We start from the raw sequence: 72,089 nt of genomic DNA on the forward strand, positions 1-72,089 counted from the left end.
ATATATATATATATATATATATATATATATATATATATATATATACACATACATACATACAGCGTGTATATATATATTATCTGTCTGTATGTCATGTTACATTTACATGTTACATTTATCCCAAACACAGAAAATCACTTTGTCTGGAAAATCAAACATGAGTGTCTGATGCTTCATTGCTGGTGTGGAACAGGGACTGATCAGAACTGGAACCTGGCCCGGTGTGTGCTTTATGGTACTGATTCAGTTTCACTCTGAGTCTTTTTTTTCCACGGTTCATCGGTCTATAGCGGCTGAAGGGAAGCGCGAGCGCGCGCGCCCCCTCCTCGCTCTCTGATTGGTCAGCGGTCTGCTGGAGTCTCTCCATTCACACGCGCTGCTTCTGCTCACATGGACCTACTGTCATCAATGGCAGCGGCGCTCGCGCAGAAGGGACTAATTATTTTCCATTTGGAGGATAATTAAAGCGGGTGATTAGACTAACCACGGGTGAGTAGGAGACAAAAAAATGCAAGTGTTATTTAATGCAAAATTGATTGCGCGTGCTAAAGACCTGTGTGTGGAGAAGAAACCGAGTCTGATTTAGAGAAATGTTACAATGAAATGCAATGTATTTGATGCAACGCGTTCCTCGAGTGAGTCGCGTGCACGTGCTGACGGGGAAGCAGGGGTAAGGTGCAGGATCAGTTGTCGGTGATGTGGATGGATCACAGGGTGGGACGCTGGAGGTTGTCACGTTAGAGGCTCACGGGCTCGCGCGCAGTCCGTGCGCAGGGGGAAAAGCCGCCTGTGCCGAGTCTCGAGCCGGTAATTGGCTGCAGATGCGGAATTCAGTGCGCTGTTCGGGGAGAAGAGAAACGCACTTGAGAGAGTTTAGGGAAGGAGAGAAATCCATTCGGCAGTTTAGAATGAGACCTCTGGGTCCTGAGCAGGAAGTAAGCTAGCGCATTATTGCACTTTCAATCATTTATTCATGCATATCTGGCATAAGCGCGAGCTCAACTATCGGAATTCCCTCATCCGGTTTATTTAATAATTTTTAGTATTTATTTTTAAAACACAAAGTTTATGAGTCGCAATGAAACCTGGTGGTCTTTCCTTTAAAAACTGTGGGATAAAACCATTTTTAGCATAAAGTGCCTGCAGTGAAAGATTTTTGACGTCACAAAGCAAAATCTATCTATCTATCTATCTATCTATCTATCTATCTATCTATCTATCTATCTATCTATCTATCTATCTATCTATCTATCTTTGTTTGCTCTAACTTGATCAATCGATTTCTTTTCGTTTGTTAGTTTTTTCCTTGGATGTTTATTTAGTTCTCCTTCCCCACTAGCTGATATTTGATCACTTTATATGAATTAAAATGCACATCTACATTTATTTGCATTCGCCTAAAATGTATCCACGTTGCGCGCGCGTGCATGGTTGCTTTCCAGAAACAGTCTGGTTACTCCCCCCTGCTACCCATCACATTTACCCCGTTGTGCATGCGACGTCTGGGGGATGTTTGTGTTGTTGATGTATAGCTTAGGCTTATTTAAAAAATGACGTTTCGGCGGTGTTATTGTGTGGACAGTTTCCTGTTATTTGCTCTGTGGCTCTGTGGCTCTGTGGATCTGTGGATCTGTGGATCTGGGGCTCTGTGCTGGTGCAGTAATAGAGCTGTAGTTTGTAGTCTGTGCTGTTGTAATTGCACGCTAAAGGGAACGCACAAGCCACCGGCCCCGAGCTGCCCTTTCACCCGGGACTTTGTAAGCTGAACTTATTAGAGTGAAAAGTGTTTCAACATGTGCAGGAGGAAGGCCATGGGAGGCAGAGCACCTCTGTTTCACATCTGCCTTATTCACTGAAATGAGAAAATAGATTTAATGAGAAGAGTCCTAGATACAGTAGATCAAGTTATTATTAATAAATATTAGCTACATAAAACTACTACTACTACTGCTAATAATAATAATAATAATAAGAAGAAGAAGAAGAAGAAGAAGAAGAGGAATTTTATTATTATTATTATTATTATTATTATTATTATTATTATTATATAATTATAACAGTATGGACAAAAATAGAGGGACAAATTATTATTATTATTATTATTATTATTATTATTATTATTATTATTATTATTATTTTCTCTTTTGTTTTAAATATAAAAGGATGTCAGAAGGTAAAAACCATGCTTAGTACAATAAAACCCTTCAGTAAATGTCTCACAGTTTCTGTTCAACTAAAGAACAAATGAAAAGAATAATAATGATTATTATTATTATTATTATTATTATTATTATTCACAATAGACAGATACATATACAGATACAGATAGACAGCAATGAAATGTTATTCTGTTATTAAAAATGATTCTGTGTATTATGTCCTGTACTACTTCAGTTCCCAAAATCAATTATTACAATCGTATTATTATTATTATTATTATTATTATTATTATTATTATTATTATTATCTCAACAGGGGCTGTGAAGGGAAAGCCACCCATTTTTGGCCCTTTATCCAATGACAATGTTTCAGACTGTCCCTGACACTTCATCATATGTCAAGGTAAGACATCATTGCAGTCAGGCAACCTACTGTAATTAAAGTTCATGAAAAATACATTCTGATTTTGATGGAATTTGTAAGCAGGGTGTTTCATGGATGGATCCTGCTTTGTTGAATGATGTGACTTGGATTCTGTCCAAAAAAACGTCAACTCCACCTGTACACCAGTGTTGTAGAGCATCTTTCCTCTTCATGCTTGACACTGAACCGTGTTTTGTTATTCCACTCACGTAAAAAAATTCAGATGTTTCTGATCTCTTCTTAAGGCCATTTAATGTAAAGTTATTTCATTTGACACAATCCTGGTTTTCACCCTGTTGAACTTCTGTAGATGCAAACATTAACAATGGAACACATCTGGATGTCATACTGCAAACACTTTCAACGCTGATGAAATGAAGGCTCTGTACGTAGACCTCGTATAAGGGTGATGAAGGTTGTCTGATGTTGTTCAGATTAGAAACAGCAGCAACTTCCAACAGGTTCCTCCTGAAAGTGCTGCTGTTTATGTCTCACTTCACGCTTTTGGTTTCCGAAAACCATCGTGCAGCCTATAGGGTGTAGTATGGGTATTTGGTAAATGCATTGCTAAAAGATTGCAGTCATTGTTGTTCATTCTCGGAGGTACCGCCAGCCATTCTGTCACTTTTAAAGTTGTATTTATGACAGAAGTAGCACTACAGCATGCAATAAGCCTCATATATCAAAAAAAAAAAGGCTCCGGGCACTCACGTGCGCCATGAAAATGAAATATCGGGACTGGCAAAGTCATTCATTATATCTTTACAATCAGCATACTTTCCAGGTCTCACTTGTTATGGTACAGAGACTTATTGCCCCCTTTGCATAAGGGACCTTTTCATGCAGACGCCACGTTTGTGTTGCTCGGTTTCACAGTGCGCAAAAGGCCGGAGTGCCATGAACAGTCCGCCATTTGTTTGAGAAATTGAAATGTCTGAGGAAAATTTCGACTTTCTTAATCCAGCTTTCCCCCGTTTGGACTTAATAACAAATAGCACTGAAAGAAGTGCCTGTATAAACACTCACTAATAGGATGCCATTAGATCAGTCCTTTGAAGCAGAACCGAGCTGTGAGAATAGATGCTTTGAGACACTTTATGCATTGAAAACAGTTGATTGAAATCAAACCTGTTAATTGCCTTTAATCCTGTTGGCACGCCTTCTTTCAAGATAATGTATGTCATGATGATTAGACTGAGTGTTACTTCATTAGTGGAATTGCTCAAGTTCTTAATATCAAGAAAACAGGGATTTGAGCGAACTCGACATGATTATTAAATTGATAATATTTTTTTATTTAATTTAGAGATTCTCATCACTCAAAAACCTTTGCAGATAGTTCTATTTACAGACAATTACAGGATCACCATAGCACATAATCAAAATTTGACTATGTATTATTATTTTATAAATAAAAGTTACATTCATTTCATATCGAAATAAAGATGAGCAGTTCACATTACAACAAATGAAGCTTTTTTACAAATTGTATTTAGTAGTTTTGGTGAAACTCAGTGAGCTTTGGTGGTGCATCAGGCACCTCTATACCAGGTGAAGGCTGAGCTGTAAGTGAGTGCAGCAGGCCTGCAGCGAGGCGAATGTGGCCCAGGCGCGGTTGAAGACCAGTGTTAGAGAAATATTCGTCTCCACTCGAGCGAAGCCACTGCGTAGCTGCGGTTTTGTTTGGTTAAGGCCAGGCGAGACTCGAGCTTTCCAATAAAAATAAATCTCAAATTAATTATAGCCCTGAGCAAGGGGGCCAGACAGTTCGCGCTTATGCACAGCAGTCTGAACTCTCTCTCTCTTTCCCTCTCTCCCTCTCTTTCTCTCCCTCTTTCTTTGCGTGAGACTGGAAGTTTGAAGCCTAATGAACAATCCGAGAAACGTGATCCTCAGGGGCAGAGTCACGGTTAAGATAATATAGCTGAAGCATTTGTCACAAAAACCTTAATTCAGAGTTGCTTTCTCTCTCTCTCTCTCTCTCTCTCTCTCTCTCTCTCTCTCTCTCTCTCTGTCTTTGTCTCTCTCTCTTCCTCTTTCTCACTCTTTCAATCTTTTGCTCTCAATCTCTCTCTCTCTCTCTTTCTGTCATCCTGTAAAAAATTATTCCACAGGAAGGACACATTCTTTAATTACCCCAAACGAGTAGGTGAGGAATAAAACACTAAAACACTGTACTATTAAAGGAAAATAATCAGTGATGCGTGGTGGAATGCGGCCGAAAGGATTTTATTCCTCTTATACCACAGTGATTTGGGAACAATTACAGTCTCGCGTTATTAATAAACAACACTTCATAGATTTTATTTGTTTATAGTTACGTTTAATGTTGTGGAACGCCTGTGAGACGAGTTACTTCCTGTTATCACTTTCATTATAGCAGCTATAAACTGTCTCTCCCTCACCAGCTTGTCTTGAAACTGAGAAAATGGAAAGGCTTTCCTGGGGTGGAAAACTTACTGAACTGTTACAAAGCACTTCATCATATCGACAAGTATTTCGTAAAAACAGCTATGTTGATCCTTTTTGTGATGATTAGTATTAAATTGGGTCCATTTTCTATGTTTTATCTCATGTTTCTATAAAATGAGCACATTAATATATAAACCTGTAATTTGAGTAACAGCTGGAACGTCTGTCAGAGCTGCTATTAGACTACATTTATCTAAACTTCTTTTTAGAGTGGAAAATTCCTGTGCTATTATCCATGCAATGACATGCTTAATTAATGCCGTTGAAGAAGAACATGGGACAGGCATAATATTGTTGTGCTGTTAAAGGCTATAAAAAAAAGCAATTAGTTCCTCATACACACATACATGCATGCTTAGACACTTGAGGTCATGTGCTCAATGTCTAGCAGTAACCATTTCCAAACTTCTCCCGTGATTGACGGATCCCTCCCACTTCAGCGCTTTTCCAATGGCGTGGAGCAGCAGTTTTCCCTGCAGTTTGTGGTTGGAGGGAACGGCTGGCTGTCAAGTTGCGGCGCCGTGCCAGATGTTTTGCTGCCTTCTATGTAAACGGACGAGCATCTGTTTACTGGGCTACAAAACATGTTTGTTAGTGCTGGGCAAGTGGCAAGTGAGGAGTCATGCCCTACAAATATAAAGATTTTAGAACCGGATTTAATAATGTGATGATGCTTGATCATAATGTTTTTTTTAGTATTTCTGAGTAATATTGTAGTAATATTTGAGCACTTTTAACAAAGTTGAAATTATTCAGCATCCACTAGTTAAATGATTATGGTGCGTGTTAAATTCACATATAAAATATATTAAATATTTGCAGTTCATGCAAAGTAATTTATATTTTAATGGGCCTAAAGAACAAGTGGGCCTAAAATCTTTAAAGTGCACCTTTCCATGCCTTTATGTTGGTTTTCCTGTTGCATCGTTGGTTCAGTTGTCTTTTTTAAGGTACATTTATGTTTACATTTTCATGAGGACAAGGAACAAATTTAAAGATAGTAATATAGAAGTATTACTTAAAGACCAGGAAAGAATAGTTTCTTTTTTCTCTGAGAGTGCATTTTCTCATATTTCTTTTAATGCACTTTTATTAAATGCTGTCTGGCAGAAATTCTTGTCTGTGTGCTCAGACATGCAGTATTTTGGTTTTAATTAAAAGATTGCTGAACACTGAGTAGAAGCATGCTTACTTCATCTGCTACTTTGATTAGTGACAGTTTTCATCCTGGCCTTATTTAAATCTATCTCAATTATGTACTATCTATCACAGTCACTTTTAACGAGCGATGATTTATGCAACAACAACAAAAAAAAAAACTCAGAACTGGGCACCAAAATAGTGTTCACCTTTGGGTCTTCCTGGCTTTACCCCAAAGGAAATTGATGCTCGCCAAAAAGATAAGGGTCAGGATTTAAATAAAAAAAGCCTGGTTTATCAGAATAAATGTAGAAACAGTGCTGTTTTGTTCACCGAGAGAGTTGTGGGCCCCTAGACTCTAAATGGTTAAACAAGGTGTCTCCCTTAATTAGGGCGAGCTGCGCAGGCCCCCAGGCAGGGGGAAGCCTTGACCCCTAGCAGGATCCAGATGTGCTCGTCTCGAGGGGAGCTCTCTCCTTCCCCCCAGACCCCCAAGTCGCGAGCAGACAGGCTGTTTGACTCAGACTCAGGCTTGCTCCCTCGGGCATGGTGGTTGGTTGGGGGTTGGAGGTGGGGTGCGAGGTAGACTGAAGGTCCGGGGTCTGGTCACGATCTGTGCAGGGTCTGTGTCTTAAATGTGATCAGTAATAAATTGGTGTAATTGATGAAAAGACCAAAAAAGGACCAAAAATGAGAAAAGAAAATAGAATATAGGTAAAAGGGTGCTTTATATTTAATATATGCATAATAAAGCCGTATTTATTTTTGATATTTTTTTAAGAATTTCTTATATTCCTTTGTTTAATATTAATGAGCTCTTATATTAACCTGTACTTGTAATGACTTTGAGAAGAGCAGAAGACAGGCATATAGTGATATAGTTTTAAACCACATTCTGGAGACACCTGATACAGTTAGAAATATGAACAGGGCTGGTATATGCTGTCAGTCAGCCTGCATTGGGATGTGCGCCGTGCGCGTGGAAATACGCACAGCAGTCGAATGAGCAGTCGCTTGGCCGCGCGCACGTGCAGTGCAGACCGCAGCAGTGACGGGTCCAAGCGGCGCGCCGCCTCATGCAGGTCTCGGATTCTTCCAGACCTCGAAAGTCTCTGAACATCTCAGGGAACATAGTGCACTTTTACTCCGACCACTGCAAGGAAGATCTCGCATTGATTCGCGCGCGCGCAGGGGATGATTTTGGAAATAACTGCATGCAATGTGCCACATGAAGCTCTGTGCATCGAGGGATCCTTTGTATGGCAAGTTCTTTAAGAAAGTCCTATTTTTTCCTCAGATGTTTTATAATGTAGCGTTTGCATGCATGAAGCAAAGTTTTGCTATTCTTATTATTACAATAACACATTTTTTCCCCCACTGAGACTGATGCGTTGCTTAAAAAATGCGTCACACTTGTAAAGAGCTGGCGTCCAGCCTGTAAATAGTTCCCAGCCAAAGGAAAAAAAAAAACATTTTGCAGAGGAAAGAAACTCTATTGTCTTCGCGTCTTATCTCTTCGGGACAAGTATCCTGCTTTTCGGGGGCTGCAATGAAGGCAGGGCTAGCGGTGACACGCGCGCGCGCGCCCCCGCGCGCGCACACACACACACACACACACGTACGGCTTCCCTTCTCGAGCGCAGTGACTTCATTTCCCAAATGTAGAGAGGGAGAGGGGAAAAAAAAGAAAGTAAGTAAAAGCCCATCGGGATAAAGTGTGTCCGTGTCTACGCCGCGTTCTGGGGGTCTTGGAAGTTGCTCAGGCGCGTGTCATGTGTGGGATGTTGTCGGCTTCGACTGGACTTTGCGCAAAATGGACGGAACGATCAAGGTAAGGCCGGAGGATGGGGTCTTTTTTTTTTTTTTTTTGGGGCGGAGGGGGTGGTGTTGTTTCGGAGCGCCGATTTTTGCGCCCGTGGAGCGAAAACTCTCCTTTCAGCCAAAGAGCTCGCGTGGAAAACTTGTGCGCGTGTGAGATTTCCTACGTTTTTTTTTCCTCCTCCGTGTTTCCTTTTCCCTTTCGTCCAAATCTTGTTTGAGAGAAGAGAAGAGGGAAAAAAACCCAAAAGCGCACACAGGGAGGAGGATATACGCGACATTCAGATGGAATCCAAACACGCACACGCCAAAAAAAGAAGACGTGCGTCTGAGATGGAATAAACCTGGGATTCTGGAAGAGTTAACAAAAAAAAAAAAAAGCCCATCAGTTTGGATGCGCAGTAAATTCGCGATGCTGTGCTGTTTAATTGGCTGATGATGGAGGTTGTGTGGAGGTTGTGTGGATGTTGTGTGGAATTGCGCCGTTAGTGTTTTCAATAAATCATAAAAAAAACGGAGGTTCCATATGTGGCGCAGAGCCCGGACTCTTCACACAAGCAGCCCACCCACTACAGGCAGCCAAACACATGGTTTTAATTGATAACGTTATTAATTAGAGAAACGATTGACTGTAGACACTGGTTGTGAATTGGTTTCAGAAGAATATTCGTATTTGTCCACCTTAATAGGTGACAGTAACAAAAATAAACCTTCTTCCTTTTTCTTTTTTGTGCATTCAGTGCAATTCAAGTTCAGTAAATCCACCAAAAGATATTTTGCTCATCCACTTAAATGTGATGTGAGTTGCATGTCCAGTTTTCATTCACAGTATAAACTATTAGGAAAAAAAGATCAGATGAGGTGAGTTGCTTTTGTTTTTTTTTTTTGTTTTTGTTTTTTTTATGGAAAGTGTACATTTTATTTCAGAAGAAAGCAGATACCATTTATTTTTTAATTTTTTTACAGTAAATCAGCTGTTTTAAATGATGTATTCTGTTTGCAATTAAGAGAGGAGAAGCAAAGTGTATCTGTCTATCTATCTAAAGATCTTTATATAAGTGGCTTTGGGTGTGGTGAATGTGTGTGAAGGGCTTGAGAATGTCTAGAGATTTGACCATTTCAATTTTGGTTATTGTTTGTCGCCTTAATTTTTTTTTCGAAAAAGTGGATGGTAATATTTTTTGTATAAATTTTAAGTATCTAAAATTAAACAGGATATTCGACTAAATTGTTATTATTATTATTATTATTATTATTATTATTATTATTATTATTATTGTTATTACTAAAATCCTCTAATTAGTTAAACCAGATATCGTTCCTATCTTTGCTGTTTTCCTCAAGCACCATTTTTGATTGAGTATTAACTGTAGACCCCTTCATCATTACCCATCAGAAAGAGGGGTGTCTCTGCCAATGAGGGTTTCCTGTTCTACACAATCTGGTTTCCTGTCAGGTTTCCTTTTCCTCCTTAAACAAAGGACTGGAACGCACTCTGTACCACCACCTTGCATAGCTCAGAATGTTTGAACGAGCCCATCCCAACCTAATGTCATAATGCATCTGGCTGAGTGCAGAGGTACCCCACACTTAACTTCTCCTCAGACACAGGAATTACCCAGGCTGTCAGTCTTGGGCACAAATTCAAACCTGGTCTGTTCTTTCTGTCTGAGCCTCCAGTTGTAAAAAGAAAAGTTGTGGGTGCTTCTCAGTAGTCAATTTCTGAAGCACAGGGCCTGCAGTTCTCTGTGGATAAAGGGAGCTACAGTATGTAGGCATAGGTTAATTTATGGTCTGAAGAAAATGACAATTTTTTTTTAACGCTTTTAAACCTGTTGTAATGAAAACCTTGGTTCCATGCCCCAGCCTTACTGAGATCACCCGTCTTTATAAATGTAGGAATGCTGCCTTTTCGCCAACACTACATTGTATATGTGTGTGTCTGTGTATGTGTGTGTGTGGAATTAGATTTTCCTATTTTTAAAACCCCTCTGTAATCTTGGGAAAGCCTGACTGCCAATCATGAATTATATGGTGCAGTCTGATATGTCTCAGCATAAGTAGTGCACAGCAGTCAGAATAGTCTTTATCTGGCACCATCGTCACATTCTTTTACTGTGTCATACTTATCCTTCACCAGCTTTGCTGCTGTGGGTCTTTCTGATAGCGTCTGCAGATGCTGCATTGGCTCTGCCAGTCAAAATTATGGCGCCTGTCAAGAAGCCGAAAAAGCCAAAGTGAAAGAAAGGACTTCTGAACAAAAGCACGGGTGATTATGTTAACCGGCTGATCTGAAGTGATGGCAGTAGGCTGCTCTGACCTGTGCTTTGGGCTGCTTACACTGAGATTAACACAACTCAGTGTGACACACATGCATGCAACTTCATGCATGCAAAACAAAAAGCTGACTGATAGAAACATATCACTCACAGGTTTCATTTTTTTAGTTCATTGTTTTAAAGAAATCTTTTACAACGCATGTTTTTTTGGCAAGAACCACCCATGAATGTAGAAATTATTTATTGTTCCCTGTTCGCTTTTTTTTTTCTAATGTACTCTAAGAAAACTACAGTGCCAAGGCTGGATATTAACAGGTGCAGGTCTTGGCAAGTGTTTGAATGGAGCTGAAGGAAATCTGTTCTATTGTGTTGGCTCAAACAGTGAACAAAGTTTAGAAAAAGGAAAGTAGAAAAAAGAGAAAGGAAATGGAAGGGGGAGCCACTGAAAGATGTGAATGAAACGTGAACGCTTCTGTTTGACAGAATAAGGAGTGTTATTTGCAATAATGCCGATAGCCAGAATAAAAGCACTATGAGCACCCTCTCATGTAGACTTTCTGTAAGTCTCCGAAGAGGCCTGTCTACTTCGTTTGTTTTTTTTAATAAAGCTACATCACCCCAGCTGAGCTCATGCAACGAGGTCAAATGTAGAAGAGACCTTAGACTAGTTGCTGTGGATCTGTTTTGACTTTCCAACCTGCTTGTGTTTCAGTCATGAACAGGACAAAGAGGCAAGATTACATTCTGTAATTGATTTTTGTTCCCCTTTTTTTTCAGTGTTAAATCCTAGTTTACTATGGACATTTTCCAAAATCTGTTTCTCAGCACTTTCCAACTGCTACTTTATAAAATTGTCTGAACATTCATCCTTTTAATTTGTGTGAATTCCCTTCTGGGATGGATAAAGTGTTCTGTCTGTCTGGAAATATGCTGGCTTTGTGATGATCGTTGTATATAGAAATAATTTTTCTACATCCTACAGAAGCATATGACAGGGTTTGCAACTGTGTGTTTGAAAATTAGTCAACTCATTCTATAAAGGCATTGCATGCAATTTGTAATTTGCTTCATGTTCCTCCCTCCAGGAGGCACTATCAGTGGTGAGTGAAGACCAGTCTTTGTTTGAGCCTCCTTACGCTGCTGCTGCCCCTCTACCTAAAACAGACATGACGGCATCGAGCACACAGGATTACGGACAGCAACACAAGATCAATCCCATCCCACCCCAGCAGGAATGGATCAATCAGCCAGCTCGTATTAATGTAAAACGTGAATACGACCACCTCAACGGAACAAGGTAGAGGACACGGATTGGAATCAGAGCCGACGAACCTCATTCGTAGTGTTTTATAAAGCGTTTCATATGCAAAACACAATTTCTTGCATTCGTTTTAACCCAGAAGGATGTAAATTCCTTTCTTAAAATGTGCTTCTATATTAATGTTTTTCAAATGCCAGTTGAATTGTCCAGATGAGGGTTAACAGGGTCATTTTAGTGATCCCGGGACCGTAAATCCGTCTGATCACTTGTTCAATTACTGAAGACTTAATGAAATCATTGATTAGGACACAATTCGGTACATGTCATAAAAGGAGCTCGAGGTTAACCATATAGTGAATGATTAACAGGAAGCATTAGAAGTTTGGAAAAACTTAATGTCTAAATGCAAAAAAAAGCAACAATAATTGACTTTCCTATTAAAACACACATTCAGTAAGCATTTGAGAAACTTATGGAAATTGTTTTCCAAAGTATTCTTTTGAAATAATAGCGTTTCATCTTTATCTTCCAGAGAATCTCCTGTGGACTGCAGCGTGGGGAAATGCAATAAGCTGGTGAGCAGCTCAGAGACGTCCCAGATGGGTTATGGAGGCTACATGGATGAGAAAACTGCCCCGCCCCCAAACATGACCACAAATGAGAGGAGAGTAATTGTTCCTGCAGGTACGACAGTATATTATAAAGCATGCCTGGATTTCAATGTTTGTTTTGTTTTTTTATCCTGCATCCAATGTGCAGAGAGTATTGTCGATGGTGTTCTCTGGATGATGAGGATCTGATGCTGAGGTTAGAACATGAATCAGCACTTAATGGTGCTATGTGATAAAGCTTTGAGTACGTGCACACTAGCATATGGCTATGGCTGAAATGTACGAACATGAACACGAACTTGAAAGCATGTCTCTGGCAGTAATATTCATTCATCCATATTTAATTTAAGGTATTTTTAAAGCTTTAATACAGATTAAGGCCATAACATGTCATGGCTTCAAAGTGATGCAGCAGTACCCTGTCATCAGGTGATCATGAAAACAAATCCCCATCACTCCAGGAGAGAACGTTTATTATTGATTTCTAGGTTTAAAGAAATGCATCCCTGCTGTTAGGCAAAGTGACATTAATCATGGGCATCTATCAAGTCAAGTCAAGTCAAGTTTATTTGTATAGCGCTTTTCACAACAGACATTGTCTCAAAGCAGCTTTACAGAAATCAACAGTCAAGGTGAATGGTGTGCATTTATCCCTGATGAGCAAGCCATGGCGACTATGAGCTCATGTATACATAATAGAGGATTTAGAGTTGTCCTCCAAGTTTCTGCTCCATTGTAACTAGAAGAAGATTATATACAGTGCAACCTCGATACTCGCGGGGGTTATATTCTATGACCTCTTGCGAGAACAAAAAACATGAGGTTTTTGTACATGTACTGTAAACTCAACAGAAATTGTGAATTACTTGTTAAAATTTAAAATTAATAATACAATAATAAGTTTTGTAAAAATGTTTATATTATTTATTAGTACAAACTCTCTTTTAAAATGTTACTCCAAACTTTCGAGACACTCTTTTCACAAACTATCAGATTTTTTACGAGTCCAAATGAAAAGTCGCGAACTATCGAGCTCACGAGTGTCAAAGTCGTGAGTATCGAGGTTACACTGTATATATCTTACATGAATGGCTCTAGCTCATGAATGGGAATTTGAAAAAAAAAACTAGGTAAAAAAAACATCAAATAACTGAGCACATTTAAACTTATGGCTTCTACACTGTTTTCCAGATCCTTCTCTGTGGTCCCCCGATCACGTACGGCAGTGGCTAGACTGGGCCGTAAAAGAGTATGGCCTCCTAGAAATCGACACAGCCATGTTCCAAAACACGGATGGCAAGGAACTGTGTAAGATGAGCAAAGAGGATTTCCTGAGACTCACCACTGCCTATAATGCTGAAGTCCTGCTCTCACATCTTAATTACCTCAGGGAAAGTAAGTGCACTTCTTCTGGACTGTGTTCAAAAGTGTCTCCTTGTAAAGACTCCCAGAGCGTTCTCTTTTTCCAATTCAATTTTATTTGTAATGCGCTACTGTCACAAAGTAGCTTTAGAGACATCCGGATGTAGATTTGATGAGCAGACTACAGTTCAAGATAAAGATACCACCATGAAGAAAATTTAAGTCTTACCCAAAAAAAAAAAAAAAACGTTTCTTTATACAGGCATAGAAGAGTATTTTCAAACAATATATATAAGTTTGTTAAAAAGTTTCAGTTTGAGTTGTGTAGGAGCACAGGACATTATAGGCATTACATTTATTATTCTTATTCTTGTATATTGATTTTTACTGTCAGCCTATTTAGGTATCTTGTGTGAAAAGGAAACACAGCGAAACACCAAGTAACACAGTTTAGGTTATCCAGTTTAACATATTGGGCATTAGCTGATATGTTGTAATTTCTGAGTGAGTGTGACAGCACTTGTGGTCAGATATAATGTCTGCCATCTGAATTTGCTAACCACTTGAAATACAATAGAGGCCTGAACATTAACGTGCTGCTTTGAACTCAGAAACATTGCTGGAGATGTCTAATTGAAAACAGTACTGATAGAATAGAAAAGAAAATCTAATGCTAATATCAAATGTCCTGATTCAATAGAGCTCATATTTCTGCCAGAATGGAGGTCAAATAATTGTTTGGTTTGTGGCCAGGACATAGACACTGATGTCAATTTACAATACTGTCACCTGCTAAATTGTTTTCCCATAGTCGAATTATTGAAAATAGTCCCAAGACACATTTAGGGGAAAGCAAGTAAGAATTAATGGGGTGTTGAGAAACCAAGCTAGAAACGTAATAGAGTCATAATTGTGCAGTGTTTGGCAGTGATTCGAGTTGTTAGAATAGCAAGACACAATATTTGGCCAGAATACTGACCTTATTCAACATGTTTCTCAGTTGCAATCTTAATTGCACAAAAGTATTTGCTGTCAAAGGGCTAAAGGTGAAGTTTATAGTTGTATATCTTCTTTAGGCTTAATAAATTACATTTCTGCAAGATGAGGTACATACCATTTGAATTGGGCCTCGATGTTTGTGCCATAACAAAGTTGATAAACCACACACGTTTTCCTTGATTTTCTAAACTGCTGTGTAGTGAAATTATACATAAACGATTGATTTAACATGTTGTATCATGTAGTCAGAGCTTCGTTCTTCCATTTAATCGTTTTCAGTTTGGAGAATGACCATTCCTGGCTGTTCTCATCCCTATAACTCCTCAGGACAGCCACGTTTTGCTTGGCAGAGCTGCCGCGACCATGAAGAATTTTGATAACTATCCCAACCAAATTTACTCCCCTTCTGTGTGCCCTCAGCCATGGGCAGGACTAGACGAGACCCAGGTGCATGGCCTCAGGAGCCTGCCAGGCAAGGCCCCAGCCTCTGCTCTGCACGGGAAAGTTTATCCCTAATTTGCAACGGAGGCAGTCTGCTTCATTCCTCTTCCAGAGGCTTTTTACATTGTAGCGCTTCATGTTTTGGCGAAGTTCCTTTGGCAAGTTTTTTCCCCCAACCCCAATTGGTCAATGAAATCTATAAGCAGCACAGTGCAGACCTGGTGCATCTGTGCGTGGGTTGTCATCTGGACCATGTTGAAGAACTTGCTGGAGGTTACGGTCCAGACGTTTAATCTGATCGCTAGGGCTTTTGAATACAGATGAAAGTACAGGGCACCGATTGGTTGGAAAAAAACGTGGAGCATCCTGAGGGTAGGCTGAGCATCGTCTAAAAGGTCAAGCCCCACTGGTGTTGGCCCAAAACGGGATGAGAGAAACAGCTGGCCCATCCTAACATTATGACAGCAGCTCCGCTCCAAGGTGGGTGGAGTCCTGTTGCTTAAAAGCAGCCATTCTAAAAAAAACACAAAAAAAAACACAGGCCAATAGACTCAGCAGTGTGAGGTAATGGGAACTTAATTCCATGGGTGTCAACAGTTTTGTGCGGCTAGCCGAGCCGAGGCCTTGTGTATGGATCGAGAGCATAACGGAGGCATTGTGAGCTTCAGGGCAAAGCATTCTCAGGATGCTTTTTTTCCTTTCTCAGGAGAGCTTGCCGTTTGGAGTTTTCATTAAGGACGGTTGCTTCAGCACTGAGCCTCTGCTTAAGCATGGGCCATTGTGCATCTGCTTGAAACTGCTTTTGATTTCGCCTATGTGTACTTTGGAAGGTTAAGAAATGATTCAGAATCCTCTGCTCTGCAATTTGAATTGTTTTGGCTGCAATCCTAAACAAAAAAGGAATACGAATAAAATAGAAGACCATGTGCTGAAGCCCCCTTTTTTTTTACCCATATTTACTTCCTGGAGACACAGAAAAGACAATGACATTGTCTGTAAAAGTGTGTTGTTCACTGTTTGAAACATTCACATTGTGTTGCTTCTGAGTATGCTCTAGCATGATCCAAGATGGCTATTGATAGTGTAGAGATGATTGTGTGTGTATATTTGCCAGGGTGTGGCAGACCCTTGAGATATGAAACATAAGCTAATCTGTTTTTCCGCTCGAAACACAAACAAACACAATCACAGGCAAATAAGGAATCTGTTCAGAACTTTCTGGATCCCCTTATACATGCACATACACCATTGAGTACAACTACAGCGTGTAAGGAGCCAACAGCACACCATAAAATAATTCTTCACACATATCCACATATGTGTTTAGTTCTATTTATTTGGAGTTTGAGTAACATTCCAACATGCCATTAGGCTTGTACACAGCAGAGCAAAGGAGGGTCACCATTACTCCAGCCTCAGGCCACACTAATAGCTTTGCTGCTGCTGACTCATTCACACAGACGCATACACAAACATCTTTATACTCAGAAGACACACACACGCACAGACAAATTTATTCACTGTGTCACGAGAGAGCATGCATGTACACACATGCATTCCTATAAACAGAAATAGAGATGCAGTCAAATGCAGAAATTAAATCTAAATACGGGCTCCTCACCAGGCCTTGACTTTAAATCTGGATCTCATGGAAAGTAGATTGGATCTCTTGCCGCATGCACCAATGCTGGAGGCTTCAAGTTCATATTGAAGTGAAGTAGTGTGGCCTGTTGCTGCATTATTATGGTTTTGCCCTCGGTCACTTATCCAGATTTTTGTATGCGATTGCCGCCCACTCGCCAATGTGCTTTCAATTTGGCCGCAATTTGAGAATTTGTTTAAATTACAGCCAAGAGTGGAGCGGAGGTGAACCGCTAGCATTGTCTCAGCTTCCTCTGAACAATCGGCATACAAAGGCCGTTGGGTGTGTGTGTGTGTGTGTGTGTGTGTGTGTGTGTGTGCTCTATGTGTGCAGAGTCAATGTCATAAATCCAATCATTAGTAATTTTGTGTAATTGGTGAAAGAAAAAAGAAGGCAAAGGGTACGGGTATATACACATATAAGGGGTATATACACACACGTGTGTGTGTGTGAGTGTGTGTGTGTTTGTATATGTGTATATATATATATATATATATATATATATATATATATATATATATATATATATATATATATATACATTTGTATATGTTTGTGTGCGTAATTACAAATGCCGCACCCTCTGTAAAGGTAGTAACAGGAAGAATACACTGCTGAGACAAAACGAGTGTCCAGCATTCTAAGGCCTTGATAGTTTACACAAGCCATAAACATGTGTGCAGCTTTACTCTGACTGTGCTCTCTCTCTCTCTCTCTCTCTCTCTCTCTCTTTCTCTCTCTCTCTCTCTGTTTTTTCTGTCTCTCTTTTTTACTTGTTGCTCTTGTTGAATTTTATTGATCTGCTTACTTACTTTAACCAGCTGTTCCTAAATTGTGATGAGCCACGTTTTCTAAAATCAAAAGTCTGATTCTCATATCAGTATTGAGTGCAGTTTTATGCACCACTGCATGTATTATGTTTATGTATTATTTCAGAACCAATCACAATGCAGATAATTTAATCTATGCATCGTGTCAAAAGAAATCCCAAATCCCAGCAGTCATAAGGAGAAAGACAGAGAAGCCAAATAGGATTTTATGTTTTATGTGATGAGGAGTTATACACGTGTCCAGATTCTCAGCAGATGTGTTTCTTCTATTTACTTACAGACTTACAGCAAACACAAACACAACAAAGAGTTATCTAGTGAAGGAAAAGATATTTATGTACTGTGCTGCACAAAAGTATTAGAAACCCAGTGTCCTTTAAACAGTTTGTCTTGCATGTATATTACCTTATGCATGGTAGTGTAAGTAGAATTGGTGTATAGTTGATTGTATACCCTTAATTCTGAGAGAGAGAGAGAGAGAGAGAGAGAGAGAGAGAGAGAAAGGATTTTAGTCGAGACTATTGTATGTCCTTGGGTAGCATGGGTAATATTGCCACTTCACAGCTGCAGTGTTCCTGGTCTAAACCCAAGATGAGGTTAGTGTAGGTGTGTAGATCCACATGATGTCCACACGCATTTCCTTCAAATTCTTAAGATTCATTCCAGCTCTCAAAAATGTTAGATGAATTGGCTAATTCTTTTTCTTCATCCCAAAGCAGACACTGAGAAGATGATTTAACGATGGTGTACTTCTAAAGTCATCAGAAACTGACATCAGACTCAAGTGTGTTTAGTGTAAATGTCCTCCTGTCCAATTCACACTTTTTGTGACCCTGTTAAGGTTCAAAAAGCCAAAACAACAGATTCTATGTTTTATAACCATGACCATGAATAACATTTTTTTGCCAGCCCCCTTCACTAAAAAATGTGACACGGCACAGTGTCAAATTGAACAAATGTGATTACATTATTTCTGTTGACTGTGGTGCTCCTTGTTGGTGTTAAAAGTTTGCTCTGTACAATCCACACATATTTTCTATCATATATTAATGATTTATTCAGCATGAATAACGGATAGAAAAGCAGGACTATGTCTAGTTGAGTCACATTGTTCACAGGGATTGGTTTGGATTGGAAATAGGAGTGTGTAAAGACAGAAGGCTAAATACAGCAATGTTTTCAGTGTGAACTAACCTTTAGGTCTTACATCAGTCTGTGCTACGCTTTTACTATTTTTCTCTCTAAGTCTGTTTGTTTTTTCCTTTCTCTTGTTTCTCTCTTTCTCTCTCTCTCTCTCTCTCTCTCTCTCTCTCTCTCTCTCTCTCTCTCTCTCTCTCTCTCCTCGTCTCTTGCCCACGGCCATGTGGGGGTTTATTTTTCTTTTGGGGCAGCAGTGTTTGATTGCTGCATGGGGATCGCACCCTGCACAATGGCTGCCCTGTTCTGGGGTCTCAACACCACAAGGCTGGGGGTGAGGGGCCTGGAGGTTAAAATATGTGTGCAAAGCCCCTCCAATTTCCCCCATAAGACACACACTTACGCACACCTTTCATCCACTCCAGTACCCAAAATATATCAGTAATATCATCTCTGAGCTGTGTGTCAGTCCCGATATTCATAAAGCCAGTATTTAAAAGCTACATGCAAAATACATTCTTTTCTATATAATTTAATTTGGATTATGACCTTGTTTGTGAGGAATTTGCTTTGTTTTCTTGAGAAAAATGCACCATTTGAGCAGTTACACAGAACAGTACTAACGCTGTTATTACACATTAATAAACGTTAATATTCACTTGCGCAGTTTGGCTTTATAGTAAAGCATTTGGCACATGCCTCTTAATAGTTCATTCTGTTATATCTTACAGGTAGCTCATCAATATCATATAATGCACCATCTCACACTGACCAGTCTCCTCGTCTGGCTGCCAAAGAAGGTAGGATTGACTACGTTTTGTAAATCATATGCGGAATTGATTTTGTGTTAATGAGTGCCATTCAACTTTAAGTTATAAAGTACGTTACTCATGAAAAAGATCATTTAAATATAGTCACTTCCACATACATAAAAAAGGCTTAGCAAATTGATTTGACTATGACGGTGACAAAACGATAACAGCGAGGTGACATGGTATTTTTGGTATGTGTTTGTGTGTCTGGGAGGTTTTGTTGCAATATTATATCTCCAATTATACTTCACAGCCTTTGCAGTGCATCACTGAGATTCACACTAACACACACTAAGCTTTTATATGGTGCCTTTTATTTGGGTTTGTCTTCATTTTATTCACAGATGTTCCCATAATTGACAACATAATTTGATTATAATTTGAACTCATCACACTTTTTACCAGTTATACCATTTCTGAAGATAATCAAAGTTCACATTGACTTTCTATATACAGTAATTTCACACAATTTGAATATGAGGGGTTTTTTTTCCGCCTAACATTTTACAGTGTAAATGCATTTTGTTAATGATTTATTAATGCATTCATACTTAGTTTAATGCACAAGGCTCAATAATTCAATAATTTGTCTCAGGTGAATTTAATCCACCAGCTTTAGAAATTAAGACAGTGATTTTCTTACCAATACCTGCAGACTAGAGGGTGATATAGCTGATCAGTGAGCACTCAGTCTCTATCTCTGAGTGTGTGTCCAATGTCCACAGCCCGAGAGCTCAGCAGGTGCTGTTTTTGTTCTGTGTAAATAAAGAAGCGTGCCTGTTGAGTCAGCCATTCAGCCTCCACCTGAATGTGAAGTGCGGGCCGAGGACCTTTCAGAAAGCAGAGAATTTGCAAGACAAAAGGCACGTGCCTTGGTTCCCAAAGCCAACAGTGAGGGAGAGGGTGGGGGAGAGACTGACACAGAGGAGTAGATATGGAGTTGAGAGGCAGGTGTCATAGGCTCCAATTAAAAGGAATATGATTTAAGCGAATGGATTTGCTGGTTTTGAGTGTTGAAAGTGCCATGCCACAATAACAGCACAGAATCACTTATGGCTGCTGTTCCCCTCTCGAGTATCTGGATTAGACAATATTAGTTTTAGATTGTGAGGGTTTGGTGAAAAGCAATGGTTTAGTTTAGTCTATATAAAGTACAGCTAATTTTATTTTTTAAACTTGTTAGTGTGTTTTTACATTGCTTATGATGCCATGAGCGAAATTTGTGCCCGTGTTTATTTTCCTAGAAGACTAATGAGTCCAGTGGCATGTCCTGGAATGCTGTTATTTTCTTATATTATTAATTTCAGCAGGCAGTGTAAGGTGCACGCTCCAAATGCAGAGTTTTGCTTTAAATTTCAAATAAAAGGTCATTTAATCATATTAATTTAATTCTGGGTCTAAACAAATATCGACAGACAAATGTCTGTTTACATTTTTTTAAGTTAAGATCTTTGATGGCATTGTTTGAGACCAAAATCATTTGAAATTTTCATTGGAACTGTTATACACAACGCAATGTGGAGTTAATTTTACCACCAAGATGTTGACTATTTGTCTACCACAGCATTCCCAAATTTCATTTTTTCCCACAGCAGTTTGCCAATGCTAACAGTTTTAAGCTAAATGAGGTCATGCTTTGTCTATTTATATTTAAATGAAATTAAAATCAGGTAGTTCCTGTTCTTACAGTATAGCGCTTGTTTACTAAATACACACATTTCTAAAAGATGTATGTAAAGTGTGCACTACACACGTACCTCCCGAGGCCCAGAATATTTTATGAGTTTTATGAGTGCCTGAATTTATTAGCAATTTGTAATGTAGTGATTGGCTTGCTGTATATACAAGTAGACACCTTTTATGCAGAATTTGCAGTATTATATCAATACAAGTTTATTCATACAGTTTAATACAGTGTTTTATTATTAATAATTCTTTAGAAAAGCTGTCCGTTTTATCTCTGTACCCCAGTGTTATTGGAGAGAGAGGTGTGCATTGTTTGCCCAGCAGGGGGCTCACATTCCTCGCTTTTCCTAGCACCACCTAGGAAAAAAGGGTAATCAGTCACAAGACTCTACACACAGAAACCCAACAATGTGCTGACCAATTTTATAACAGACTTGCAGCAATATAATAATTAGTTTACACTGAATAAAAAGGGCCAATATTTTGATTTTGCCAGATTTTTTAAAGAATTAAGGTCAAGAATTCAAGACTGGTGGTAAAAACATTTTTATAAGCTATTTTATCTACTTGTGTATAGGCCTGTCTAAATATTGTTCGAGGTCAATGAAATTGTATTCTTATAAAAATAATAAAGCCATTGGTTCTTGATCCACTATGACCCTGACTAAATGAATAACAGAACAAATGAATGAACATGAGGCTTTATTTAAGAATTATGTCTAAAATAGTTTGAGCATCTCAGTCCATAGACAAACCATGCACACAGACAATAGATCTGCCTGAGAAATTAATCGCTTTGGCCAGGATACCCTCTGTCACGCCTGTAATAACACTGATATCCATTAGGTCCTGACAGCAGTGGTATCTTGCTAGGTCCAGAATTATGTCTGTCCTGATAAGTGGCGAAGGGAAAGCAGCCTATCTGAGCCATGCTGACGACTTGCTAAATCCCTCATTAGAGCTATTAGTACAAACATCCTTGGCGATTAGATAGAAACAAAGACACTGTATGACCTTTGACCCATAGCAGTATGGTAGCACATTTTCTTTGATTGTACCTTTTTCTCTGTTTTCTACAGTATCATTAAAATTCAATTCATACAAATAAATTAAAAATGAAAACTAAAAATTTAACCTCAGCACAAAACCTTTCCCGAGTAAGGCTGAGTATATAGATCAGAGTATATAAAAGAAGAAAAAAAAGAACTAGTATGAGAAGAATGTCTCACCTGTGGTCAAGCCAAATAGACGACATTATCAGTTTGTTTTGAAAGATTATTTATTTTACCCATAATGCCTTGAGAGAAGACATTTTTAGAAAGTAGATCAAGTAAGCATGCGCTATACAGTGCACAATATACAAAAGATTAGGTTACATTGGGGTTTTTGTGTTTATTATGTTAGATTATTGGAAGAATCACATATAAATTACATATGTCTCTGCTTTCCTGCTTATAAGATTGTGTGTTCTTGGGGTGGGTGGAAGGAATCAGGGTTAAATTCACTGAAAGCTTATAATATACTCATATATATACTCTTATAATGTGCTCGTTTAAATGTAGGTACATTTACATTTAAGGCATTTAGCAGACGCACTTGTAAAGCGCGATGTACAAATGTGCTTAGGTATCATACTTTACCGATAGTAATGTACATGTTATAGGTTGTGAGTGGATAGATCATGTCTCCAGGACTATGATACAAAATGCATGAGGAAATTTGTAGAGGACATTTGGTAACTGCACAGTGCTGAGTGAAGCATACAGTTTAGGAACCGTGGTAGTCTAGATGGCTGGCTAGTTGTGTAATGAGTAAGTTTTCACTGTACTTCAGTCTGGTCTCTAAGGAGCAACCACACCCAGAGCAGCACAGCTGAGATGAACAAAGTGAGCACAGTGGGAAAGCACATTGAGAAGTTTTGAGCTCAGGTCCAGACTGTTTCATTATCTTTAAAAATGTTGTTAAAGGAAAATGTCAAGTAAGCTTCTCTGAATCCAGAAGTGAATTAGCAGCAGGAGCCTCTCAGTTCTCCAGTGCTTAAGGTTTAGAAGCTTAGTGAGGAACTGTTGCTGGCCTGTATTTTAAGTTAGGCTACCTCCAGTTCTTTTGGGCCTATCAGACAGTAGTAACGTCCACCACTGTTTTCTTTTCAAATACCGACGGCGTATTTCGTCTGCTCGCTCTCTGGTGTTTTCCCAGTTCTCTCTCTCTCTCTCTCTCTCTCTCTCTCTCTCTCTCTCTCTCTCTCTCTCTCTCTCTCTCTCTCTCTCTCATTCCCTACTGGATTGTGGGCCTTCTCCTGGAAGGAGGTAGACTGGTGTGTTTTTTCACAGTTGGGAGGGTGAAAAAAAAGCAAGGGAAAAAAGGGGCCAGGAAAACAAAGAGAGGTTGTGTGTGCAGGCTCAGCAAGCAGGAAACGTAACTCTCTCAGGACTCGCTCCCTCCTTCTCTCTATCCTTCTTTCCCTTGTTGGATCAGGTCTTGTACTAGATTACTCCAGAGACATAGATAAACACAAGGATATTAAGACATAGGAAAAAACTGTAATGAACCCTCGAAAGAGTGATGAAAAATAATGACTATGAAACAGCAATGGAACGTTTCATTGAGTCCGTTTCAATATTAAGCAGAACTCGGAGTCAATATATACAATATCAATAAAATGAAACAAAATACTGAATTCTAGCATCAATTTTTCTCCCTTTGCTATTGCTCTGATGCGTTCATACAGATGTTTTAGGTGAAACATCCGTTTATAATGCTTATTCTGCTTGACTGTGAGATTTAGTAAGACTTCTGACGCTCAGTCGCCATCTCTCAGTTTTGTTTTCACTGAGGAATGTTGGCTAAAGATGTGTTGTGATTTTAAAAGAAGTGGGCCGTTTAGTTTTGTTAACTCGTTCCAAGCCAAACGTTTACTTTGTTTTCAGTAGTTAATGTATTTGAGACCCACCCAGAATAAAGATTTCAGGCTATGCACCAGAAGATGGCAGTGCTGGATCATTGTAACTAAAAGTGCAAGCCATGAGGTGATTATTTATGGTATTAAAAAATAAAGTAAGGTGGTTTTCGTATGTGAATTCTTGTGGATTAGAAATCAAGCAGGAGTTGTGTGAATGTGGTTTCCATTATTACAGAGGGAAATTGATAGTATGGTCCCACCTAAAATAACTATTATACTACAAAAACCTCTAAAAATCAAGAAAAACTTAACCGTAATTTAGGTATATTTTAATTCACATTGATTTTGAGCATTTCCCTAACCTCATAATTTATTATACTTCATCTACTGTGTACCAATGATTTATTACAGGGATCCAAATGTTCTAACCTTGACAAAAATAAACAGATCTGTGTCCTGGATTTTGCATGTCCATTATTCTTATTACATTTCTGTGGCCTCAGTACTACTTCTTGTTCAAAATGTGTGCAACTTGATGCCGAAAGCAATCAGTCACTTCATCATTAAGGCCAGAAGGGCAGCAGGACTGTCTGAAGAATGGGGATAATAATTAGCAGTGATAGCTGGCTAATTTCCGTGCGGGACAGAAGGAACAGCATTATGCTTCAAGGCACAATGAGACTGTTTTAGAACTACATATGAGAATGCGATGTCTGTCCAAAACATCCTTGGGAAATCTACAAACGTCTTCATGATTTCCTGCTGTCTGATGAATTTTTTTTTTTTCCGCTTTACTCTTTTTCCATTTTAAATCTGTCCATGTCCAGGTTATACCTTAAAGAAAACAAGAGAACGGAATCTCTTTAAATTTATATCTGGAATAACTATTTTTATGCCACTGATTCAAAATAAAATATATGTTTTTTTTATTATTGAAATTTGGATCAACCCAAATCAACAAGGAAACGTTTCATTGTGGAGTTTTTCTGTATGTGGATCTGTGTGTTTTACAAATCTGGCTAGTATAAAATCTGCTTAAGCACAATTTATGGCCTTTTAGCCATGCCAAAGCCAGACAAATCCGCACACATTCATCCAGAGCTGTATATTTTCGAACAGATCTTTTTCTTCCTTACTTTTAATTTATATAAAAAAAAATCTATTTTGTCAGTACAGACAAACCAGAGACAAAAAACATCTATTAACTTAATACATAATATGTGATAAGCATCAGTAGCAAAAATAAACCAGAAAAAAGTTAACCTAGTTGTCTGTTGTTTCTACTCAGATGCCTCATATGATGCTGTACGGAGGACAGGTTGGTCAAACAGCATGCACAGTGGTAAAGGTGAGCATAAAAAATGCTGGTATTTCTTGTTTCTTTTGAATAAGTACTGTGCAAGAATTGTGTCTAGTGAACTCAACTGGCTTTTATTATCATTTTTACCATATATTATATTAGGACACAGTGAAATAAAATAATGTTCCTCCAAGACCAAGGTCCTACATAAGACAACATACTGTAGCGTTACAACATATAACTTAATAATGCATCAGCAGATCGACACATAAGACTACATAAAGTGTACATGTGCAAACAGCAATTGTGCAAAAAAAAAAAAAAAAAACGGTGCATTGAAAATAATAGCACAGTGAAGATCCCTTAACAAGCAACTACATCACAGTGCAACCATTTTTATGGGAAGTGTATAGCATAAGATTTCAGCTTATACATATTTGTTGTATTAGGGGATCTATTGGATACAGTTGTAGGATATACATACTAATCACTTAGTGATATGACCAGGGTTTTTTTTGGACAAGAATGTATATGTAAAGGGGGGATCAATAATTACCGTTCATGCTCACCCTTCTTTTTTTCTCTCCTAGGCTCCCCTACTGTGGTTTCACAGAATGTATCTAAGAGCACTGAACAAACTCGGCCTCAGCCAGGTAACGAAAAACAAATAGTTTAAAATATGTGCATTAATAATTACTTGTTGTGTGTGATAAATGTGTGTGATAATACGTACGTGTTTATTTTGCAGATCCATACCAAATCTTAGGACCGACAAGCAGTCGACTTGCCAACCCAGGTAAAAAAAAAAAGATAATGGTTACCATAACTAGAACATAACCATCGGATTTGTTAATCTTGAATAATGGACAGCAAATCTAGCCAGGATTGGTCAGTACTCATTTACATTACCTAATTTCTCTGCCATTCTGTGTCCACATGTCCAGGCTCAGGTCAGATCCAGCTGTGGCAGTTCCTCTTGGAGCTACTATCCGACAGCGCCAATGCTGGCTGCATCACGTGGGAAGGGACCAACGGCGAGTTCAAGATGACCGACCCAGACGAGGTTGCACGGCGCTGGGGAGAGCGCAAGAGCAAGCCCAACATGAACTACGACAAGCTGAGCCGCGCACTGCGCTACTACTACGACAAAAACATCATGACCAAGGTGCATGGCAAGCGATACGCCTACAAGTTCGACTTCCATGGCATCGCCCAAGCCCTGCAGCCTCACCCTACCGAGTCTTCCATGTACAAGTACCCGTCTGACTTGGCCTACGTGCCTCCTTACCACGCTCACCAGCAGAAGGTCAACTTTGTCTCACCACACCCTCCTTCAATGCCTGTCACTTCATCCAATTTTTTTGGCCCTTCTAACCCTTACTGGAGCTCCCCGACGGCAGGCATCTACCCTAGTGCCAGTGTGCCAAGACATCCCAACTCTCATATGCCCTCTCACCTGGGTAGTTACTACTAAATCCTCTCAGTTTGCTCTAGAAGCCACATGCCAACCCCAAGCTGCACTCAGAAGGAATGCAAATTTAAAAGAGAGAGAGAGAGAGAGAGAGAGAGAGAAAGAGAATGAAAAAAGACAAAGTGTGACTAAATTTGTAAAATGAAGGAGAATCAGGGCTAAATTCACTAAAGCAATGAACTGGATTTTAAAAAAAGGGAAAAGAAAAGAAAGGAGAAAGAATGAACCAAAAACTGGATGTTGTATTGATCCACTTCAAAATGGAGTACTACTTAGTCAAAGGACAAGTAACTGCTTGTTTTTTTTGTTTTTTTTTTCTTGTCTGTTTGTCTTCAATGCATTTTTGTTTCCACATGTTTTTGTGTCTTTCTATTTTTATAAACAATATGGGCCAAAGCATCCACTCGACACACATGCAACTACCCAATACGGATTTACACTTTTCTCAAATTCCACAGCTGTAGAAGGTCTTGGTGTTTAAATGTGAAATGTCTCCAATCCCATTGGGGATTGACCTATGCCATGCTGCAGTTTAGTCAAACAATTATAGCACAAAAGCAATCCAAGCGAAATAACAAATCAAGAATTACTGCGACACTGTGATGATGTTCTCTCTGCTAATACAGATACTATTAACATTCCAATGCATTCAGCAAAATGGGGTCTGGAAATCAATCTGTTTTGTTTGTGGACTCTAAAAGCCATCTAAAAATGGAATCACAGCATTTTATATATATATATATAGCTACTGGAAGGTTCAGGTTTAGTTATTTCTCTCTCAATCTTCCTCTTAACTGGAATTCCGACACATTGGCCATAGCTGAGGAAAGCAATTCTAGGTTTGCACAGAGTTTTGTCTCTGTCAGTCACCACAATCCAATGGGCTCGCCAAAGTGTCAATCGCCACAATCTTGAAAGTAACATTCCTATAAACTAAGAAAGTAAGTACAAAGCTGACGTTGATGCCTATGAATTTCAGTGTAATGTAGCATTCCACGAGGCAAAAGATGATCACCTGCCAAAGGCTCGTGGTTGGTCTTGTGAAAACCAATCAAACATTGTAAAAGACTAACATGCAGTATTTAAAGCCAAACCACGGACTTAGCGCTGATGTGAAAACTGCCCGTGAAGCAGACGATATATTTTAATCCACTTAGTGTTAATTTAGTTTTTTTCTGAAAGCAGCCCAAAGTGGTTTAACTTTCACCGCTGTACCTCACTGTTTTTATATAGGATACATCCGTATTTGTATCTTATTTGCCAGTTAAATATCACTCTACTATAGCTCATCTCACAATCTAATTAATCATCATCGAATTACATGTTCCTGAACGTTATTAAGTCAATTACCTAAAGCTACTAAAATCACTGAACAGTTGAATGTGGACATTATGCAAACGTACCTCTTTACAAACCAAAAAATTGAATGAATAAAAGAAGTTATCATTTACAACAACACAAAAGTTTGAAACCAGAGTGATCCTCAGATTCGCGAACGCTGTGCGTTTGTCAGACCTATTTGCTATTATTTTTTAATCAACGGTCAACTAGGCATTAAAAGCATCTTACTGTATAAATTATGCAGAGTTATTTTCATATGTGACAGTATTAAAAGATCAAGAGAATGAATACGAGTTGACCTCGGTCAAAATGCAAACTTTTTTAAAGCCGGTGTTGAAGGAAGTATGTACAGCATTAGTGTTTTGTATCTGTACATTTGGGCAATAAATTTATGAATGTTTTTGTTTTGTAATGTGCTCTGTGCCTTGTCATGATGAGGTGAAAGTATTTGATTTGTTCTTTTTTTTTCTTCTTCTTCTTTATTAATGAAACCACAAATGCCTTGTAAAAAAAAAAAATCATTTGCTTTATCGACCAGAACTGTAATACTGTAAGTGCCAAAATGATGTAAAAAAAATAAAATAACATTTTCCTGCTAAAGCTTTGAATCCCAAAGTCAACATGCAAATGTGCCTCACAAACTATTGCAGGGTCTTAATTTAGACACGTTGATGTTCCCGTGCTTGAATTTTCTTACATGTAGAAGTAGAGCAATAGACAGCTTCTAAAAAATGAAGGAATAAATACCCAACTCATCCTTTTTTCAAAATATCACTATCTAATGAAGGAATTGTGCTATTTCGTATATACAATGTATTTTGAATATTAAATATATGAATTTATATAAAATATATATATAATTTTGCAATTATTCTTTTTTTTTATTTTGTTGTTCCTGCAATGTATTATTACCTTTTTTTAAAGGGCTTTGTAGATAAATGTGATGAAAAATAAATGTTTTTACATTTGAAACTACTGAAATTTGTCTGATTTTTTTTATTCTTCTTTTAGCACTTTATATATTACTAGGGATAGTTTGTAGTGGATTGACTCAAGAAAATAAGCTTACATTTTTAAGCTTAGAAAATAAAATAAAACTATTATAAAGATACACATATTTAAGTATTTTTGCCAATATTACATAGAATTTTAAATCAATTCAAATAGAATTAAAATGTGATATATTGTACATTAATATAGGACTTCTTGTAAATGAGCTGTTTGTGAACATGTATACAGTATATACATGTATGTGTCCGTTTGTGTGTGTGTGTGTGTGTGTGTGTGTGTGTGTGTGTGTGTGTGTGTGTGTGTGTGTGTGTGTGTGTGTGTGCTTGTGTTTACATGCATGTCCACCATGAACACATTTTCCTGTTTACTGGAAAGCTTCTGCGTCAGTCCGTGTGTCATGTTGTGAATCAGAGAGCAGCACTTTTAAACAAAAGCATTCCACGGTGCACCACCCTCTCTTACACACAACCAGCTTCATCTCTTTTCCATCTTCTCTACTAGACACCTTACAGACTACCATCTCTCTGCAGAATCCTTAAACATACTTTCAGCCATGATCTTTAAAGTATATTTGCTTTTCAAAATAATTATAAATGATATAATATTGTATCATCCTGTATGTATCATAGAGAATATTACATATTACATATACTGTACATACAAAACTTTACACACAAAAAAACATTACATTGAATTACAATATTCCACACTTACATTTATTTATTTATTTATTTATTTATTTATTTATGTGAACAGGTTATTAAAACCCAGGATTTATTTTACACAGTTGCATGAATGCAATAAGTCACAGTTTTTCCCAAATTGCCATTTCTTGGCTTTTTCTGCCCTCTTCTGGCTGAGCAGAAAACAAAACTAACCCCAACATCGGCCCAACATTTTTCACAGGAGTTTACAAGTAAGCTACTGAGAACATGCAACATAAGTCATGCCCAGTTACCTTATTACAGCTTTTAAAATAAAATACATTTAATTTTAATATGTGCGATTATTATTTATATATATATATATATATATATATATATATATATATATATATATATATATATATATATATATATATACAGTACAGACCAAAAGTTTGGACACACCTTCTCTTTCAAAGAGTTTTCTTTATTTTCATGACTATGAAAATTGTAGAGTCACACTGAAGGCATCAAAACTATGAATTAACACATGTGGAATTATATACATAACAAAAAATTGTGAAACAACTGAAAATATGTCATATTGTAGGTTCTTCAAAGTAGCCACCTTTTGCTTAGATTACTGCTTTGTACACTCTTGGCATTCTCTTGATGCCTACTTTGAAGTGAGTATTTACAAAAATAACAGCATTGAAGTATTAAACTCCACCCTCTTTGCTATTATAATAACTTTTACTCTTATGGAATATATGAGAGCCAAAAGAGTTCAAAGCATAACTATAGAAACTTGTGTTCACTCAGCTACAAGAACATTATAGAACATTATCATACCAAGGATGTTCAGGAGGGTCAAGGACAGGGCTCTAAACAGGGCTCTGTGGTTCTTACACTTCCAAGCTGCATTTCTAATTGGAGCTCACTTTGAGCATTGGGCATTTTCATACTGAAACAAGTTTGGATCTCTTAGTTTTGGTGAACATGCATTGTAGTAATTGTGGCAAAAAAGTACTGTATGGGTTTAATGTGGAGGTGTCTAGAAATCTTTGTCCACATAATGTACTTTCATGGGAAATACAACTAATAATAGTGGCTAATATGATAACATACACAGACACTTTCATGCTATCAAGGAATATTCAGTCATTAATTTAATCAACCTACATTATTTGTTTCATTAATTTATTATGGTCCGTCTTACAGGGGCTCTAGAGTCAATCCTGGGGATGTTGAGTGTGAGGTGGCTTTATGCACCCTGGATCATCTTACATCTATGTCTTGCAATGCACATTTAGCTTTATATTTTCATTGAATCAATATATTCATACTTTATACATAAACTTTATATTGATCAACATAAAAAAGTGCCCCAATGACAAGTACATATAAAAAAAACACATATGCATTACATATTGGTAGTAATGAACTGTTCTTTAACTTCTATCTCCTGAACCCTGTCACTGTCAGTGGGAGGACTGTGATGATGAAAGCCAGGTGGGGATTCAGCAAAGTAACTGGCAAATGGTGGTGTGTCCACAGGAGCCACTTTGGCAAAGTTGGAAAAATCAACATGATACTTTCCCTCTTTGCTTCGTGAGATGATAGGAAGGAACTTGTAGCCCCACATGATCTCTTTAGGAAGGTAGGAAGTTCTGACCTGGCAGGAGGAACTAGTGGACTCTGCAGTGCCATCGAGAAACACCACTAACTCAAACTCCTGCTGGTGAAGAGTATCTACTGTCATTTGATAAAATGGGCTTGATTCATTAATAATATGGTACAGGGTCAAAGGGCAGACAAAGAAAAGGTTGTCCTTTCCAGCATCTACAATGAAATCTATCTTGGTCTGGTCCATTATTATGGTCTCGCCATTAGGTTTGATAGTTGTTTTAAGAAGTTTGCCATAGATCTGACTTCCAATCATCAAGGACTTGCGCATGTTGGCCACTCGTATCTGCAAACAGAGACTGCCCTTGTTGGAGGAGATAACAGCCATATTGCTAAAGCGGATGGTTTTGCCTCTTTTTTTCCCACGGGCAACTTTACTCATAACCACCCCACACCAGAAACAGAGATTTACCGTTCCAAAGACAACCTGAATTGTTAGGATGGTGATGGCACTTTTACAATATGGAGTGATGAGTCGATAACCATAACCGATCGACATCTGACATTCTATAGACTGAAGGAAAGCACCAGTCATATCAAAAAGGTTCTCAACACAATAGTTATGGTTAACAGGTGGATTTTGCCAGAATAGATCACCATTAGCAAAAGCAGCCCAATACCAGAGCAGTCCAAAAATGAACCAGCCAAACACATAGGAAATCCCCAAGTGAAAGATGACAAAACGCCAGCGCATGTTCATTAAGGTTGTCCAGAAGTCTAGAATGTAGACAAAAAGATGGCTCTGTTTCACACTGCCAAATGCAATGTTGCAGTGGCCGTCCTTGGTCACCAAGCGATTTCTCTGAATGCGCCTTCGAGCCAAGTATTCTCTAAGCAACTCTGGTAAGGTACGTGTCATTTTCAGTATCTCAGACCAAGTCTTAGGAGTCAGAACATAAAAATGTTGATGTGCACTTAGGAGAGGAACCCTTTTATCTGCAAAATAAATTTCACAAACAGCTTTACTTTTTGAACATAATTAGGTTCATATTATGTGTGTGTAATAATTCTTTCGTTCGGCTTCTGTGTGTGTAATAATATTTTGGCTATTTTATTTAAAACTTTTTTTTACTTTTCTCCATCAGAACAAAAGGTTTTCGAGTAAAATAAGGTTAGGATTAACAATTGACCAAATGTAAATAAGTAATTGAAAAGTAGGTAAATTTACATAAATAAATGTAAATTAATCTAAGAAATGCATTATTAATGTAATCATTTTTAAAATAGTAGGTTATAGAAAATCAATTTGCGGACCCTCACCATGTGCACCACATGTAAAAATTTTACTTCAGGTATATATACTTAAATACACTTACCTCAGTTTTCAGTTCACAAGTGTATATTTCATCACCTTTTTTATTTGTTATGCTTATTTATCCATGTCCCTGTCTCTGTTTCTCAGCTCACACTCTTCAAATGATCTCAGATCGTGTGTGAGTCTTTTTTCTTCGGCCTGTAATGTTTAGCTGTATACAAAAGTCAGCTGTTTTCTTAGAGAAGGGATGTACAGAGGATGTCTCACTGTTATGATACGGTTTAGTGGGTTTGGACTTGTGTAAAAAAAATCTTATATCTTGTTGATACAACACAGTTCTCTTTGGAACCCTGCAAATTTTCAGATAATATTAATACAAATATGTTTGACCATATTTTGTTTTTAGCCAAATAAATGAATTTAAAAGAGGTGAAATTAAAACCTTCAACCAAACACAAACACGGTGTCCTTTCTTTATTTAGATTAAAGAAATAATAATAACTGCACCAAAAAATCTTTTTTTTTTAATCACATAACATTTGTCTCACTGAAACAGCAAGTCTCAAATCAAGCACTAAAATCCGCCCTGAAGCTCATATCCGTCAATAAAACTGTTCATGTGGAAACATAGCGAAAGTTCTATTCAGTTTTGTGATGTTTTACGGAATATATATATATATATATATATATATATATATATATATATATATATATATATATATATATATATATAGTTTTATCAATATTATAATCATGGTTACAGTTTTATTTGCAATTCTTAATTTTAAAATTTAGCCAAGGAAAAAAATTGCCAACCAAACAGAGGTTGTCACTGTATACAATTTTTAGAATGATCAGACATCATTTTAGATGCACAAGTTTCTTGAGCAATCAGGTAAAATCTGTCCGACTATAATACCGACTACAGGTTATTTCAATTTTGTATTGTGTAAATATATATGTCCTGCACTTAGTGGAATTTTGTGAATTTTGTGTGCAGGTAAATAAAAGCAGATGCCAAGTCCTGCCTTCTGGTACTGTACAAATACACAGAGTTAATAAAAGGTCTCAGAGACAAAGAGATAGACAAGAGATTAGGTTAAGGTTCGAGAGAGTAAAATTTTTTGATGGCCAAAGAGATATACATTTTTATTTAACAGGTAGGTTCCATGCCGTACACTAATTTTCTTTTTGATTTGTGTAGATGTTTGAAAAGCAACTGTTGCCACTAGCTTTTTGCTACAATTATTTATTTATTTTTATTATATTTCCGATATAGAGTGCAGAGAAATTGACCATTCATATCTGTATTTTAAACATACTTAGTTTTGTAATTCTATGTATTGTTTTATTAATAGCAAGATAATACATACAATCATAATTGCCGAAGATTGCATAATTGCCGAAGATAAAATGAATCTATAATCAACATTTTCACAATGAATATGTTTAATTTGTAACAATTTACTTAATTTCTATCATTAGACTTTGTTTTTTTTAATTGAAAATTATTTCTGACCCTGCAGTTCAATGTATCCTGTTTTTTCTTTCAGTGCAGAGATTTCTCAAACTTGTAAAAATGACTCAGGTGTTTAGAAATTATCTGACCAAGAGACGGATTCACCAAAACCGCCTTGTGACCAAAGAAGGCCGCTGTAACATTGAGTATTCTAATGTAAGGTATAAAAACTGGTTCAGTTACATGCTGGACATTTGGACCACCTTAATTGAAATCAACTGGACATTTCTTATGTTCTTTTGTAGCTTCATTTATTCTTAGCTGGTTTGTATTTGCACTTTTATATTACTGGGTCGGTGGTACCAATGGTGACTTGTGGTGGCAAAACCCACCAGTTTACCACAATGCATGTGTGGTTAATGTCTATGACCTTACCACTGCCTTTCTGTACTCACTGGAGACACAGACATTTATTGCTTATGGTTATCGAGCCATTACCTCATATTGCCCAGGTGCCGTTGCTGTCTATGTTTTCCAGGTTATCCTTGGTGTTTTTATTACCTGCTTTTGGGGTGGAGTGGTAATGGCGAAAATCTCACTGCCAAAGATAAGAGCTAAAGCAATTATATTTAGCAAGATGGCAGTCATCTGCACTAAACAAGATGCTTTGTGTCTAAAAATACGAGTGGCCAACCTGCGCAAATCCCTGATGATTGGAACCCAAATATATGGCAAATTTATTAAGACGACAACCACAACTGAAGGAGAAACCATCATCATGGATCAGGTCAACATTGATTTCAGTGTAGAAACTGGGAAAGACAACCTCTTCTTCATCTCTCCATTAACTCTCTACCATGTGATAGACAAAACAAGTCCATTCTTTAAAATGGCAGTGGACACTTTTCAGAATCAGGACTTTGAGCTTGTGGTGTTTATGGACAGTGTTGCTGAATACACCAGCTTCTCCTGCCATGTGAGGACTTCCTACATCCCTAAGGAGATCATATGGGGCTACCAGTTCCTTCCTATCATTTCCCGCAACAAAGCAGGAAAATATCGCATTGATTTCTCCAACTTTGCTAAAGTTATGCCCACAGAAACACCACACTGTGCTCAATGCTTTCACAATGAGAAAGCACACCATCGCAACTCAAGTGCTGGCATGGACAATGAAGGCTTTGACTGTGATTTGTAAAATCAAGATTAACCATTACAACATTGATATTTTTTGACACAATTTGCAAATGGTAATTGAGATCTCAGTGCATAGTGAGGGGGGCCATTTCTTATGTATTAGTTTTAATACACTTTTATATTTTAAGATCCACTGAATGTATTTGTATTTGTTTTGATTAGTTGTATTTCTCAACCATTAACACGAACAACATTTGGTACAGAATGCACTTTTTGTGTTTTGAGATACTGATATCTTAAGACATTGATACTGAAGGTTTTAGGAAGAAACACCTGTATTGTGTGTTGCATACTATAAATGTGTAATTGTGTTAGATGTTAATGCAGTTAATTATCAGCAAGTTTATAGAACATGCAGAAAAAGAAAATAAAACTTGTTCATTCAATAAACCTTTTTTTTATTATTATTTCTCCAATAAAAATGTGCATTGCAAATGTATGTAGAAATCAGTAGATACATTTTTCATTTAAAAACATGTATGCAATTTATATATTTTTTATTTGCTTGTTTCTTTGAATTAAATACTGGGTAAAACCCTTTCCTGATCAGTCTTGTTCAGATCAATCTTGGCAGTGGGGGGTTTGGGGGCAGCCAAAATTGAAATGGCCATGTATAAAAATGTATTTCACCTAGTATCATAATACCTAATCTTTCACCATAAATCTATTTTTTACAACAACAACAAATAAAACACACCAACCAAATAATAATTAAAAAAATGTTATTTTCTTTTTCAATCACTGGGTGAGAAAATGTTATATTGTTATATGGTTTATTAAAAATTTGCAGTTCCTACACATAGAATCATGTTCCAATTGTTCTCAATTGAATAAGTGAAAAATCATAAGTGAACAATTTATGAAAATAAGAGTTGTATAACTGCATTAATCTTATGAAGGTAATTGCTCAAGATACTTTTTATTAAATGAGAATAGGGGTGATGTGATCTGGTTCTAGTAAGAATTCTTGTTGCTGCATTTTGCAAGCTTGTTAAGCATTACAATTTACCATTCTAGTGGAAACAAAAGCATGAACTAGTTTTTTTCTGCATTGTGTACTGACATCACACTTCCTATCGTTGCTTTATTTTTGAAAGAAAGATATTCTGGTAATATTGTCAAAATTTGTTAAATATGATCTAAGCTTGGAGAGGGCAATTTACTTAACTCTAACGGCTTTTTCCAGTCTATCAAGGAGAATAATATGAACAATGATGTCAAAGAATGCACTAAGGTTAAATAACACAACCAAGGAGACATGGACGTGATCTGAAGCCAGAAGTAGGTTTTTACCACTTAACCAGCACTGTCTCTGAACTATAATGAGGTCTAAATCCTCACTCATATAGTTTATGAATTTAATTCCTATTTACTATGTGCATAACTGCTTTGATACAAACCATTCTAGTATCTAAAAAAGAGATAAATCTTAACCCAGAGTTGGATATATAACAGTGTCAAATGCAGTTTTTTTAAATAGCCATTTGTTAACTGCTGGTATAAGGAATTGTCTTTTTTTCCACATAAATGTAATTGTTTTTATTAAATTTCTGTTTAACAAAAAGAATATGACAACATACCCAGATTGACAAAAAAAATATATATATATATATATATATATATATATATATATATATATATATATATATATATATATATATATATATATATATATACAGTACAGACAAAGTTTGGACACCTTCTCATTCAAAGAGTTTTCTTTATTTTCATGACTATGAAAATTTAGATTCACTGAAGGCATCAAACCATGAATTAACACGTGGAATTATATATGGAATTATATACATAACAAAAGTGTGAAACAACTGAAAATATGTCATATTGTAGGTTCTTCAAAGTAGCCACCTTTGCTTAGATTACTGCTTTGCACACTCTTGACATTCTCTTGATGCCTACTTTGAAGAACCTACAATATGACATATTTTCAGTTCACTTTTTTGTTATGTATATAATTCCACATGTGTTAATTCATAGTTTTGATGCCTTCAGTGTGAATCTACAATTTTTTATAGTCATGAAAATAAAGAAAACTCTTTGAATGAGCAGGTGTGTCCAAACTTTTGTCTGTACTGTATATATAATATATATAAACTTTTGGTCTGTACTGTATATATATAATATATATATAAACTTTTGGTCTGTACTGTATATATAATATATATAAACTTTTGGTCTGTACTGTATATAAATATATATTTAATATTAATATAATATTAAAATATTTTGGCATACACACCCCCTCCATTTTTCAGGGAATTCTATGTATAATATAAATTTATTCACTTTCTCTATGTAAATTCAAACCACTTACCTGTAGTGGTAGGAACATACTTTGTGTACAGAGCAAACAGCTTGTGTAAACAGCTTGCCAATTTAGCATTGTACTCTGGGAACATCATGTAGCTTGCTAAGAAATTTACCCACATTTCCTATATGTGACAAACAACTAACTGTGTTAACAGTAAACCATTATACACAGTCTAGCTTTTTTCAGAAGTTAATGTAGTATGTTGTAATAAATTAGTAAAAAACACAGATTCTGTATACAGAGAAATTCATACACACTCATCTTCCTTTTTATACAGGTTTGAGATATTTAGCTATGCATTTTACCCCGTCTGTTGCTGTGTAATTTACTGTCCATAAGTAAAAAGAGATAGGTACAGGGACACTGCTGAACATCAGTTGTGTGATGGATTTCTCACCACCGCATTAAAAAATTGTATTGTTAATGGTAGATGTGTGTGTGTGTAAGACATATAGCCAATAATTGTATCATAAAACATACCTGATAATTAACCACTAGAAAAGTGTTAAATGATTGACCAAAAAAGTAGTGGATGTCCCTGTTAGAACATTTGATACAAATTTAAGTATAACGTGATCCTGAAGACACTTTTGTGTTCCTACGTTCTGGTTTGTGACATAACAGCAACAATACAAATGTATAGTAGATTGATGGATCAGATCTTTGTCTTACATGCTTGATGTAGAATTTCGGAGAATGAGTTGCATGTCTTGGCAAGCAAAACACATCATGTTGCTTACCCTATACTAAACAATGTCCTACAACATGTTGTGTAAATCCAACCTGGTTTCCTGTGCTGAAAATGCCCAAGCAAACTGATTGTGTACAGATAAATATTATATACAACAATTCCAGCCTTAAACAAAGCTTTTCTCAAAAGAAAAAAACACATTGATTGATTAGAACTGAGGACAACTTGCAAGTTCGAAGAAAATTAAGTATAACTTGTTTATCTGTTTCTTCCCTCAGTGTTCAAATGATGACTGCAGAGAAATGCTTCATACTAATACACTGGTACAACTTTTTAACCATTAAAACCATTTAGGTAAATAATGTGAAAATGTAGACTAAGAAACTACCTGTAAAACAAATAAAATAAATGTAAAACAGAAAACTGAAAACAGTGTAAAAAGTTAAGCAGAAAAAAATTACCAAATATGCATAGACAACCTATTGCTGTTCTACTTTCTTCTTCTTCATTTTCTTCCATTTTTTGCTAGGGTGTCTATGGTAACCATAGAAGTGTAACCATAGAATTGGGGATGGTATAAGGAACATTCTAAATAAACTTGTGCCAACACTTTAGTACAACTATTAGGCAAAAAGTTGGGACAAATTGTGGAAGTACATTAATAGTGTGTTTAATTTAAAAAAGGCAGGTATACATTGATCAATTACCATTAGCAAATTGTGTCAAAAAATATAAATGTTGTAATGGTTAATCTTGATTTTACAAATCACAGTCAAAGCCTTCATTGTCCATGCCAGTTCTTGAGTTGTGATGGTGTGCTTTCTCATTGTGAAAGCATTGAGCACAGTGTGGTGTTTCTGTGGGCATAACTTTAGCAAAGTTGGAGAAATCAATGCAATACTTATATTATATATATAAATTATAGGAAGGAACTGGTAGCCCCATATGATCTCCTTAGGGATGTAGGAAGTCCTCACATGGTAGGAGAAGCTGGTGTATTCAGCAACACTGTCCATAAACACCACAAGCTCAAAGTCCAGATTCTGAAAAGTGTCCACTGCCATTTCAAAGAATGGACTTGTTTTGTCTATCACATGGTAGAGAGTTAATGGAGAGATAAAGAAGAGGTTGTCTTTCCCAGTTTCTACACTAAAACCAATTTTGAAATCAGTTTGCACTTCTGTTAATTTTAATTTGTTCTTCCAATCCTGCTATACAAATGTTGTCCAATCAAATCTGTTGGGGCAATTAATATAACAGAGAAATTGCCAAGCAGAAAACACCTACTGGTCAAAAGTTAAGATGTTTTAATCAAACTGACTGACAAACAACTTTTGTTTATTTTATTTACCAAATTTGGTTCATATCATTTGGCACCCTGCTTCTCATTTCAATTCAAATTAATTTGATTGTATTTTGCTTTTAACGATAGACATTGTCTCAAAGTAACTTTATAGAGATTCCCATTTATTCAACCAGACCTTTATGAGACGTGAAACTGCAAATCACCCCTAATACTAAAGTTATGGTTCAGCTTTCTGTGATTAATAGTCATCTGTCAAAAATCATCCAAAAACTTAAAAAAATTAAAAAAAATTATATTTAGTTATCACTGCAGGTTTTGTGGAGTTTTTCACAGTTTGTTTTATTTATCTACTTATTATATTTATCTCTTGATATTAAGTAGATGCTGATTACAATATAGACTAGTTGTATATAATTACTTTTACTGTCACACGTATAATGTTTAATTTAGTCTTATTAAATAACCAAAGACAAAGTACACACTGTTTAATCTGGTGTTTTCCTACTGAATTACCACACTAAGGAACATGATGATCTTTTCAAAACTAAACCTTTACTAAGTTATGAGTTATAAAGTCAAGTTAGAAAAGGTAAAGGGTCCAAAAGCATAATGCAACATACAATTGAAATTGTGTCCCTGCCTTTCTGTGCCTAAATACACAATACAAAGCATGGAGTAGAACAAAGTGTTTGAGACACTGAGAGTGAGAACAAGAGCAAGAAAGAAAGAGAGAGAGAGAGAGAGAGAGAGAGAGAGAGAGAGAGAGAGAGAGAGAGAGAGAGAGAGAGATTGAAAAACTCACCAGGAATCTGGTTCCTTTTTATTAAAATATTGGATGTCTGCAAGCGAACTGTTTTCGCAGGTAGGTTCTTACCTCCACACATTTTTTTACTCTACACTTAACTATAATTATATAGTAAAGTTGTTGCATTAATAGTACAACCATATATCAAATACAATACTAATAAAAATAAATATTTATACTAAATATAAAAAGTATTGGACGTTTTGGACATTTTGAGACTTTTGGGACTGTCTGCATTTGACTAGATACATTCAAAAGGATTTCAAATGAAGACCATCACTGTAAATTAGCAAAAATAAAATCCCTTGTAATATTCAGCATGTTGATTTTTGAGTAAGGAAACATTTCTGACTCAACATACGTTATTTTTCTTTCTGCACAGAGAGTTCCTGATCTTCAAAATGGGACGCACTTTGACACAAGTGTTCAGAGATTATCTGACCGAGTGGCGAATTCAACAAAACCGCCTTGTCACCAAAGAAGGCCACTGCAACATTGAGTATTCCAATATAAGGTATAAAAACTGGTTTGGTTTTATACTAGACATTTGGACCACCTTAGTTGAAATCAACTGGACATTTCTTATGTTCTTTTTTGTGGCTTCATTTATTCTTAGCTGGTTTGTATTTGCACTTTTCTGGTACTGGGTCGGTGGTACCAATGGTGACTTGTGGTGGCAAAACCCGTCAGCTAACCACAGTGCATGTGTGGTTAACGTCTATGACCTTACCACTGCCTTTCTGTACTCACTGGAGACACAGACATTTATTGCTTATGGCTATCGAGCCATTACCACATTGTGCCCAGGTGCCGTTGCTGTCTATGTTTTCCAGGTTATCCTTGGTACAATTATTCCCTGCTTTTGGGGTGGAGTGGTAATGGCGAAAATCTCACTGCCAAAGAAAAGAGCCAAAGCAATTATATTTAGCAAGATGGCAGTCATCTGCACTGAACAAGATGGTTTGTGTCTAAAAATACGAGTGGCCAACCTGCGCAAATCCCTGATGATTGGAACTCAAATATATGGCAAGTTTATTAAGACGACAACCACAACTGAAGGAGAAACCATCATCATGGATCAGGTCAACATTGATTTCAGTGTAGAAACTGGGAAAGAAAACCTCTTCTTCATCTCTCCATTAACTCTCTACCATGTGATAGACAAAACAAGTCCATTCTTTAAAATGACAGTGGACACTTTTAGGAATCAGGACTTTGAGCTTGTGGTGTTTATGGACAGTGTTGCTGAATACACCAGCTTCTCCTGCCATGTGAGGACTTCCTACATCCCTAAGGAGATCATTTGGGGCTACCAGTTCCTCCCTATTATCATCTGCACCAAGGAGGGAAAGTATTGTGTGGACTTTTCTAACTTTGCTAAAGTTACAAGCGTGGAAACCCCACACTGTGCTCAATGCTTTCACAATAAGAATGCACACCAACACTCTGGACATGGCATGGACAATGAGGGCTTTGACAGTGATTTGTAAGATAAAATGTGAAAACTATTTTTTTAATATGTTTTCTTAGATAATGAGGCAATTTAGGTTTGTAGGAAAAACATATTTGTGTCATTATGTCCTCATTAGATTAGCTGTATTACTTCATTGATTTTCTAGTATATGTTAATACATTGCACCATTTTACATTACATAGTACCTACAATGCAATTGTTTGTTAGGTGTTAGTAGTGATTGAGTTGAGACAATGATTTCTGGTCTTCATATTTAGTGAGATAATCAAGAATTATTCCCACATATGAATGCAATTTGCCTTATTGACTTTGTCTTTAGCAAATTTAAATCAAAATCTGAAAAATCCAAAGAATAGTGGGTACTCATACAAGAAATCATGCATAACTAATAATTTAAGATGATTAATATTTAATGATTAATATATAACATTTAAAACTTTAAATAGCAATGAAAGCATGACTTAGCAATGTTTTTTTGTTTTTGCTTTTTTACCCAAAAGAAATCACACAAAGCACAAGTATCAAGTATTGTTATGTAAAGTTCAGCTATGATTGAGATTACCTTTGTGTATGTATTTTACTTTTGCAATCTTATGCAGAAACAAGTACTGTGTATGAAAGTATTTTTATTTCTGAATTATATGACATATATAGTAAATAAATAAACTTTTTTTCTGGTCATTATTTATTTAATGAAAAGGTTTGTATACATTTTTTCTATACGGTAAAGATTCTTTCACACCCATAACTCCACTTGCTGAATTAATGAGTAGTTATTTATATGAATGAAAATCACACACAAATAAAAACTCTGAAATTTAACTAACAATTTTAATGCACAAATTATTTAATATAAATAAGCATTAAAAAAATGCTGGGTCAATGAGTGTTGTTTATCAACTTTTAGTGAAGTTGTGTGTATTAATATTTTAATTCAGCTTTACAAAAGTTTAGTGATGCGTTCCATGAAAAAAAATGACTTCTAAATGATAAGAAAGATGTAGAAGTAATCACTTATTTTTATGTCAATAAAATATTTAGTAGTACAACATAAACTGCTTTTCATTGTTGGAGGTTTTCATCTGATGCTGGATCTAATGTGTTTCTTGGGATCAACATAAGAATGTGTGGCAAATAGAGCCAGTTTCTAAGAGAACAATTAATTATTGTTGATGAGCTGTAAAGCATTTGTTTATGGCTAATGGCAATGCATAGAGACCGTGTCCTCTATTTATAATTCATATTTTTTCATAATTCATTCATTAAAACATACTTTAAAAATATTTTTATTTGCCTTGATTCATGAATTGAAGTTGACTCGCTATTTTATAGAAAAATATCATAGTTTATGGATTTAAAGGTAAAGAATGTTTTGATAATGTGGCAGTAATATAAAAATTAATGGGTTTCACGTATTTTCTACATGGTATTCTTGCAAAGTCTATAAAGCACTTCTGTAAGTCTTTCTGGATATGAGCATCTGGTTAATGCTGAAATCATGAATAACAGCATAATCCAAATGAATAGCATGAATAGCAAATATCTTTTATAAATGCTACTATGAATGAATATGATTTATGATCAAATCTGTTTGTATCCATCTTGAAAAATGAGGCCCACAGGTTCCACTACAATGATTGATCATTGTGAATTTTACTGGTTATTTGTTGTTTGTTTGGATGTTCCTGGGTTTGTAATTGGGTCAGATCAATTTAATCTGATTACGGATTGATGTCCAAGATAAACAATTATTTTAACAAACATGCAATGGCAAATAAAAAACATAAAATGTGTCTAGCATACACTTTTCTGAAGGGGGAAACTTTGCTGAGACTTTTTTGAAACATCCACCTACTTTTCTTATATTGAAAAACCTTATTGTGTGAACAGAGAAACGTAATATGTCCAGCCTGTTCTCTGAGTGCTTTGTGCACTTTAAAGCCACCCTCTATTTAATGGGAAAAGTGGAAGTGAACTGAAGTGGACAGAGAAACATTATACATGCTTATTGTGCCCTTTATCAGGTACATTTCACACACAGGTACAATGGATATTAAAACGTCTACACAACCCTGTTAAAAATGGCAGGTTTGTGAGGTAAAATATGAAACCATGTGAAATTAATGTATTAAAGTATCGAAGTAAAAAAAATATATATATATATATATATATATTTTACTGGAAAATAGAAGAATTAAAAAAATAAGTCTGCACATGTTAATATTGGGTATATGTTATGAATTAATTAATCCCATTTATTCTTCGTCCAAAAGTAAATCTTCTATAGTTTTCATCAATAAAATGATTTTGTTTAAAGCTAAAAGTCAGCTTTTTTTGTACTGTTTTCCTCTGCATGGTATAACACTTTTTGAAGATTTTTTTCAGGATAGATGCATAATAAATTGTAGAAATCTTTTCCCTCCAAAATTTATAAAAAAATTGCCAAGAGACCTACTGCATTTTTAAAGGAGCTGCAAAAATATCTGACAAGTATGTATTACTTTGCATTTTTACAACAATCTCTCAATTCCTCACATGTCTAGGTTATGTATAGGAAGACTTGATGTACTTTCTTACTAAATCACCCCAAGTCATGTGGAAAAAATGCATAATTATTTAATTAGATCAATTTCAAAGATACAACAATTCCATTATACTTAACCAAAAGAAGATTAGTCTTTATTGGCACAGCCAGAGCCCTGACCTGAATCCAAAAAATATTTCTGTAAAGTGATCATGCCATTACAATTTGATAGATTACTAAATACTATTTAAGTAGTGGACAATTTTCAATACTACATGGTATTGTGTTTTTGGTTCATGCATATCAGGTTTTCAGTCGGTAACTCTATACCTATAAAGATTTGCTAGTTGTACCTGTTGGCAAAAGCAGTAGGTCTACAATATGTGATCCTGTTGTGAATTCAGCTATCAAATTCAAGCTAAGTATAGAGTAATCCTGGGGTATTTTCAAAGGGATTTATAACTTAAGATGTTTTCATCTCAGTTACACATTACAGAATGTTTCCATGCCTGAAACTACATAATTACAGTAGTAGACTGAAGGTTTGGGTCACAGTTTTGCATGCATGACTTAAACAAGAGAAAGTGCAAAGTATTTTCTCAATGAATTCTGAGAACGAGCATGATCTTCTTACCAACTATGTGATCAACAATGCTCTACATCATGTTGTGTAAATCCACCCTTCTTTCCTGTAGTTAAAAAAATTATTTTGTTTACAGATAAATACAGATTATATTCATACATATGAATATTTTACATCCTGTCTTACTAGTAATAGGAAATTCAAAAGATGAGGCATATGAAGGTCAAAGTAGAAAAAATTGCAAAAATACTGTATCTATTCTTGTTGTATCCTGATTTGGATTGGTTCTGTATTTGTCTTGCTTGAAAAAAGCTACAGGTATTTGTTTTTATTCTTTGATATTTAATGAATAAATTAGCAGTTTTAGTTTATCTAATGTATTCTGCATTTTATAAAAAGAAAGAAAGAAAGAAAGAAAGAAAGAAAGAAAGAAAGAAAGAAAGAAAGAAAGAAAGAAAGAAAGAAAGAAAGAAAGAAAGAAAGAAATATGCTTTAAATATTAAAGTAAGTTACTAGGAATGATAATTTTTTTCCACAAAGTTCTTGAAACACTAGATGAGAAAGAAATAATGCAATTATCTTCATTATAGTGAAGGATGTTGTAATTGTATTATACTCATCTCCATTGTGTGCTTTTCTTTGTTTTTAATCTACAACGATATTTAGATTAAACTATATTTGTCTATATATTATAATAATATTTGTTTTTTTATTTGTTTAATATTTTCCGACTTTGGTTTATTTAAAAAAAGGCTGAAAAAAATGTGGTATAAATGCTGAAACTTGCAGATGTATTTACCGAATAAAATGAATAAAATGAATATTTTCTTATCTCCAACTGATCTTGAAAAACTTAATCTGGTGACTAAAGATGTTTACTGAAGTATGGAATTTGGTCATGCGAAGGTACAGCAATTGCTTTGCCTACATGTTAGTCTGACCTATTTACATACAAAAGCATTCTATGTAGGTATGTGTCTTACAAAAGGACACCCCTAAGAGGTGATGTGCATGGGTATACTGTTGGTGAACATATACAGTATATATTGCTTATTTTGTAGCGGCATGGAGCTTCCATTTCTTAGAACTTGTCATTGCATTGCCTTTTGGCAACTGAGCAGGGAATAAAAAAATATTTAGCATTTAGTATTAAATCAGTTACTGTATCACAATAAATACTGCTTTACTAATTTGATAAATATTTTACTGCAGCATTTAAAAATAAACTGAAGAGATTATAAATTTTTCAAATATAATTTATTCAGATTCTTGATTGATATCTTATGAAAGTACTATTCCGAATAAAGTGTCAAGGATATGAATCTTGCTTAAAAATCAATCAATTACCAATAAATACATTTTTGGATTGTTTTATTGCAATAATAAAATATTGTACAATCACACAAAACACACTAAAATGTTTATAAATGCAGCAAAGTCTGACTACGTCATCTGAATCAACATTTTAGATTATAGTTTACCTCATGTCTAGTCAGTCTTGGAGCCTTGGGAAGGACAATTTGGATATTCATAATATTGAAGCAAAGGGTGTGTACAGAATAACTACACAATATCTGTCAAAGAAAAGGCTGCAAAACATAATTTATTCAGTCAGACATTTTTAGTAATTGCTTATCCTGCTAGGGTCACAGTGGATCTAGAACCAATCCTGGGAAAATTGGACTCAAAGCAGGATTATGTTTCGGATATGATGCCAAATCATCAAAAGGCACCATGCCGACACAAATATTCACACACTTGTTTAGACCCTCTATTTTTAAAGTCAATTCACATACTACAAGGAATGGAATGTCTATATCGTAAACATTATGAAATTGCTTATGCAGCACTATATGCTACCACCTCAAGAAAAACTGTCCACTTGTAAGTGCAAATAATTAAAAAATAACCTTATAAACATTACATATAGGTGACAATGGACTGGTTTTTAACTTCCTGAACCCTGTCACTGTCAGTGGGAGGATTGAAATGATGAAAGCCAGTTGGGGATTCAGCAAAGTAACTGGCAAATGGTGGTGTGTCTACAGGAGCCACTCTAGCAAAGTTGGAGAAATCAACATGATATTTTCCCTCTTTGCTGCGTGAGACAATAGGAAGGAACTTGTAGCCCCACATGATCTCTTTAGGAAGGTAGGAAGTTCTGACCTGGCAGGAGGAGCTAGTGGCATCATCAGTGCCATCAAGAAACACCACTAACTCAAACTCCTGCTGGTGAAGAGTATCTACTGTCATTTGACAAAAAGGACTTGATTCATCAATGATATGGTACAGGGTCAAAGGGCAGACAAAGAAAAGGTTGTCCTTTCCAGCATCTACAATGAAATCTATCTTGGTCTGGTCCATTATTATGGTCTCGCCATCAGGTGTGATTGTTGTTTTAAGAAGTTTACCATAGATCTGACTTCCAATTATCAAGGACTTGCGCATGTTGGCCACTCGTATCTGCAAACAGAGACTGCCTTTGTTAGAGGAGATAACAGCAACATTGGTAAAGCTGATGGTTCTGGCTCTTTTCTTTGGCCGGGCAACTTTAGTCATAATCACCCCACACCAGAAACAGATTATAACCGTCCCAAAGACAGCTTGAATAGTGAAAATTGTCAGGGTACTACGACAAAATGGTGTGAGTTGTCGGTAACCATAACCAATCGACATCTGAGTCTCTATAGACTGGAGGAAAGCACCAGTCATATCAAAAAGATTCATTACACAAGGTTTATGGCTAACAGAGGGGTTTTGCCAGTATAGGTCACCATTAGCGAAAGCAGCCCAATACCAGAATAGTCCGAAGAAGAACCAAGCGAACACAAAGGAGGCACCAAAGAGAAAGATGACAAAACGCCAGCGCATTTCCATCAAGGTGGTCCAGAAGTCTAGAAAGTAGATAAAAAATTGGCTGTGCTTCACACTGCCATATGCAATGTGGCAGTGGCCATCTTTGGTTACCAAACGATTTCTTTGAATACGGCGATTAGCCAAGTATTGTCTCAGCAACTGTGGCAAGGTACGCGTCATTTTCGCCGTAGCCTCAAATAAACCTGTTAACAAAACATAAAAACACTTTAGATTCCTTTAACTATTAATACATTTTATAAACTCCTTAGTACTTATTACTTTGTTTGATCAAATTATTTGAAATTTACAAATTATGTTACTTTACCAATAGAAATAAATAATATAATTAGTAAATTAGTATAATTATAAATGGTCATTATTGATTGCAATGCTGTCACCATGCACATAAAAGCTAGTTGTTGTCTTTAGTATGGACGAACTTTAGAAAATAAATGCCATGAAAAACATTTCTGTTTTATTTTAAATGAACTATGGCAATATTCTCAAACTAATGAAACATTGGGCAGTGATAATTGGATTTCCAAAATTTTCTTTTTATTTATTATTTATTTAACACTATGTCATCATGTCTTATAAGTAGCCGAGCACAGAAAAGTACTAAAGAACAACAATTACAGTTACTATTTTCATACTTGTTCTTTATATAAATACATTGCAAAAACAATACATCAAAAAAACAAGTGAATGTAATGAATAAAAAAACTAATAAAGAGTGAATAATTGTCAAGACTTCAGATAATGTCTTTTACAACTATGATTTGTCAAATATCATCTGAACACTGAATAAACATAATTATGTATTGTGAAAAGGAAAATATAACAGTTAGTTTTCTATGCTACTTAACTCAGATTTTCTGGAGTTTGCCAGTGTGCTGCAAGTTTACATGGAGAACCAGAAATTAATATATTTACTCATTATAAGTAATGACTTGACTATAAGGAATACATGTTCCCTTTACACATGGAAAAGGAGTGTTTGTTTTCCTTTTGAAAGTTAAGGCAAATAATGATGCTCTTAATAGAAAATATTCTGTAGGTTATAGAACTAAGCATTTGAAAGTTTTTTTTTTGTTTTTTTTTGTTTTTTTTTACAAATTTCTTATTAATAACAATGAGTTGTGCTCGAGAACAAACACAAGAGTGTTAAAGATCTTGACTCACTGTGTATTGTGTAAATCCATGTGTAATTTTCATTTAGTGGAAAACAATAGAATCTTGTGTACAGGTAAACAAATATGACGGTGAGGACACAAAACAGATCAAGAGATTGAAAAAATGGTGTAAGATACATTAAAAATGATAAAGATGTGTGATAGATAGATAGATAGATAGATAGATAGATAGATAGATAGATAGATAGAGAGAGAGAGAGAGAGAGAGAGAGAGAGAGAGAGAGAGAGAGAGAGTTTATTCCACAAGTTTTGCAATACACATACCTGTTTACCAAACTTTTGGATCTTCTCACGGAAACTTGTTTACAGCACGTAGGTCCCAGACTTTACACGCCTTTTTCACTGTGATTTCTTTACAACTCTGAGCTCCAAATGAGGCCAGTAGCTTATTTTTGCGCCAGTGCATGCTTTAAGGGATATCAGTTTCAGAAAATCACGCTGACCAATCATGTCTGTCTTTTAAATGAATTTAGTTTTTTAATCGAATGTATTGTTGTATTAATAGTAAGATAATATCAGAAAGTGTGACTATTTTTTTCCTTGTATATAACAAGATTTATATTCAAGATATACAATTGAATAAATTAATAAGTAATTAATTACAAAGACAAAACTGTATTAATTATATTTATTTGAAGTAACAGCTTCTGACTCTGGAACCATTTAAGCATATCTGATTTATCTTGCCTATAGAGAGTTTTGAGCTTTGGAACAGTTTTGCTGAATTCAACAGTTTCTTCTTTCAGATGAGGGGGTACATGATTAAAGAGATTATGTAGTGAGAAGCAAATAAGGTTCTTTATGGGGAAAGATTATTTTTCATCAACACCTATTAGGAAAGGTACGATTCACAGATTGACATCTGTGCGTCAGTATAAAAGTTAATGATGAGAAGCATCGATGTTTTAAAGTGTGCATTGCATAGAAGGTGCCATTTGTATCACAATACATTGATTTTTTTTTACATATTTGCATTGGTAAAAAATTATTATTAGTAGAATCACTATGCTTTTATTGTTTAGAAAGTGATCAATAATTTGTGACCAATATTTAAAAAAAAACTTTCTTTCGGCTTCTCCCGTTAGGGGTCGCCACTGCGGATTCTCCGCATGTTTGATTTGGCACATGTTTTTACGCTGGATGCCCTTCCTAACGCAACCCTCCCCAATTTATCCGGGCTTGGGACCGGCACTGAGAGTGGCTGGGGTTGGTGCCCTGACCGGGGATATATGATGTGAATATGACTTATCACAAGACTATGGAGTCCGAGGTGTGTCCTTCCTGTTCAAAAGCAGATGAATTATTGATGCTATTGCGTCCTCTTACGGGTCCTCTTTAGGACCTGTGCATTGTGGGATGAAGCAGTAGCTAAGGCACATTGCTTACACTAATTAGCACAAAATGTCAGACAAGTACAGTGGAACCTCGGGTTACGAATTTAATTCGTTCCGGTACTTTATTCATAACCTGAAAAGTTCGAATCCTGATACAAAATTCCCCATAATAATGAACAGAAACTTCGGTAATTCGTTCTAGACAACCAAAAATATTACTTAAATAAAAATAAAGCCAATATTCACTAATATTATTTACTTTTAACATGTTATATTAAAATCATACCACATAAAAACATACAAAAGAGGAAAAGATCTTTACCGGGTACTTTCCCTTTGAGAAGACTCGCTGCAGGAGACGACGTCAGAGAAGGGGAGGAGGGAGAGTTATTGTTTGAAGGAGAATCTTATTATATTATATTATTTATATATTATTATATATTATATTATAGAATATTAAAGACAGTGTTATTAACACGAACGCTGAGACAATTGTTGCATTAGAGGGAAAATGAGAGCTGTTTCTTTAAGGCTACTATCAGTTGGTATTGAAGTCCAGAGTGAAATTCATTATGGGTATTGTACTTCGGAAAAAGGAAAAGCCGGGAAAAGTTCAAGCGGATAAGTAACACGATGCTCTCGCTAGGGACACAGGACGCTAACTGATGTGACGAGCTGCGTGGATAGAGCAAAAACAACCAACTTGCCTGCGATTTTTTGGTGAGCGACGTTCGTATCCCGATATTTTGTTCGTAACCAGGGGCAAAAATTTTGATGAACTGCGATTCGTAACCTGAATTATACGTATGCCGGGGCGTTCGTAACCCGAGGTTCCACTGTACTCTCTATTCCTCCCGGATATGTGTAGCATTACCAGTGCTTGGGTCTGACTTTTACCATAGCTGATCATACTGAGGCAAGTGATGTTGATAATTTAATGTAAGAACATGAATCATATTGTAAACGTATAATTCTGCACAGTTTGGCAGTACAGTTGTGTTCCATAACTAGATCATAAATACAGAAGTAATCTGGATGTCTTTTGAATAAAATTAGGAAAATTAGATAGAGATTTTTCAAATATAGTTTTGCTTTTTTTTCATTTGGGGGATCCAGACCAAAGAGATATATATACTCATTCCAGGAATATTGAACTCCTGAATTGACCATGTGAAGGTTTTTTTTTTACAGGCCACAAAACTGTTATCCCAGCATGCTATTGTGTTTGTTTGTGTTCTCCATTTTCACAGGAATTTTTTACCGCTGCCAGTTTTCCTCGTTATTAAGGCCAGCTCTGTGGCTAACCACCATGCCTGTGTATTTTTCCTGTAAGTTTGTTGGCAATAAAAAACAAGAACATTGTTTTCAACTATTCCTCCTTGTCTTTCTCAATACTTCCTTACTGATACTACAATATTACACAATAATATAAATTCATTATTTTTTAGTGTCAAGCTTCCAGTGCAAAAGTTCATAGTATTATCTTTCTGTACAGTGTGCAAGGCATCTGTGTTAAGTTCCCTTGAGTTTTGAGTTTTTACATCATCCGACTCCATCAATGCTCATCAGCTTTCTCATCTTACACGTAAATCACAATGCACCTAAAACTCTCTCTAATGCAGGCATTTAAGGTTAAGCAGAAAAGTGAAGATGCACACTAGCAAAAAAAGGGTTTTTCGGTTTTATTGGATTATTTAATCTTTATTATCAGATAATAATATCTGTTGTAAATTGATGTTTGAAATTGTTGTGAATAAGTATCTCCTTATTCAAGCAGATAGGAGCATTGTCTGTGATTGAAAATAGCCACTCAGTGTTTGCCAATATTGTGGCCAAGTGGTTGATTTTGATAGAAAGATTTTAATAGACATGACATAATTCTGTGGGTATTTTTTGTCAGACAAGCAAATATGACCAATTGCATGTTTTCATGAACTATTTTTCAAGTGAATATTCCAAAACCAAAAAACATGATTCAGTCAAATGATATGCAGGGTAAGCAAACAAAGACAATACATGAAGAGGATAACATATTTGCTACATTATCATTACTTTGAAAATACGCCCCACCCTAAAGTGTACAAAAACTAAGCATAAAATGGCAACTTTAATTTTCTAAATATCTTGTGAATGTTAGAGAACCATTGCAATAAAAATAATCTCTGTATAAATCCACATTTTATCAGAAAATTAATATATTCTCTCTGCACAAAGAAACACGGTTCTCTGGGAATTGCGTGTACTTTGCTGGGAAAATCCACCCACTTTTTTTGCTATAAAAAAAATAAAAAAATCGCCTGAACAGTGAATCATTATACATTCAGGCTATTCTCATTACGCTGCTATAAATCCATCATACCTATAGTGGAAAAACAACTCATTTTCTGTACAGAGTAATACTATACATAGGCATCAGGTGCACCTCACAATTGTGTATGTATTGTGTATGTATGCAATTACAAACTGTAGCCCTGTGTTTACTATAGAGATTTTCTACTCCCGCCTGCCCTGTCTGTATGTGAAAAGAGAACGTACCTAAATTACCTGATATTATTTGACTAGTGGAACTTTCTCAGCATATCAAAGCCACAAAGCATCATTCTGTGTGTGCGTGATTCGAGTGTATTTAATTTACCGTCAGTTATTGTATAAAAAGTCAGCACCTACCTATTTGCTTAAAAACTACCATTAGGAAAATGCGTGAAGACAGTACATACTTAATGTTAGATTCAATCAAGTCCATTCAAGTCTGATTTTGTTCCGTTCATATGTAATTTCCAGCTCAATAGGCTTTTGTGTTGTAATGTCTCAGTTATTTGTTCTTTTACATGCCAGCAACAACATCATTACAACATAGACTGATGACGTAGATCACTGTTTTGTTTGAATTATTTGCAGTTTAGCATGAGAACACTCCAGATAATTTCTGGGTCGATTCACAGAAGGAGTTGGCATGCCCTGACCAACAAAACACAGCCAAGTGTTGCTTACTCCATACTAAACAATGTCCTGAAGTGTGTTGTGTAAATCCACCCTGCTGTCTTGTCTTAAAAAACTACAAACAAACTGATTTTGTGTACAGATAAATATTATATGCACCAAGTCCAGCCTTAGGACAGTAGGAGGGGACAATAGGAAACCCGAGAGTTGAGGAATATGAAGTCGGTGACAGATTTGAAAGTTGTCTGAATTAGTGGGGAAAAGGGACCGGTGAGATTATGTTATTAATGTTATTAATGTTACAATGAACCTCACAATTAATTCTTAACAGAATTTTCACATACTTGTGCCTTCGAAAGGATTTGAAGGCAGAAGGCGGAAAAGTAGCAGGTAAGTTCAGCTCAATACATTCTCTTTGCAAAGCTTCATTTCTTATTACAATTGCTGTAAAGAATTGTTCTTCATTTTGTCTTGCTAGCTTGATTCCAGAGATCCCAGGTGTGTTTAGTGTATAAATGTAATTATGTAATGTAATGAATAAGATCAGTAAATGCACTAAATATACTTTACAATCAGAAAATTTCACCAGTTATTTAAATTTCACTATTTACTGCTATACTAGCTGAAAAAAATTAGCTCTCTATAAGAAGGAAAGTGAGTTCCTAGGTACATTTTGTAATGTAAATGTTGTAACACTTTTCAAAATTATAGAGTTTTTTGTATCCAATTTAAGATGTTATATAGTGTTTGATTTACATTAGTTGTTAATGGTACAACTGCTGATACTTCTCAGATGAGAAAATAATTAAACTATCATTTTTTTTTATGTTTATTTGTACAATAACATGATTTAAATGATAGTTAACTTTCAAAAATGCTATATATTATATCATATATCATGATCTTTCTGTACTTTATCTCCAGTATATTCATCTGCTTTGAAAATGACACGCTCCCTGACACAGTTGGTCAGAGACTACTTGGAGGAGCGCAGGATTCACCGCAACCGCCTAGTGACCAAAGATGGTCACTGCAATATCGAATATGGTCACGTGAGATACAGCAATCGCTTTGCCTACATGTTAGACTTATGGACCACCGTCTTGGAGCTTCGCTGGAGTTGGGTCATGTTTATATTTACAGCTTCTTTTCTTCTCAGCTGGTTTATCTTTTCACTTACTTGGTATTGGGTTGCCTACAGTAACGGTGATTTGTGGTGGCAGTACCCTCCAAATGACCATACTCCCTGTGTAATTAATGTCTACGGTTTGACCACTGCATTCCTTTATTCCCTAACAACACAGATGACTATTGGCTACAGTATCCGAGTGATCACTCCATTGTGCCCAGATGCTATCGTCCTTCTCGTTATACAGACTATAATTGGTACGATCATTAGAAGCTTCTGGGGCGCAATCATCATTTCCAAATTTTCCTTGCCTAAGAAAAGAGCAAAAACGATAAGTTTCAGCGAGACGGCTGTTATCTCTCCCAAAAATGGAGCCCTCTGTTTGCAGCTCAGAGTAGCCAATCTTCGCAAAACATTGATGGTTGGAAGTCACATCTATGGCAAACTGCTTAGAACAACTGTCACACCTGAAGGGGAAACTATCATCATGGACCAGATCAAGGTTGATTTCCTAGTAGATGCGGGCAAAGATCATTTGTTCTTTGCATGCCCTTTGACCCTGTATCATGTTATTGACAGGACAAGCCCATTCTATGAGATGGCAGAGGATACCCTGCAACAGCACGAATTTGAGCTTGTAGTGTTTCTCGATGCCACAGATGAGTCTACAAACTTCTTTTGCCAGGTTAGAACATCCTACATTCCTCGAGAGATTATGTGGGGTTATGATTTTTTCCCCATCATAAGCCGTAGCAAGGACGGGACATACTGTGTAGACTTTTCTGAGTTTGCTAGAGTGGTGCCTGTATTAACACCACATTGTGCTAATTGCTTTAGCAATGCGACAGCCCATAATTATAACTCCAGATACAGCAATGATGAGCAGGGATTGGATGTTAGACAATCATCTTTAAATTTCCGAAAACATTCCTAAATACTGTAAATCATAATCCTCTGAAATGTGAATGAACTGAGCAGAAATTGTTTGAGTTCATTCACTTGGTCCAAAATACTAAAAATTTCAATAATATTCAATGTATCTGCATAGTCAATTGTGTAAAATAAAATATATGAATGTTTTATAATATATATATATATATATATATATATATATAGTATATGGAGAGTAGATGTAAGAGATAGATGTCTTCTTTTTGTGAGATTGTTCTTGAGACAAAACTGATCTGCACCTAGTTATCTCTATATCAATTTATATTTATGATTATACAAGCTAACAAGTGACAGTTCAATAAAATATAATTCATTAAATGCATCATCGCTTGATCAAATGTAGTACATCCTAATAATGTTTTGTTAAATATTCCAAAAAGGTGAAAGTTTTAGATTCAATTTGACATTTTTAATGCTGTGTAGCTATTAATGCTATTTGACCTTATTTGCATGTTGTCAGTAAAATGGTTCTCTAAATGAAAAACAAGTTTTATTTAATCTTATTGTTCAGTAAAAAAAGATTTCTGTTATTTTTTGTTGTACATGCTGTGCATTCCTACAATTAATTAAAGCATGTTAAGATTTGGGCACCTCTTTTGGAAGCTTTGGTTGTGTAATACAGTGATAATTTGATTATGATTTGTCAATAAAAGATTATTTTGCCAAATTCTTGTTCTTTTCTATGAGTATTATATATAAATTATTTGTGGATTATAATGCAAAACTGTTGTGTTATGCTGAAATCAAGACCAATAGCAAGTTGAGTAACAAATAAAAGACAGAATCAAATGATATTAATATTAATACATATATTAATAGGAGGGTAACATTTAACAATAACCAGATGAAGCAGCATAATGCAAATTATACATATTAAATTTATTTTATTCATTTTTTCATATAAAGCAAATTTATTTTAGTTTGAATTTACGTTAGTTAATTAGATTCATGTAGTTAAAACCATCCCATCATATGTTCATTATTAGTACATGCTTTAACTGATCATTAGAAAGTATCTACACTAGATATTATTAGGAGAATATTACTAAAATAAAAGAAAACATTCTTCTTTGTTTCTTATAAACCATTGTATGATTGAAATTATGTACTATATAATATGTACCAGACAGCCATTCATAAAAGATTAAAAACAATTCATACACTTATTAAAAGAAAACAATAGCTTTTTGACATTATTTCCATGTAACTAACCAACCAGGTGATCAAAGCAATGGACAACATAAGTTGACAAAAACAACCTATAGGAAATTAGTGTTGAGAAGAAACATGCAAGCACTCAACCAGTTAATTTACATATTATCTGTTTTGCAACAACTTGTACTACACTAGAGCAGACATTAAAATCTAGTTATTGACAAAATCTTTTCTAGATTTAAATAAATTTCCTGTGTATACACACTCATACTGGAGTAGGAAGAATAACAAACGCTCTTAGGAAGTCTAATTACCTTTAGAACCATATTTCTCTTTTTCTTTATTACTTATGTATGTCTTTATTAACATTATTTGTGTTAATATCTTTAATTACATTTGTATTTTTTTTTTTATATAAAATTTGACAGAGATTTGGCAAAATTTGGCAATCTGAGAGTAGATTTTTTCATCATTTGGGAATACATGTGAACATTGTAATTATTAGCATTTTATTGATAATATTCTTTCCCCCTATTACCAAATACGTGCAATTTTTTATTAATTAAATACAATTTTATTAATTGACATTGACATTGAAAAATAATAAAAATAGGTACTCTTCAGATCTTTCAAAATATATGGCACTGTTTATATATCCGTTTATAACATAAACCCAATTTCACATTTATTAATGCTTCTCAGAATCAAAGAGGGCCAGAGCTTCACCATTCTATGAAAGACTGTGTCTACAAATTGTGGAACATTGTTATCAGAATAATGTTCCTCAACATAAAATTGCAAAACAATTAAATATCTCATCATTAACAGCAGTTAATATCATCTAAAGTTTTGAAGAATCTGGTGAAATCTTTTTGCACGAGTGAAAATCAATACTGGACGCCTATGATCTTCAGGCCCTCAGGTGGCACTGCATTTAAAACAGCCATGATACTCTAATGGAAACTGTTGTTTGTCATGTCATCCACAAATGCAGTTTATCCACACTGGGTCAAAGCTAATTTAAAATGTACCAAGGCAAAATGGAAACCTGTTCTGTGGTCAGACGAATTGAAATTTTATAAAAATTTTTAGAAACCATGGGCACCACATCCTCTGGACTAAAGAGGATAAGGACCATCTGACTTGTTATCAGCGCTTATTTAAAAAAGCTGCATCTCTGATCTTATCTTGAAGCTCCAATAATGCTGAACTGTATATACAGGTTTTAGACCAACAAATGCTTTCATCCAGAAAACATATTTTTTGTCTTGCATATTTAAGCAAGATAATGCTAATTTCAGGCTGCCTCTAATACAATTAAAAAAAAAAAAACAGTTGAGCAGATAAATCCTGAATCAGACGCAAATTGGACAACATTCCTTTCCTAAAACTTCAGCAACTGGTCTCCTCAGTTGCCAGATGCATATGGTCATAAGATGTGATGCTACACATTGGTAAACATGGCTCTGTTCCACCTCCTTTTTTCTTAAAATTGTACATATATTCTCAGTTTAAACATTTGATATGTTTTTTTGTTTATTGTGAATTAAATATGGGTTTATGAGCAAATCATTGCATTCTGTTTTTATTTACATTTTGCACAGTGTCCCAACTTTTTTGGAATTTGGGTTGTATAACAAATAAGAAATGCTCAGACCACAGCTGTAAACATCATAAATCAAAATTTATTGTAAAGAACAACTAAAACATACAGTATTATAAGATGCTTTGAACACAATGCTCACAATGCACAATGCAGTGTTGAAAATATATTTCAGCATTTATATATTTTCAACACTGGATTATTAATTTTTGTAAAATAAAGCTGCCACATTATTTGGAGTAAACTGCTGTTTCATCCAGGATATATTCCATTACCACGATTTGGCAATTCTTGATGATTAATTACTTTTTCATATGAAGTTTTTGGTGAAGCAAGCAATTTATATCAGGAGAAATTAATCATCGTGTTAGTGGCTAACATGTGGAGTTATCAGCATGGCATTTACATTATCGTTATGTTTTTAACAAAAATTTCCCTTTAAGGCTATTACAAACTATTGACAGCAGTACCAGAAAGATTAGAAATGTTAGTCCTTCCAGTCAATGTAGCACCTAGCCATCACAATATCTAATATCTAACAAGGTGAAAGAATTTGAATTCTCCTCCATGCGGAAAATTTTACAATTTTTAAGACATTTTTCAAGAACTCAACAGCAGGGCATTTATATTTGGGTATATTTGTGGTCATTATGCTATAAGTTCTATATATCCAAGCTTTAACTTCCTGGCAGAGGCAACCATGTTTTGTGTTGAATTTTCTTTTCTTTTATTTTACATATAATAAAGCAACACAAAGAAACTTTATTCCAAGAAAATTGTTCAATGCATTATTTGTTTTGACATACTGATCGCAATATACAAATATCTGTGGAAATGGTTTATTCACTTTATATTTGTTTATAATGCAACAGGACGTGAAACATATCACACTGTAAACAGTGATCCTAGAAATATGCACTGTATACCTTTTTTAATAAGCACCAAACAAATTAAAGCTATTAATAGAAGCTATTGCTGATCTGTCTTTCATTATACTTATATGATATTTTATATATAATACATTATATGATACATATAATACATTATATTTCACTTTAAATTAAAGTGAAAATTTGCTCATATCACTTTAATAGCTAAAGTGTCTCCCATGTTAATGTCAAACATAAATTGGTCATTCATGTGTTTCTAGAACTTGATGGATTGACTTGACTGTCAATTTTAATCACTTCCAATCCAAGGTTGTCTACGCCATGGTCATGGTGGACGTTAAAATCTTGATGGCAGTATGCACAGTGAGCAGTTGGTACAGGTTCTACTTTGTCAAAGTTAGAAAAGTCTATGTGATATTTGCCCTCTTTACTGCGTGAGACAATAGGGAGGAACTTGTAGCCCCAAATGATCTCCTGAGGCAGGTATGAAGTCCTGACTTGGCAGGAAAAGCTGGTGGACTCAGCTGTGCCATCCAAGAACACCACCAACTCAAAGTCCTGCTGTTGCAGAGTGTCCACAGCCATTTGGAAGAACGGGCTTGTCTTGTCGATCACATGATATAAGGTTAAAGGACAGACAAAGAACAAATTGTCCTTTCCAGAATCCACCATGAAGTCAATATTGACCTGCTCCATAATGAAAGTCTTCCCTTCAGGTGTGACTCTGGTCCTAATCAGCTTGCCGTAGATTTGACTGCCAAGCAGGAGGCTTTTGCGAATGTTGGCCACACGTATCTGTAAACTGAGTGAGTCCTGTTTAAAGCAGATGACGGCCATCTCACTGAAAGTGACGGCTTTGGCTACTTTCTTGGGCAAGGAAATTTTGGCTATAAGCACACCACACCAAAAGCATCCAATGATGATACCAGCAAGAACTTGAGCCATGAAGACAGTAATAGCACTTGGGCAAAGTGGGGTAATCACTCTGTAGCCAAAGCCAATAGTCAGCTGTGTTTCCACTGAAAACAGGTATGCAGTGGTTAAGTCATAGACATTGACTACACATGCAGTGTGATTAACTGATGGGTATTGCCACCACAAGTCTCCGTTACTATAGCCAACCCAGTACCAGAAAAGTGTGAAGATAAACCAACTGAAAATAAACGAGGCCACGTAGAAGAATGTCAAGGAATACCAACGAATCTGCACACAGGTAGACCAGATGTCACGCATGTAGGGAAGCAGGTACTGTATTTCATATTGCCATATTCAATGTTACAGTGGCCTTCTTTGGTTATCAAACGGATTTTATTCTTTCGTCGTTGTGGAACGCAGCATCCTAACAACTGACTTAATGACCAGGGCATTTTTACGATATTTTATTTTTGTCCTGAATCTGCAAAGAGAATGCAAAAAAATGTTTTTTAAAGTGATTATAAGTGATTTCTTCAATACTACAGTATAAAAACAATTACAACAAGATTTTTGCCAGTATTACACTAAAGCTTTGACATTATTACAAAAGGAGACCATATTATCTGATATGTAATTAATGCTTTTATACTGCTTTTTTATTATTTTAGAAACAAATTATTGTAATATATACATAAATAAATAATTGGGTTTAGATGAATAGGCAATAATAATATTATATTTATGACTTGCAATGTCACATATAAATCACATATTCAAAATTATGATAAATTATACTTACTATAATAAAAAAATTTAAAAAATGGGGTATTGTTTTGAAAGATTGATCCATGCATAGAGTCAAGTCTGTGACAACTCTGAATTGCATGAAGGTCTTTTTACAAAATTTCTTTTAACTCAGGTGAAACATTTTACACTATGGATAAAATACCCCATGCTATTTTGATTTAGCTTAGAAACTGATTAAAAATCATAAACTCAGAGAGGAAATGTTTTCAATGGCTGTCATTCCTCATAATGTAATACTGCAAGAGGATATTAATGCACAGAATGCTTAATTATGAGTTGACCAAATGTTCATCCTTAACAATTCTCATTATCGGTGGCTTTTTTAAAATATAGCTCATTTGGCTGATATATACACCGACTGATGAGCTAAGGATTAAAGTGTTTAATAACTTTAAGAATGATCCATTGTGACACTATTGTGTTTTAGTATGTGTTTAAAAAGACTCCTATCTTTTAAACACTTGTATGAGCTAAATCTGAAAACTTATATTGTTCGTATTCCTCTAAAATTTCAGTCTTCACACATAATGTTCGATTTTTTTATTACTAAATTACAATATTATTGACAGCTTTTTAATATCATAAAAATATACATATTTATACTATAATATGATATAATATAATATAATATTTATAATGATAAAAATATATTATATAATATATAATATAAGTAATATCACTTGAATAAATTTAGTGATCAAATCTAAAAAAAAAAAAAAAAAAAAGAAAAAAGAATAGAACAGAAATGTCACTTCTTCAGAAAAATCTTTACAATTAGGTCATTGTTCTGTATAGACCTACCTGCTGCAGAGCTTTGCAGATATTCTGTATTTTGGCAGAAGTAGGTAGAAGTGTTCGTCAGTGCGATCTCACTCTTCAAGACTGGCCCACTTTCTTACACTTTTTCTATTCGATAAAACGTATCCCTGAATCCTTTACCAAGCTTTTGAATGGCCTCTTTATAATAGCAAGGCCTGATGTTTACCTCTAAACAGTGATGAAGAGTTCAGGTTACTTGTGCTAGGACAGTTTGGGGCTGGGCAGACAACACACAAACATGACGCATGTTGTACTGAGCAGAAATATTTTCTCAGAATGTTTTGATTTTGGAAAGCACATTTCTACACTACCGGTTGCATGGCCTAAACAACAGGAAGTAGAAAACATAGGGCATAGGGTGATAGGGCAATTTGCTATATCACATAATGCCTAGAAATAAATACATTATAAGGACAAAGGTTTATGGACACCTGACAAACCTGCATGTGCTTGTTGATTTATTCTCTATTTGCTGTTTTAATAGCCACCATTCTCTTGTTAAATCTTACCGATTTTGGTGAGTGGATGTGTGGATTTGTGAACATTCAGCCACAATCGCATTAGTGAAATCAGATTCTGATGTTGGTGAGGAAATCTGGGGTTTAGTCGATGTTTAAAGTCAGCGAGGCTGATTATTTGTGCTGATTTGGGATATTATCATGAGAAAGCATGCCTTGTGTACAACCTATTTTTTTAACAAAGTTTAAAAAAACATCTTTTTTTAACAAAGTTTTCTTAGACTTTCGGTTATTTGATTCTATTGAAAGTTCACCTTTTTGTATCACGGGCAATAAAAGGTGAAAGAAAAACCGGACTCAACAGCCCATTGTGTGAATGGCAACTGGATACCTTTTTCTTTTATCCTTTAAAATATATTTTTTTATTTTTTTCCATAAAAATTTAGACAAATAAAAGTGCTGAGTGGGCTAGAAGTGACCTGGAACAAATTTGTTTTTTTAGAGTTTTTTTTTTAAAGGCTATAAAAGGTGTTTCTAAAAGCCTTAGACTTCCTTTCTTCTGAGTTGCCAAACACATTGTTTGTTGACATTGTTTAGATTCTATTGTTTCTGATTCCGGTTTCCAAGAAAAAAAGTCTTACTGTTTAGTTATTATAATAGATGCCCCTATGTTTTGTTGTCACCAAACAAGAAAGAACACATACATAAATACAGTATATCATAACCGAATCATAAAATGTAAAAAATTAAAATACATTTGTCTTTATTTCCATCATGTTCTGTGTTTTCAGAGAAAAAAATTATTAGTTTGCATACAAAGAAAGTGATTTACATGAGATGAGAGGATTTAAGGTGTGATGGAAGAGTACCATCCATTTTTAATCCATAAATTAGGAAATTTGCTGTAAGCATTTATCTTTCTTATTTAAATATAAAACACTTGTCTTTGTTTGTCATGTTTGTCAATTCATTTTTCTAATACGTTTGCTACATTTATCAGTAATACATTTAAATAAATAATTAGTTAAATAAATAAACAGTTATTAGTTAGTTATTATAATAATAAGTTATTAGTAATTACTTTCATCATATAGTCTTGATTTGCAATAAATATGTCCCATGATGAATGAAATAAATAAAAAATATTTAAATCAAAAATAAGAATAAAATTAGTTTTAAACATTTATTTTAAATAGTGAAATAGAATTAGGAACACTGAAACAAGACAACAGCTTTCAAATACATTAAGGTCATATATACTATATATATATATATATATATATATATATATATATATATATATATATATATATATATATATATATATATATAAATTTTTTTATCAGGTCCTTTTCATATAATGTTGATATCAATATTGATACGGATAATTATAAGCAATGTTTTTCTGTGTGTGTGTGTGTGTGTGTGTGTGTGTGTGTGTGTGTGTGTGTGTGTGTCACATAAAGCACTTCACAAAAATCTTATTTCAGAAAGTACAGATGATCCAATGATACATTAGTTCTATTCCTGGTACATTAATACATATTAAACTCCATTATTTAAAAAATTAAAGGTAGTACTGACATTTTATTATGAGAATCGATTCTCTCAGTACATTCAGTATCAAAACTATTTTATACTTTAAGACATCTCTACCTAATACTTCATACTGTACTTGATGTAGTTGAAACATTAGCTAAAACAAAATATTTGAGCTCAAAAATAATCTCTTAAATTAAATTAATTTAGTAAGAGCAGCAGTGGCTCAGTGACTGTTCCCATGACCTCAACTTCTCAATAAACACGTTTATACAAAGAAATAAATTTCACTTTACTCTAAAGTATAGTGACAAATGAAAGCTTTCTAAATAAAGACTTTCTTCTTTATTGTTCTATTTGGCCCACTAGTGTATGGGTAATTTAAAGCATGGTACAACTAACATGCAGGAACCAGCATCTGAATCCACTGTTTATATGAAACGTTATGGTGGTTTAGGTTAGAGTTAAGGAACGGGGGGTTTGTACCCGTTCTGACAATTTCATTAATGTAAAATTGAGTGAAATAATAACATTGCACTGCCTGCACTAATTTGAAAACATGTTCACCTGGAAGCACTTGAATGCCTTAATGCTCATGTGCAACAAGAAAGATATTCTTATGACCTTGGATAATGATATTGATACTGATACTGCTAATACAGTGATCATCATCATCATCATTCAAGTTGCTAAGCTGAGTTCATTGCTACAAAAAGACATGCTGACATTTAAAAAGATATTTATTACATCTACACATTTTTATTCAGCAGATAGTTTCATACAGTAGAAACCTATTGATCACCCGTAACATTAAAACCACCTGCCTTATGTTGTGTAGGTCTCAATTGTGCCACAAAAACAGCTCTGACCTATCAAGGCATCGACATTACAAAACCAAAAAAAGGGTTCTATGCTGTGGGATCTGACACCATTGCATTATCAGCAGACCTTTTTGTGAGGTGGAAGAATCCGATCTATGAAACAGACTTAATATATAGTAAATTTTAATAGAAGGCTTTAAATGGTCGACTTTGCGGCAATGTAAACAGGCTGTCATAAATGATGTAAATAATTGTGTATATTGTAGAAAAGCTCAAATGTGCATGCTAGACCAAATATTATTACTGTAAATTATCATTGCAAATAAATTGTACAATTTCTAACCCATAAGACATAACGAACTAACCAGATTAAGCAGGTTGAGCTATTGAGTCTTTCAATCCATAGGAGATGGATTCACAGTACCAAAAATGACATATTATAGTATACCATAAAGAACAGCATCAATAGGCACAATACTGGTCTCACATCATTACGGGCTGACTAAAAGCGTTCTGGGACGAAGGATGACTGTTGTTTGTGTAAATTGTTCTCAAGTTTTTAGATAGGGTTTCCTGGTGGTCTAGTGGTTAGGATTTGGCCGTCGCGGCCCGGGTTAGAAGAAATCATTCGTTCTCATGTTTTTAGTTACCAGGAGCCCTCTATGGGTCATTCAAGGTATGACATAAAATGTAAGATGTGAATGCACATACAAGTATGTACAGTATATCGAAATAAAATACACTAATTTACCCAAAGTGTATAGACCCCTGACTATCACACCCATATATAAACCATGCCCAAACTATTGCCATAAATTTTGGAAGCACACAATATTAGTGAATGTCTTTTAATGTTTTAGCTTTACAATTTCCCTTCAAAGAAACCAAGAAACCCAAATCTGTTCCAGCATTAGGATACCAATATGACCAAAATTAGGTCCATGAAAACATGGTACTGCCAAGATTGGAATAGAAGAACTTGAGAATCCAGACCGCCACAGTCACCTCGCTAATTCTCTTTTGGCTAAGTGATCAAATTCCCACAGTCATGTTCGAAAAACTAATGGAAAACCTTTCTGGAATCGTGGAGGTTATTATTACAGCAAATTTAGAAATGGTTGGTCTCCAAACATATTTGAATGTAATGGTCAGGTGTCTACAAAGATTTTTTAGGTAATGCAGACATGAACCTGGGCATCTAATTATTATGTGCAATGCCTGAGATTTACGACAATATGAATAGAGCTTAGTAAAAATTGTTACTTGAGATTCAACATCAAATGTAATAAGACAGTGGGTATGAAAAGTGTATTGCAAAGTTAGAGCTGTGTCATTGTTCAAAGCTCAAGAAGAGTGAAATCTTACTAGAAATAATCTTGGCTAATGAAGTGTTACCTAAAACAAGTTCCTTTTATTTAGCGCATTTCTCACACCAAGGGGTCACTCAGTTGCAAACTTTTGGGATGTGTTTGTTCTGGCTCAGATGTTTATTATGCTGCAATCCAGTGATAAAGTAAAAAAAAGACAAGTGAAAAAAAACAACACCAGCTTGTATTGCAAAGTTCACATTTCTAAGTACTGTTGGCTTTATCAAACCGCTGATGTCAATGAATGCGTTTCAACTTTTTGCTCCTGAGGTATTGGTAAGGTGCTCTCAGGGCTACACAGATGAATCCAGCGCTGTGAAGAGATTCAACTTATTATTCCAATGATAAAATGGGTTATAACTGAATACAATTAACCAGAAAAAAAAAACTTTTTTACTGTTATATAATGAGGTATTTCTATTTTAAAAAGCATTTATGAAACTAAAATCAAGGATGCAAACTTGTGCACAGCTATTCAACTGTAATACACATTATCACATCGACTCATCTATTTATAGCAATTATAGCAATGTTATATCAGAACAAATTCAATTTTATCTGTAAATAAATGTAGTTACTTATAAATGTACATAGTTTGTATTTAAGTAAGCATATTGCTTTTCCCCTGCCTTCAATATTAGAGAGTATTTTGTGAGTATGCATGACATATAATTCAAATATGCATTGTGTAACTCTACAATGCGGCTTGAAGATTAAGTTCTTCCAATCATGAAAAACCTTTGTGTCTATCCTCACCTCTCTGAGAGTCCCTTTCAATGTGCAAAGGCGGACCAATGCCCATCCAGGAACCAGCAGCATGGAAGAGAGAGCCATCAACCAGCCCAGAGTGTACGCCCAGTCTGGGTACACATACCCGCGGTTGTATTTCAAAGGCTGATAATCAACAAGGGAATATATAAAACATACCTTGGGACAGAGAGAAAAAAATTATGGTTACTTTAAAATAATTATGAATATGTATTGGATATGACAGTAGGCATATTTTCTTGCACAGTTCCCACTATCTTAACACCTCTCTCATAAGCACCACTATTTAATTATTTTTGTGGTATAAATGTGTTCGCTCAAATACACACAGTAAAATGGTACATGCAAGTGTAGCAAGTGTAAGTTAGTTTTGTCTGACTGGTAAGACGGTCGAATTTTCTGAACTAACATGACATAAATGTGTAAAGATGTTATACACTTTTCCAAATCTACAGCTTTCCATTACTATAGAACTTAATATATTCTTTAGCCAAGATTCAAGCAAACAAAGCTTACCAGTAAGAGTAAAGGGGTGACATATTTCCAGCACATCTTAAAGATGATGTTGGGGTATGACCCTGTCATATCTTCAATGATCTCAGACATTCGGTCAGCACCTTGCAGAATTGAGGTCATAAAATAGAGTGGATATGAAGAAGTATTTATTCATTTTTTGTTAATATATATAATAATAAAGGCATACATCTGTCTCGCCATGTGTGAATAGAATAAATGATCAGTTTTTGTTTGTTACTGTTCTACAGGACAGTTTTCATGAAATACTTTTTTTACTATGCACATAAGGACATGACAATTATGGGAAATTGCTCCTGCATTTATTGAAATGTAGAGAATCTGGAAAAAAAATCATTGAAATTACTGTAATTCCTTAATTTTCCTTATGAGTAACATAACAAATGGACAAACGGACATCCATTCAAGCGATTACATTGATAATACTGGATATTTGGCCAGGCCTCTCTTGAAAAAAGAGATTCTATATCTTAATGAGACTAACCTGGTTAAATAAAGGTTAAATAAAAATAAAAAATATTATTTTATGCCACTCAGTCTAAAATTCAGGCATGGGTTTGAAACTTTTTTGGTCTAAGCTTTCCTTTACTTAAAGACACCCTATTGCCTTTATCTTTTGCCCTAAAGGCTTTTCACATTATTACCTTGGGAAGACTCATCCAAATTAGAAGCAACTGAAATTTTTTTTTTTTTTTAATATTTAAGGAAATCTTTGTCTATGATTCAAATATTTTAGGAAAATTATCTTATGCAAAATCTATTAAAGAGCTATGATCACAAAATTTACATGTTGTAAATTATTATACAAATGATTAAAGGTTCTTTTTCTTTTTGCACTGAACTATGAAATTATTATGAAATTACTTCAATTTTATGAAGTAAAATTGAAAAATTAATAGTCACTTTTCTAATTGTTTAACTGAGGTGTTGTTTTAACCCACCAAAAACCCAGCCCACTGCCAAGCACTGAAACACACAGATGAAGACAATGCATGCTCCATTACAGGCATAGTAGTCAAGCAGCTGAAACACATACATCCCCCCCTGCAGGAGACAAGGACATGGCATTAGAAAAGAAAATGCAAATGCTAGTAGTAATAACACATGGACTGAATTTTATATTCTACTGCTATAATGACTTCCTTTGACTATTGGTACCTGTAAATGTACCACATTCAAAAACACATTCACCAACTTCTATAAACAGATGAATGACCTCAAGGTGATTAACTTATTTAAAACATAATGCATAAGTATGCTTCTTCATTTACTTTGTGCCTTTTTATAATTTTTCCTCACCTCTGTGACCATTATGAATTGGCTGAAAAAACAGAAAACACAAAAGAGTAGTAGGAAAATCTCTCTGCGTCCGGTTCTTCGCAGAATTGTGGGAAACATGTCTGTCACTGATGTAATGATCACCTCCATTGTAAGAAACTGGATCACAGGACAAATACAGCAGTATGATGAAACAATAGCAGGTGTTCATGTGTGTGTATGTGTGTGTGTATGTGTATGTGTATGTGTATGTGTATTTGCACCTGTGTATCCAGACCCAGAAGAATAATCATAAAGAAGAAGCACACAGCCCACAGCTGAGGAAGAGGCATCATAGCAATTGCCTGGGGATATGCTACGAAAGCCAGGCCAGGACCTGAAGAAGAGACTTGATCATTTCTTAGGGTAAAATGTATTTTAATATAATTAAAAACACTTCAACATATCATAAACCTGTATATATAACAGGTAATACCTGACTCTGCCACATCCTCTATAGGAACACCTTGTACATGAGCCATGAATCCTAGAACCGAGAACACTGCAAAGCCTGCAACAAAACTGGTACCACTGTTCAGCAGACACAGCCAAAAGCAGTCTCTATAACATAAACATAAGTCTATGAATTGCAAGAATTGCGAGTTGAACTTCAAGTATACTTTTAAGTATACATTTGTATAAATACAATAATTTTAACCCAAACTTGGATGCCTCAGACAGAAGCGTTCAGGTATATTTGACAGGTTACCTGTAGCAGTTGTTGTTGTATTGGTTGTAGCTTCCTAGCACAGTCATAACACCAACACCAATACTGTATGAGTAGATAATTTGACTGGCTGCCTCCATCCATACCTGCATACCCACACAGACAAGACAAAGAAATTAACAACATCAGTAAGTACCAAGCTTCTGTTTCATTTGGCAAGAGTTCTTAAAGATTTCTTTGCTTCAAAATATAACATTCAAAATGGGGTGGGTTATAAGGCCATTTCCAAAAAAATAATAAATTTAAGCTTTTTACATTGAGAAACGAATGCACAAATAGAGTCTTCAAGACAGTTTTTTTTTTTTTTGGTGTACATACCTTCAAATTTAAAGATCAGATTGTTTAATATTACATGTGACCTAAACACCTCTGTTAGCACATTAATGCTTATGTTTATGTTTGCGGTGTTGGAGGACAATCTTTTTGACTTGTTTTGCAGCCACGAGACTGAGAAAACTTGCCTTAATTGAGATAATAATAAACTCCAAAATTATATCACAAGGTTCTGGAGAAAAAAATGTGATGCCATCTGATTAATAGAGGCAAAATTGAAGGAGGGTAAGTTTTATGATTCGCATGACTTTTTCTATTTGCATGTAGTGCAGTTGCAGCACCTGAGGCCCCAAGAGTCGTTGGAAGTCTGGATAGAGGTAGAATTTAACACCCTCCATTGCTCCAGGCAAAGTCAGTCCACGAATTAGCAACACCAGCAGCATCACATAGGGAAATGTAGCTGTAAAATACACAACCTGAGCACAAAGTATATAGAATTATATGATTTAATTTTTATGCTATACCGCTTTATAACTATACATATAAATATGTTATAATAAAGTAATTTACAGCTAAATATGTAGCAAAAATATATAAACACACTTTCCCTGTAGACTTGACTCCTTTCCAGATACAGAAATAGCAGATGATCCACATTGCAATTAGACACAAAAGAATTTCCCAGTTAACTTTTCCCACATCTTCAATGCCTTTAGAGATTGATAGCACTCTTCTCCTGTGGGGTATATGTGATAAAATTTGTATTTAATTACTGGCTAATTTAGAAATATTGAATTTATTTCATAGTATTATTGATTTATAAGCCAAAGCATGATGCATCTGCTACCATTTTTAATGTAAAGACCTTTCCTTTATTTTCCCCTTTCATGTGATGGCATTTAGGATTAATTTCCATTTGCATTCATTAACACAATAAAATTAACTTAATTTGTTTTTCCCAATTGACAATATCACTTCATAAAGCATATTTGAATGATCCTGCTGCTCCTGTTTCCATAAAGCATGGTTTATGATCTGACCAGGACTGCTTTAATAATTACAGGCCAATCACCAAACTAAATATGTAGGTATTCTGTCAGATCTGTATTGACTTAGATTTGTCTCTTCAATTTGAAATTGGACTTGTATGAGGATTTGAGCTATCTTAAACATTGGCTAAATATGGATTTGGTGTCAAACAAGATTCAAAATGTTTTTTTTTTTTTATTTTATTAAATTTAACAAGGAAACATTTCCTTTTCTAGAAAATTTTCACAGGAGTTAAAAGCAAAGCTTAACCTTAAAAAGGATTTGATGGTTTTCTGTTTCTATCTTTCTTGTCTTGCTTTTATTTGAAGTTGGCCTCAACTCTCCTTAAGACGTGGTCTTGACCTGATCTCTGATTAAGATTTGGATTTTTCTTGGACTTGATAAAAGCAGTGTTAATAAATGACAGCCCTTCTCCAAGCACACTTTTCTTGCCACTGTGGCAATGACAAATTTTATTTCAGATACATGTGTATGCCACTTACTCCCAAAATTCAGTAGCTGATGTCGTTGAGTTCATTTGCCTTGTCCAGTTAAGATTATCTCCAATAGCTATACAGTTATCTAAAAAAAGAGTCAATGCGATTTGCACAAGTGGGTTTACACACACTTACAGATTTTATATTTAACAGCTTAGGGCACTATTGATTCCACTTTATACCTGTGTTCCAGATATTGTCACAGCTGGCCCAGGGAAGCTGAAACTTGAAGGATAAGACCAAATAAAGCAGTGCCCAGGCGAGTATTATGATGTAGCACATGCAGCTATAGAGTTCAATCAACTGACAGGCATATCCAACACCTGACACAGTACAAAAAGTCAATCATTTAAGACATTCTTAATATCACAAGAGGTAAAACATTATCTCATATTGAAATATTTCCAGTTTAGTCAGTCTAATATAATGCTTTTATACATACTATTTTGAACTGAAATATGTCTGTGATTTCTTGGTTACACTATTGACAAATGTATGAATGTGTGTGTGTTTTAATCACTTTGTGATCTCAAAAGTGTCAATAAAATTCAGAAACTTGTGTTGTTCCTGCAATGTTATTTATATATATTTTTTATGTAAAATTACATAACCAGTGATTTACATATATACATATAAAAGAATAGTGTCACCCTTAGCCAGTGGACAAATACGCTGCCAACACGTGATCCCCCCTTCTTGTGTGTACTGTCCCATAGCTGTCTCCAGAAGGAATAGGGGTAAACCACAGGTCACAGCAAGCACCAGGTAGGGCAACAAGAACGCCCCTGAAAACACAATATATCAAACTCATACTAAATTTTCATGAATAGTCAGTAATTAGAAAGATTCCAGCAACACTGGGTGCAATACTGGCAGATTAAAGCAAGAAATACATCCATTAAAATGACATTTTTCTTTGACTTTACTAGAATCATATTTCCTTCATTTGTAACATTTAAACAATATGGTTTATCTGTTTCAGGTTTCTTACCCCCTCCGTTCCTGTAGCAAAGATAAGGGAATCTCCAAACATTGCCCAGGCCCACTATATCTCCTGCTACAGCCAGAAGAAATTCACTTTTTTTAGCCCAATGGCCTCTTTCTTTTAGTTTTCTT

At 35.4% G+C, this 72,089-nt stretch overlaps 6 protein-coding genes and 2 pseudogenes across 11 annotated transcripts in view; 4 read left to right on the plus strand and 4 right to left on the minus strand.

Annotated features, from left to right (window-relative positions):
• The first annotated feature begins 373 nt into the window (after positions 1 to 373).
• On the plus strand, positions 374 to 40,460 carry fli1 (Fli-1 proto-oncogene, ETS transcription factor). Of its 6 annotated transcripts, XR_006927635.1 has the most exons (11): positions 375 to 489; positions 2,476 to 2,562; positions 11,378 to 11,589; positions 12,086 to 12,237; positions 13,356 to 13,559; positions 19,307 to 19,375; positions 25,264 to 25,323; positions 25,866 to 25,928; positions 26,024 to 26,071; positions 26,220 to 26,817; positions 40,390 to 40,460. XR_006927635.1 is itself a non-coding variant. In XM_046864061.1 (10 exons), exons 2-10 carry the CDS (start codon positions 2,518 to 2,520, stop codon positions 26,747 to 26,749), a joined length of 1,383 nt encoding a protein of 460 aa, XP_046720017.1. In that variant the 5' UTR covers positions 375 to 489; positions 2,476 to 2,517; the 3' UTR covers positions 26,750 to 29,068. The 6 variants fall into 6 exon arrangements, 5 of the variants coding, with proteins under 5 accessions (XP_046720020.1, XP_046720017.1, XP_046720019.1 ...); XM_046864061.1 differs by lacking the exon at positions 40,390 to 40,460 and having other exon boundaries at positions 26,220 to 29,068; XM_046864064.1 differs by lacking the exons at positions 19,307 to 19,375; positions 40,390 to 40,460 and having other exon boundaries at positions 374 to 489; positions 26,220 to 29,068.
• On the minus strand, positions 30,331 to 32,872 carry LOC124395518 (ATP-sensitive inward rectifier potassium channel 1-like). The gene is made up of 2 exons (XM_046864066.1): positions 32,745 to 32,872; positions 30,331 to 32,364 (listed from the first exon to the last, which is right to left on the minus strand). The coding sequence occupies exon 2, from the start codon at positions 32,285 to 32,287 to the stop codon at positions 31,166 to 31,168; it is 1,122 nt and encodes a 373-aa protein (XP_046720022.1). The 5' UTR covers positions 32,288 to 32,364; positions 32,745 to 32,872; the 3' UTR covers positions 30,331 to 31,165.
• LOC124395519 lies at positions 33,774 to 35,764 on the plus strand (annotated as a pseudogene).
• On the minus strand, positions 39,119 to 48,087 carry LOC124395960 (ATP-sensitive inward rectifier potassium channel 1-like). The gene is made up of 2 exons (XM_046864856.1): positions 47,131 to 48,087; positions 39,119 to 39,259 (listed from the first exon to the last, which is right to left on the minus strand). Exons 1-2 carry the CDS (start codon positions 48,085 to 48,087, stop codon positions 39,119 to 39,121), a joined length of 1,098 nt encoding a protein of 365 aa, XP_046720812.1.
• Positions 40,872 to 41,960, plus strand: LOC124395571 (ATP-sensitive inward rectifier potassium channel 1-like). Its single transcript, XM_046864182.1, has one exon. The coding sequence runs from the start codon at positions 40,872 to 40,874 to the stop codon at positions 41,958 to 41,960; it is 1,089 nt and encodes a 362-aa protein (XP_046720138.1).
• A 5,494-nt stretch (positions 48,088 to 53,581) lies between the features above and the next one.
• On the plus strand, positions 53,582 to 55,607 carry LOC124395826 (ATP-sensitive inward rectifier potassium channel 1-like). Its single transcript, XM_046864690.1, has 2 exons — positions 53,582 to 53,764; positions 54,299 to 55,607. Exon 2 carries the CDS (start codon positions 54,319 to 54,321, stop codon positions 55,435 to 55,437), a length of 1,119 nt encoding a protein of 372 aa, XP_046720646.1. The 5' UTR covers positions 53,582 to 53,764; positions 54,299 to 54,318; the 3' UTR covers positions 55,438 to 55,607.
• Positions 55,608 to 58,339: 2,732 nt separating this feature from the next.
• Positions 58,340 to 61,751, minus strand: LOC124395823 (annotated as a pseudogene).
• A 4,300-nt stretch (positions 61,752 to 66,051) lies between these two features.
• The window catches only part of LOC124395962 (sodium- and chloride-dependent GABA transporter 2-like), a 6,049-nt gene continuing 11 nt past the window's right edge, over positions 66,052 to 72,089 (minus strand). The window contains exons 1-14 of the mRNA XM_046864858.1: positions 71,965 to 72,089; positions 71,624 to 71,758; positions 71,156 to 71,296; positions 70,980 to 71,058; positions 70,051 to 70,183; positions 69,789 to 69,923; positions 69,157 to 69,260; positions 68,884 to 69,008; positions 68,672 to 68,784; positions 68,430 to 68,567; positions 68,072 to 68,174; positions 67,113 to 67,213; positions 66,585 to 66,755; positions 66,052 to 66,141 (exon numbers count right to left, since the gene is read on the minus strand). The exon at positions 71,965 to 72,089 is cut by the window's right edge and continues 11 nt beyond it. Of these exons, the coding sequence (XP_046720814.1) occupies positions 66,052 to 66,141; positions 66,585 to 66,755; positions 67,113 to 67,213; positions 68,072 to 68,174; positions 68,430 to 68,567; positions 68,672 to 68,784; positions 68,884 to 69,008; positions 69,157 to 69,260; positions 69,789 to 69,923; positions 70,051 to 70,183; positions 70,980 to 71,058; positions 71,156 to 71,296; positions 71,624 to 71,758; positions 71,965 to 72,089 (1,693 nt within the window). The remainder of the gene's footprint in view (positions 66,142 to 66,584; positions 66,756 to 67,112; positions 67,214 to 68,071; positions 68,175 to 68,429; positions 68,568 to 68,671; positions 68,785 to 68,883; positions 69,009 to 69,156; positions 69,261 to 69,788; positions 69,924 to 70,050; positions 70,184 to 70,979; positions 71,059 to 71,155; positions 71,297 to 71,623; positions 71,759 to 71,964) is intronic.

This window comes from Silurus meridionalis, chromosome 13, assembly GCF_014805685.1.
Source record: "Silurus meridionalis isolate SWU-2019-XX chromosome 13, ASM1480568v1, whole genome shotgun sequence".
In the NCBI taxonomy this organism is placed as follows: Eukaryota; Metazoa; Chordata; class Actinopteri; order Siluriformes; family Siluridae; genus Silurus; species Silurus meridionalis.

Coding starts and splice junctions, on each gene's coding strand:
- fli1 (XM_046864061.1), top strand. CDS start 2,518: ATGACAATGTTTCAGACTGTCCCTGACACTTCATCATATGTCAAG. Junction 11,590..12,085: donor GACCACCTCAACGGAACAAG/GTAGAGGACACG, acceptor TTTATCTTCCAG/AGAATCTCCTGTGGACTGCA. Junction 13,560..19,306: donor TCTTAATTACCTCAGGGAAA/GTAAGTGCACTT, acceptor TATATCTTACAG/GTAGCTCATCAATATCATAT.
- LOC124395518 (XM_046864066.1), bottom strand. CDS start 32,287: ATGACACGTACCTTACCAGAGTTGCTTAGAGAATACTTGGCTCGAAGG.
- LOC124395571 (XM_046864182.1), top strand. CDS start 40,872: ATGGGACGCACTTTGACACAAGTGTTCAGAGATTATCTGACCGAGTGG.
- LOC124395960 (XM_046864856.1), bottom strand. CDS start 48,087: ATGACGCGTACCTTGCCACAGTTGCTGAGACAATACTTGGCTAATCGC. Junction 39,260..47,130: donor GCAAAGAGGGAAAATATCAT/GTTGATTTCTCC, acceptor ATATAATATAAG/TATTGCATTGATTTCTCCAA.
- LOC124395826 (XM_046864690.1), top strand. CDS start 54,319: ATGACACGCTCCCTGACACAGTTGGTCAGAGACTACTTGGAGGAGCGC.